Genomic DNA, 72089 nt, shown 5'->3' on the forward strand with positions numbered 1-72089 from the left:
ATTTAACGTCATCTGGCAATAAACCGCAATGGAGGATTATGTTTCCGCAGCTATAAGCTTATGACAGAAACTTCTCGAAACCGTCGGCGGCGCACAGTTACCCTGCGGGCTTCCCAGAAAATGGTTTTCGGTGCTGTATGTCTAAAACCTGATAACTGCTGAAGAGAAGGCAAAACCAACCCATGATGTTTTCACGGAAACAATATTTGATCCCAGGGTCAGGTCTCACCCGAGACCTGGTTAGTTTCAATGAAACTGGCCAAGAAAAGTCTCATTATCCCCTCAAGACTACTCACACGTGAGCGAGTGTTGCACTGAAAAAGCTGGAGTGCGTTCATTATTACCCTAAAGCTCGAACATACTGGCAAGAAGAACAGAGAGACACGCGAGCTCTTTCTGAGAACTACTGTTTCGTCCCAAGAAAAACAAATATCTAGCTCCAAAAGCCATGATAAACCATGATGACATGTCTGTGACGCATGCTTTTCTACATTTCAGTTGATAATGTCTTGTGGAGCTATGTATTGCTTTTCTTTGCAACGAAACAGTAGTTGAGAAAGCGCCGACGAGTCGTCTCGGTTTGACTACGCCAAATCCCTACCATTATTTTTCCTTGCAGTTTGTTCGGAAGGATGCTTTTTCTTATCTATAGGCAACACACGATAGTACTAATCAACCGCATACTTCATCCGTGGTCCCTCGTCCACTCCATAGACAGCATCTGTAAATTAAATAAGGGCTAAATCATTTTTCAAATACAAATTACTTCACTAGACATGTCGACTTCCCACATGTATAACGATGGAGTCCTCGAACATAGCTCCAATTACACTGCTTAGTGGCGTACATATATACGCACGGCGCATTTCAGCACATTACTAAAGATATTACGGAGCACTTTATTTGCTTTCTTCAGGATGTACAAGAATACAAAAATAAAAATTTGACGACTTCAAGTTTTTATGGAAAAACAACGACTAGGTGCGCATGGTCGCAGCAGAGTTGGTCCTCCCTATTTTTTTCTTCTTGCTTCAAGCTTCTCGATCGCACACGTCTGTGTTGACAACGACGGAAGCTGGTTTTCGCCGATCAGGCATCAGCCCGCTTCAAGCCTGGGCCGCTGCGTGTTTGAGCTGGTGACGGAGAAGTCCACCGGCGCTGGTGGCTGACCCGTCCCCTTTCAGCAGTACCACTCGGTGGCCGACTGGCAGTTCTTGACCACGAGCACCAAGAGCAGGTTGGCGCACAGCAGCACCAGAGTGGCCAGCATGCAGTAGGCCAACTGCTCCTGACGCCGGGAGATGGTGTTTACCTCTTGGAACACATCGCCAAGCTGTCGAAGAAAGAGAAAAATCGAAGTTAAATTGCGGACCGACAGTTTGCAGTACGGTGAGCTACACGGAAACAGTGACTTCGGTCTCATTCAAGTTAGCCATCATGCAGTGAACTATTGCATTGCAACCCTCTTCAATGACCGCCCTCTTTTCTACTATTCTTCTTCCATCTTTACTCTCCTATTCCCTCTCCTACGCAGAGCAGCATATCAGCGAATATTCACGCCGGCTAATATGTTTTCCATTAAAGAACACTCTCTCTCTCTCTCTCTCTCTCTCTCTCTACAGGGAAGCAGAAGCTAAGCAGGTTTTGTTGCAGGAAGCTTTTGTGCCAATTATGGCAGCTCTGACCTGGGATCATGCTTCTAGCCACGTTATAGGTGGGTGGGTGGTGTTTTTTGTAGGTATGGGCTGAAAGTGAAGGATGGAGGGTGGGGGCTCCTCTCTTGAGCTGGAAGCTTCACTTCTCGCAGACACGAGATTTCCGATGGAGTAAAAGGGGGAAGGGCGGTGCGGGGGGGGGGGGGGGGGGGGGGGGGGGTCAGTAGCACTGCTTTCTAGTAAAATTTGGAACTCCACCGATTTGCACTTAATTTATCACTCTCGTGCGAACGAATAATTTCGGGAAGATACCCGACGCCGCTAAGCCGAGCAGCGACTTCCCACCTTGTTCTGCACGTCCCCGACGACGTCCTGGATGGCTTCGATCTGCGCAGTGTTGCCGGGCGACGAGGTCTTTGGCGGGCAGAAGGACTGGTACGACTTCTCCTTGCCCACCACAGCGGGCTGGCGTCCACCGTTTGTGCCGGACCGCGAGGTGGTGTCTTTCTGTTCCGAGGCAGGCTTGGTGCCGCCAGTCCCCGCGCTCGCATCGGACGCGTTCACGCAGCGAAGCCTGCGCAAGATGGTAAGCGTTGTTTCCGGTACGGTGTTTTAAGCGACGACAAAGTAGTGTAAAGGAGCTATAAAAAAAAATCAAACACAAGCAGAGGAAGACACAGAGAGGCGTTCGTCAGCAGTGGTTCAACAGCACAGCGCTCACACTTCAGTGCTTACGATGGCTTTATGAGCAGTTTTATGAGAGCTGAGCAGACGATCCCTCTCATGCCGCAGAGGGCGCTGAGTCCGCTACAAGCACCTTTTTGCTCTCAGCATTTTGCACCTACATGCGAACAGATGACGCACAGTGCAAAAACGGGCCAATCGCAGCTCGCCTCGTCAGGCAACGCAAGAGAAAAACGTGCAGAAAAATATGCGAAATCAAATTGAATTCCGCAATTAATTAATTCACTCTGTGCCCGTCCGTAACTTCCTTTTTATCTTGTTTTCTTTTTTCTTTTCATTTTGAGAAAGATGCACCGCTCTTACTGCGCTGCTGATTTAGGTACCGGGTGTTTCAGGTAACTTATACCAAGCTTTATAAACAGACAACGCGCTCTACGAATGTTCAACTACTGCGGGGTAGGATTGTCTTTGCAAGATCATCATTTTTTATTTTTCTTAATTGTTAATTAGCAAATTTTTAAAAGCTACCTTTAGCGTAAAATCTTCGATATAACAGTTGTAAGTCATGTTGACCATTGCTTATTTTTTGTTGTTTTTGTCAAAGTAGCTTAGCGCGGTTGCTTTTTCTGAGCTTGAAATAAAGCCCTCCAGATTTTGAAGTTACTAAGTGACCACGCGCTCCTGCGTCGCTGTGCCAGCACTTTCAAATTTGCCCCGAATAAAAAAAAAATCAGGTGACAAAAATTTGAAATGCATAAACAGACCACCGGTCACAGCCATGGTTTTGCGCTGAGCGCTAGAGCTCCTTTTTTTGTTTTGTTTTTTTTTTTAATCATAACGCCGCAGCATCGGCGTGACCACGTTGGACCAGTTCTAACGCATAACTCAATTCAATTTAAAATTTGCTCCTCGGGCCACTTGGTGAGCGCCAAAAATACTACCAGGGGTCGTTAGCACGAAATAAGGTCGCATATTTTTCAAGCTTAGTACCCATTTGGTGAAACTTCATGTAGAGCAAGCGAAGCACAATTCCAAGGTAACAGTTTTGAAAGTCCACATATACATCTCAGACATCACTCCTCTCGTTTCACTGCTTTCCTGCCTCAGATTGTTCCCGCACCTGGACTCAGCGTGTTACAAACGGTTATTGGCAGCAAGCTCAAAGCATGGGCAACGGTCATCGGTCTGGTAGTCCTATGTAAACATTATTTTTGCACCCCCAACGCTGTTAGTCCCATTGATGTCGCTGACATTTTGTCTCAAGGGAACCAGCTGTGCAGGCAAGGAATTCTTCATAAAGGCAACAAGAGCCAAATAAAATCAGGCTGTAGAAACATGGAACCCTTTCACTACGCATAGGCAAAGAAATTCCGACTGCATAAAACACTCCGAACCGTCGTGGTAGAAAGAAAAATGAGTCACGCAACGCTTACGAATCCCACTCCAGGCGACTGAGTCTCCCTGAAGCATAGCTCCATTAGCCGGTTCAGGCACCAACAAAATCGCGGGGCCATTGGCCGCTCCGCGATGCTACGTGGGCCGAGTAATACTCGCTTCGAGCCGGCAAGCAAACATGTAGCACTCTCTTATCTCGCAAGTCTGGGCTCACCGGTGCTCTTTGATGTTGTCCTTGGCGACAGATCTCCAGTGATCAATTAGCTCGCGAGGGCTGATCTCGAGAGTCTCGATGCCAGTGGTCATAATGAGGAGTTTGTCCGTGGGCTGGAACTGGGCACCTGCAGTGTATCGAGATCGAAGAGTCACCGCGGTCCTGCGATCTTCTGCAGCGTGTCCTGTATTGAGACTACGACACGCTCATCTGGGTGGCGCAGCAATTCACTACACAAAACTGTCGCGACAACAAACGGACAAATGGAGTCTATGTGTGTGTGCGCGCTTGTGTGCACGTGTGCGTGCTTTCGAGAGTAACACGATGGTCATTAGAGAAAACCATTATCACAAGTGGCGGGTTAATGTTTTAACAGCTCTCGGCATGCGTACTCAACTTAATTGACAATTCCACAACCGCATTCTGTCTTTCGTCTCAAGTGAAAGTCGAGAAAAAGGATGCCTTTGCTGCATTTACTGTTAGGAATCCGATTAAGTATATGTGCAGTAGCCACTGGCAGCAAGCTCTCCCAATGACAATTTCTCTCTCATTTTTCTCTCCCATTTTTCTTCAGCTTTAGCAAAAGAAAAAAAAATTATTCGGAGAGGAAAACGTACATTTCTACGTCTCCTTACCTGGGTTTTGAGCCACATTGACACTGACGGTGCTGTTATGTGGAATGATTCCGAAGAATGGCTTCACCTTGTATCCTTCGATGTTGTTTGTCTTAATCTGAAAATACGAAATACAACACGCCTGTTATCTTTTATGTTTTTTAAGACTGCCATTTCGGAGCCGCCGCAACGTGTGTTAAACGTACACTCGAAGTCTCGATGCGTTTATGGCAGCGAAATCCAGATACCAATGGTCCGAAATTTAGTTACCTACTCCTGCAGTTTGTTTGTTTTTTTCTTGACTAATTTGGAAATTAGACAAAATGAAGCGCTGCATGCGAGAGCCGAATACATCTTTAGTCACACTTCAGTGTTCTAGCCAAATTTTAGTTCAGCATAGATGGTTTTATAGCAGTGACGTTCGGCAACAGCTAAATCCGTTTCATGCACGTGAAACAAAGAATTCATGAAAGGAAAACACTGCAAGACAGCGTCGGCAGCACTTGTCATGCCCGCCTCTATGGGCCTTAGAGGACGAAAAAAGAGCACTACTTTAAAGAAGTTTTTGCATTTCATCGATTTTCAACGTCGGAGAAAATAAGCTTCGAATGAATTCTAGCTGAATTACGACGGCGCTAGTTCGGAGCGGTTTTCGAAACAGGAGATAGTTACTTATGGGCACCTGTCAGCATTTCATCGCTCGGATACTAAGATACAAAAACCCGGCCCAAAAAAAATTTACTCAGAATTCAGTGGGTTGCTACGTAACCAACGAAAGCGTTGCGAAATAAAAAAGGCATTGTTTTCTGTTTTGCAAAAGATTATGATGCCATATTGAAATACGCCTGACGTGCATTTCCTAATAGCCCTCTCTCCTTTCGACTGCCGTTGTGCTTTCTGTAAAGCGTGCTTTGCCGCAAATTAAAACATAATGCAGCAGAGCCAACATAAAGAAAACGAATTTTGCAGCGCAGTTTTCGACCGCCGAGTTTATCCGTAATGATAATGTACAGTAGCTACATTCGTGGTTACGTCTGAAAACGTAACCATTTACATAAAAAAATAAACAACTAATGCTTATTTGGTTGCCTTGGGTCAAAAGTTACTCCATAGCCACAGGAAATGCACTTCATGCTGCCGTGTTAAGTTTTTGTGCAAATGATTATGTCCACCGCGTTACTTAAAAACTAGATCAAAAATCTCGTAAAAACTTCGAATATGTAAGCTGAACTTGCGGAACGTTGTGGTGAGCATCTAGTGCCATCAAAGCAGCTAGCGAAGTAAACAATGTCGAAACCGCAAGCGTGTGGTTTCGGCCCAAAGTAATAAAGAAACGCTGCAGTGAAGCACCACGCGCGCATTAAGTTAAAAGACAACAGAAAGGTGGTATACCCTTTGCGTTATTATTACATCAGGTTCATATGAAAAACTCCACCACCTCTGCCAGAGAGCTGAGACAGCTGCTGGTGAAATGGCATGCTTGCATCCTTGTAATTAGAACCGGCACCCAAATACAAAAGGCTAAGCGTCACAGAATAGGTAACCATAAGGCCGATGGCCTCTCCTCGCAGCAATGGCGGCTTGAGGCATAAGCTTGTGCTCGAAAGGTCAATCACGTGCTAACAACACCAGGACCACGAATTGCCCGCCTCCCGTCGCAATTGCCTCGCGCTTGAACATATTGCCTCGTATATGCTGCTTTGGGAGCAGTAAACCTATGTCTCGTCCGCCTGTGTAAGCTATGTAGTGACGTCAACCTTGCCGGCTTTGCACGGTACGATTAGTTAAGCGCAAAAACGATTAACTGTCCCGACGACTATTTCGTACTCCTGTTGAGAAAGAAACGTTGCCGAGAACAGCAGGCGGCGCTAGGAAAGTTAACTTCTCCAGTGAGGGCAGTCCTGCGCTGACGAAATCTCCACTGAACGCTTTAATGAAGAGCCGGGGGCATCGGCACGGCTTTCAACCAGACATATGAGGCGACACAACTGTCTGCTTTCCCTTCCCATGGCTGATAAAGTTTCTGCCATTGTCGCCTGACGGATTCGCGTACTGACCCACCGTGACCGGTGCAGATGTTCCATTTCTTTACTGTGTGCTCTAGAGCTATCCTGAAGCCTAAATTAACACTGTGATGTGCCCCTCGAGACGTTTAGCGCCGTGTTCTTTAATCCAAAAGCGAAAAAAAAAATTATAGCTAAATAAGAAAACGCAACAAGTATGGTTCGAGCCACCAAAACCTCCAGGCATAAGCAGCTGTTGTAGCGCTACGCAAAGCCTCGAACGCTTTTATTTGCGTTGTGGTTCGTGACTATGCCGTCGTTGATGGCGCTGCTGTAGCACAGTACCGGCTGAGATTCGTAAAGAAGAAACCCCGCAACCGCTGAATCACGTAGCAGACAAAAGGTTATTGTACTAACTTTTCTGATGTTTTTACTTTATCGTGTAGTACGTGCTGAATTAAATGCGCGCATAAATTAAAGGTGCAGTGAAGAGGAATCTGAACTCGTCTTTTTACCTCGGGAACTCAATCTACACGTTCCCAGCATTCTTAGAAACTTCGATTTATTGCCCTGTGTGGCCAATTTTCCTAATTAGATCGAATTAACGTCCGGCTCCCGCGTTTTTTTTTTTTTTTATTTTTGAATTCTCCCCGTAAGGTGGGCGGAGTCGACCAACGCGTGGAGTGCCTTTCACCCAGTCCCGTGGCGGCTTGCCGCTCTGCCATCGGCGGAGTAATACGTAGTAATCCGTAGTAGTAAATAGCCCGCGCGTATTTTTATTTCTGCGGGCTTATTTTGCGGCTATATTATCTGCGAATTATACTATTTATTCACGGAAACCTAAAAAAACAAAATAAAGCGAAAGCAAAACCTCCATGGAGCTGGCTGAAAGAAACTCCACGCGTTGGTCGACTCCGCCCACTGTACGGGGAGAATTCAAAAAATAAAGGCGGGAGCCGGACGTTAATTCTATTTAATTAAAGAAATCGGCCACAAAGGGCAATAAGTCGAAGTTTCTAAGAATGCTCGGAACGTGTAGTGAGTTCCCGCGGCAAAAAGACGAGTTCAGATTCCGCTTCAATGCACCTTTAACTTTCAACTCGAAACTGTGCGCCGCAATTGCTGAGCAGGAGCACAGCGTAGGGCCCGTTACGACAGAAGCCGGCGTCGTACCTTGAAGGCGACATGGCTCTCCGAGGTGTTGGTGAGCACCAGGCTTCCCACATGTTTGTTCAGGTCCGGCTCGTCAGCACCAAACACCAGGTCCCTCTCTGGCCTGCCGTCCGCCCCAAAAAGCAGTGTCAAGAAGTGATGGTAGAAAGCTTGAGGAACACGTCTCGCACAAAACAACAAGCAATAGAGCAATTCCGTACAATTAATTCAACGCATTCTGCTCTCCACTGTAAAAAAGGAACAATACACTTGTGATTCAATTGTTGCCTCAAGCGTAGACGCATCCCCATCTGTGTCGCTACCACAGGTATGCATAAAAAAATAGAACGATTTGGGATAATGTACGGGTTATGGTGTAGCCGCTGGGCACCCAAATTTGGTACAATTGGCTGGGCCAGAAGAAATATATTTGTAGCAGATGGAATTTTTGTCTGCTCCAAAATCAATTCGCGCATTCCTTTGTAGAGTTGGCTAAACACAAGCGAAAAAAGTTTTAAGAGAAGTTTTCCGTCACTTTGGAAATTACGCAGCGTTCGCACCCACACATTCTATGTGGAAAAGCGTCGTTTGCCGAGCAACGCGACATGCGTAGCCCCCGAGCGCACTTCGACGGGACAGCTGACATGGCGTACGATAACAGTCGCGAAAACGCCTGCTCCGGCTAAGAGAACTTTCCGTGGCTCAGTTCAGGTTTGGTTTATGGGGTTTAACGTCCCAAAGCGACTCAGGCTATGAGAGACCCCCAGTTCACTTTGTCAAGCGCTGGTACCTTAGGCTTGTACGTATTAATGCGCCTACGAAAAACAGCAAGGAATAAATGCTACATTGTTTAAAAACCTTAATTTGCTGATTTTTTTTTTAATCTGCCGAAAAGAGTTTCTCGTACTTCTTTTTGCAGATAAAAGTTATGCTGAATCTGGCGCTTAGGAAAAAGCCTGAAATACTGGGCGACGAAGATACAGGTGAATGGTAGCGTCAGCAGTTGCTGGAGAAATATCGTTTTCTAAAAATTACCAAACTACTGCGCTGCACATCTGTATCCTTGTTTGAGGCAGTACGTAGAAGCGGGCTCAGAATAAATTTCGTCCACCCGCAGTTTTTTGTTATGTACCAAAATATTAGTATAAGGGCATTTTTGGAAAGCCTTCGAATGCGGCTGTCACGGCCGAGAATTGAAACACCGAGCTTAGTCTCGGGAACAGAAAGCTACCGCGGTGGGTCGGGACCCTATGTGTGTCTCGTGTAAAGTACTGGTCAACAGACTGATTTATATTTGCGCCACAAAGAGTTCATAAGGAAAAAAAGTTACCACTTTTTCGTATGCAATGACCTGTTTCGAGCATTACACAGAACTGAAAGGCTAGCATCCTTCGCTAAACTGAAAACAGAAGAGTAATTCCGCGCGCGTGCGCGCACGCACACACAGACAAAAAAAAAAAACAGAATACCTGCAAGCAAGAACGGAAGGGACGAGGGCGAAGGTGCTTCTTTGTGTTCTGGGTCGAGATTATTTCAACGACGGACCTTTCTTGTAGCTTAATACAGCGATTTCCTACTATCCGACAAAGCAGAAAAGTAAACCCTCTGAAACGGGTCTGTTTTCAGGACATTCTTTCCATGTTCTCGGCAAAAAAGCAGCAGGGAAAGAGGACGGGGACGAGAGATTTTTGACATGAAAGTTACCACTCAGATTTCAAAGCTTAAACTATATTTCTCTACCGGCCCCTTGCAGGAGATAGCTTGCGCATATGTTCTTGGAAAGCTGCCGCCCAAAGGCATTTCTGCGAAAAGGACCAAACCGGAAGCGCGCTCGGAGCTAAACAAGATGTTTTCATGGGCCAGCGGTAAGTTTCTTATCGTTTCATTCCTAAAGGTAGGGCTCAGGAGCTTCTGTCCTCGAGCCTCACATTACCGCTAAGCTTCAAATATTCATCTAACAAAAGAGGCCGCCAGTGAATAAAGAGAATCAATATCCCGGTTCAAACTTGACGGAGCGATGGTGTGAACCTGCTGCTTGGAAAACGTTAAGCTTTCCGGCTTCACGAACGTGTTCTCACTACAGGTATAACTTCGCCATCATTTCGTACAACACTTCGCCGGTCGACCCAACTTCACTGGGATCATAAATGCTTCGGCTTTTTGTTCTTGATTTTTTTTTTTTTTGCAACGTGCAATATGACACGCGCAAAAGGATATCATCCGACCTGCAAATACCACGAAGTATATGTTCGCAACCATTCACCAAAAACAATTTCACCAGAGCACTGGCAGCAATAAAAATCCCTCCTTCAGGAAATCCACAGCTGCGACCCGACGCGTGTGCCAGCCAAGACGGACCGGACGTCTGGAACTCCAATAACGTCGGATTTTCTCACCTCTACAGGAAAAGAAAAAAAACATGAAGTCTCTGGGATCCAGTTCAAAGAGGTGCGTCTCACACATCTCAAACATCTCACAGATTGTATCTCACACATTTGTTATACCATTGACTTTTCTTGCAATCCCAACGCTTTGGCGAAATGCGCTCGCAATAATTTGTAGATTTTGCAGCAGAAAGCATTTCCCGGAGAGCAAGCAAGCCAAAGAACGTTTTAACAGCCTGTGCCTTCTTCTTAACGTGTCAAGCTAAAAGATGGTTAGGTTCTGTTAGGGTTGCAAAGAAAAACATACAGCGGCATGGCCTATGGCAGAACATGAGCACCGCAGAGTATCTGCGTAGAGCGCATGGCAACTAAGCCGACGATAATCACACTGCCATCGCCTATCACTCATACCTATAGCGTATTCGCACCTTTCTTTGGGCATTGTTTCGCTCCGCTGCTTCGTTATGGATGCGAAGAAGGCTGCTGCGAGGCAAGCATGAAATATTCAAGAGGTGGTTATGGTATACGTTATGCGGAGTTCAACGTCTTGAAGCAGCACATCAGCTTAGCACATCAGCTTATGCATGAGGGACGCAGCAGTGAAGATCTCCGGATTAATTTAGACCACCTGCGCTTCGTTAACGTGCGCTGGCATCGCACAGTACACAGGGGTTTCTGCATTTCGCCTCGATCGAAATGCGGCCACCCTAGCCGGAAAAGATCCCGCAACCTTGATATCAGCAGCCGGACGTCAAAGCCACTGAGCCGTCGCGTCGGGTGAATCTTACACTCTAAGCTATTTTTTATTCTTCTGGAAGAATAGTGGGTCCTTTCTGGGACAGCTGCGCTACTACAACAACTAGTCCTTCTGAGACTAAATGTAGATGAGATTATCCATTAGTGCTCTACGAGTCATCCCTTATGGCGCAACTGTTCGTCCGAAGCGAGGAACACAATGACGCCACCTTTCATTCAAAGACAGCAACAGCTGGAAGAAGAAAAAATATTCGCTGTCCACCCACCCACAGCCACTTTCGATCCACCGCCTTACCTCAATCCTGCTCACCTTCAGCCTCCTGAATCGCCATCCACCACCCAACAACCCACCAACCCAAAAAGTAATCATCGAGGGTGAATCCAACTGCTTTCGCACAATTGCCGCACAAGATGTCTGATTGTCCCGTATTCGTTTTTTTTTTTTTTGTTCCCCGTCGTTGTGATTGCAACAGGAATGCTATTCAAGATGGTTGTTAAGTCATTTCTCACTTGGCGGCGCAAACGTACGCCAATCTGAAGGAGGCAACCGCGTGGATAACTGAAAAAGGCGCGTTAAAGATACACAGCACGATATGCTCAACAACGTAGCGTCTTCAGCGCGGAAAAGCGTCGCTTCACTTATTTTGCGGCAGTGGGCGAAGCCCACGCACGTGAGAGAATTCAAATTCGCGGGTCCTGAAAAACAAGCTCGGGCTTTTTCCAACGTAAAAACAATACATTTTCTTCCTCCCTCGCTGTTTCCCATCTTCCCATACTCGACACTACGGCTGACACACTGAAAAAGCAGCGGAAGGCTTGCACGTGTCGCTAACGCCTCGTCGTGCCGAGTGCGCGCCGCACTGGGCCGTGTTTCGAGCAGATTGAACGACGCCGGCACTAGCTGACATTTCGGGCTCAGAAACAACGAAAAGTAGCTTTTATTCTGAAAAAAAAAATGCGCAAAATGTGTCCCCGTAAACATTGATGCGGAAGTGAAGTTAGGCGGTGGATTCAAGGATAGAAGCACTTTATTTGCACACCCTACTCGCCCGTCGAAAGCGAGCAGAAAGCGACAGTGTATTCCAACCTCCCACGTGTGTTTTCTGGATTCCGCTCTTTGGAACAGCAGGCAGATTTCGACGCGTTTTTATCTAGTTTCATTGGTTGTCTCTACGCTTGTGCCGGTTTCGTGAATACAGAATTATGTACATGCGACACGAGAACGCCGTGAAGCGTTTTGTTTGCTGCCTACATGAAAAGAGAGGTGCGGTCTGCGCGCACACAGGGTAGAAGAATAAAGCGAATTTGGATTGTATTTGGACAGGCTTCCGGGCGCGTTTAGCGGTACTTGCGTGGGAAGGATTTCGTACAAGGGGGAGGTATTACCTGACATTCCGGCGTTAATAAAGAAACTATCTCGAGTCATTGCATGGTGTAGCGCTATTAAGCCGCAGCAGCTCGAGCGCATGGTCCAACGGCCCACGTTCCGAATTCAAAACAGACAAAGTAGATCGTCAACAAGCGCTACCGACGGAGTGGGCAGGTAAACGATTGTACCTCGTGAGATATAAGAAGCGATAGAAAGCATGGTTAAAAACACAACGCGTCGACTGAACGAGGATAAATATTTTTCTCGATGCCGTGGCGCTGAAAGACGCCATGCGAAAACGTAATAAGAGTGACCTTAGTCCCTGCCAAAGGCGGAAGCAGCCCGCTGCTACGACGTAGAAGCTCCGATCGAACAGAGAGATCCGTATGCTGGCGTCAAAGGCACAATACGCACGCGCTGTAGCGTGGCAAGCTGCTTTCACTCTTCACGCATTCCAGGAACTTCGTTGTAAACGCATTTCCGACGCAGCTTTCCGAAAGTTCGAAGAAACGTGCGAGCGGTCGCGCGTGCCCCTTGCGACCTGGCTCAGCGGCGAGCCGTTTCGAATTTCTCCCACGGCTGCTGCCAAAACAAAGCGAACGCCGAGCGTACGAAGTGATAACTGACAGATGCTTGTGCTCATCCCCGTGAACGGCAAAACGAACGCGCCCCGTCTATTGTTTACGACAGCAGGTGCGAGGAAGGCTGTCGGCGCGAGAAAGAAAAATGTCTTCGCCGCGCCAATATGCGATTACTGTGGATGAAAAAAAAAAAAAGCAGAAGCTAGTTTTCCGGGCACGGCTGCAATTGAAAGTCGCAGCACGGAGGCTTTGGTGTGGTGCTGCATCAGGATTACCTGAGCATTGGCTTCTTTTAGCGTGGCGCTAACCAGATAGAGCTCAGGAATACTTTTTTGACATTGCACTTGACGTCAGCGTTTGCGAAATTAAGTTTACTTCCGGATATACCTTCCACTGAGCTATTTGCTTTTCGCGCTACCATTTACTACCCTGTCTGTGAAGTATTACGGCGCGACGGATATCCCGCGAAACAGCATGCGCTCAGTCCTCATCGAACTTGGAGCTTGGAATTTTATTTGAAGTGCATCTGCATACACTTCGGGAAGGAGGCCAAAAGGCGTGATGCCTGATGAAGGCCTTCCTCCCTGAGGTAAGCAGTTTGCATTTGGCGCATACATACAAAAGAACAAATACAAGTAGCGTGGAACTCCTGTCGACAATTGTTGCCGTAGTGAAAAAAAAGTACAATCCACAAAAAACAACCACAGAAAAACGCGTTAAAGAAACAGAAAAATACCTGAACTTGAAGTATATTGCAGTAAAAAAAAAAAGCTATCACACACCATAAGTGCTGAAACAGCAACCTAAGATAAATGTATAAAAAAACTGCACAGTACTTGTTACACTAGCTGCAGATTTGTTAAGAGATGGGCCGCTGCATTGGCAGGTGGCTGTTTCCATCACAGCCACCGGTAGGGATTGTGCGACCCATGCTGCTCTTCCTGCGAAACCTCTCGCGCAACTGGCGCGACGCTCCTCCGAACTTACCCGAGCTTACCGGAGTAGCTCGGGTAAGCTCGGCTAGTAACTTCTGGATTCCTGGTCGGTGTTGGTGAACGTATGAGTGTTTTCGCACTAAAAAAAAATTGCAGAAGACACTTTGGTTTGGTTTAGTTTGGTTTATGGGGTTTAACGTCCCAAAGCGACTAAGGCTATGAGAGACGCCGTAGTGGAGGGCTCCGGAAATTTCGACCACCTGGGGTTCTTTAACGTGCACTGATATCGCACAGTACACGGGCCTCTAGAATTTCTCCTCCAAAGAAATTCTAGCCGCCGCGGCCGGGATCGAACCCGCGTCTTTTGGGTCAGCAGCCGAGCACCATAACCGCTGAGCCACCGCGGCGGCGAAGACACTTTGGAAGTTCTAAGGTGTGCTTGGTGAAAGCCTTGTGGTCAACCCACTGCCGCTTCCCCAAACCGCTTGGCGCGGAATCACTGGGCCGCTTCGGAGCCATGCGTCTCACTCACTCGACTGCAACGAGACGTCTGGCGAAGGAGCGGCGGTGCAGCTGCCACCGCCGACGCGCGCGCGCGCGCGCGCTCTTTCTACCGCTACTGTGTGACGTCATGGTTGCTATGCACAGCTGCGCCCCCAACCGGCACGCAGGTTGCTAAGGAGGGGAAGAGGTTGCGCTGCTGCGCGGAGGAGAGGCCACAGTTGGCACGATTCCAGCGCAAGGACGGACACCGCGAGCATGAGCCATTAAAGTCTTTCGCCTTAAAATTTATTTCGTTCGCCCAGTCCAGTACTCTATACAGCCACACGATTTCACCACTCCTCTCCCAGTGGGCCATGGACATACTGGTTAAGAAGCAGCATTAAGATATGCCAGAGTTGTTTCGTGGGTAGTGGGAGGTGGTGGAAGGGTTGAAGGGTACAGGTTATAAGAAAGGCCGTGCAAGCGTGGCATATTCATGGTTCTGAGCGAGACTACAACCGCAGCGCGTGTAAAGCAAAAGAAAACGCATAAGAGTCGAACTGCTGGGAGCACCGGTGAGCATACGCACTCGACTTTGATGAGAGCCACGTGGTGGTCGTCGGTGTCGGCGCTGCTCCGCACCGTGAACATGCCGAACCGACTCCTGTAGAACTCCTCGATCTCTGGCGTCCGGGGGATCCGCTCCCGAATCACCTGCGCACCAGCGGCGCCACACAGCGGTGCATATGAGAGGTGAGGCACTCGCCTCCTCAACGGTCTCTGGGCGGGCAGCCCGAGCGCGGCACCTCGTAGCATGGGCCCCGCACCACGACGCTCAGTCCGGAGAAGGAGATCTGCGCACGAGTCGGCGTTTCGCTGCTGTATGCTAAGCCCCCTCATATGCTCCCCTCGAATACAAGTTCTCTTCGGACGGTATGCTGTTCTAATTGTGTTAAATTGTGCGGGTATTCCCTTTGTCTCAATCTGCTCGGTACAAATGGCTGAGCTCTGCTTGCCAAGTTGTGCAAGAATACCAGGAATTTCCGAGCTACTTGACTGCAGCTTTTCACCTCAGGTTTCTTCATTCTTTTTTAATATAAATCAACTCACTCACCCGCTCACTGACTCAATCACATAAAGGTGCACTGAAGAGGAATCTGAGCTTGTCTTTTTGCCGCGGGAACTCGATCTACACGTTCCGAGCATTCTTAGAAACCTCGAATTACTGTCCAGTGCAGCCGATCTCCACAATTTAAATTGGATTAAACGTCCCGGCTCCCGCCTTTTTTTGAACTAGCCGTAGGCGGTAGGAGGAGTCAAGCAACCTTTCAGCCAATCCCATGGTGGTTTGCCGCTCTGCCATCGGCGGAGTGATACGTAGCGATCGGCGAAAGCAAAGAGTCCACGCGTATTTTTAATTCCGTGGGTCTAATTTGCGGCTACATAGCCTCTGACTGGATTTGTTTACTCACAAAAAGCTAGAAAACAAAATTAAAGCGAAAGCGAATGCGCCACGCGACTGCTTTAAAGGCACTCCACGTGTTAGTTGACTCCTGCCGTCTGCGGCGAGTTCAAAAAAGGCGGGAGCCGGCACGTATAATCCAATTTAAATTGTGGAAATCGGCCGCACACGACAATGATTCGAAGTTTCTAAGAATGCTCCGAACGTGTAGGTCGAGTTTCCGCGGCAAAAAGACGAGTTCGTATTCCTCTTCAGTGCACATTTAAACATGCTTCCTTAGTTGCCCAATTCCCTTACTAACTATTTCCGTTCGTAATTGCAACTTTTATTCTTACGCCCGCAACTCAAAAGTAGAAGCACCACTGCAAGATTTTCGCTTCCTTTTTCCCAAGTGTTCTCAACTCATCATGCAGACAGCCGTCGGTTAGCCAAACCACAACAAGAGGCGACTGCCATGGTCAGGAGAGGTGGCTTATATCCCACGGCTGCAAGGCGGTTTAAAAATTTCGCACTGCTCGGTGACTGTCTCCAAGACAGCAGCACCAGCCGCGTACAGGTTCAAGACTATATGTGACTTAGTTTAAATTCACCTCACGTTGGAAATGTCCGTTACCAAAGGGCCATCCCGCCCACTGTTGGATCCAGAAAAAAAAAAGAGTTTGGGAGAGGGGGAGGGGGGGGGATGTACGCGTGATTTATGAATGCAGAGTCACGGACACGTGCCTCTTGCGGCTCCAACCGGGCTACACGACAAGAGCCCAGTCTCGCGAGCGAAGGGCTGAAGAAAAACGACCTTGCTTTTCGTCCCACACTTCTCGTCTTGGTCTTTTTTCTGTACGGGCATACGACGAATGGACCAGACGCGAAGGAAGGCGTCGGTTCCAACTGCCGACTGCGCGATAATGCATTCCTCTTCGTTTTAGTTTGTCCAACATATGCACTCTTTGATCACCGATCTCCCGAACGAATACGAGAGGTGTTGAAAGAAAGCGCCAAACGTCAACTGCTTGCGTAGAGAGACGTGTGAAGTCACATGTGAAAAAAAAAAATCGAAATAGAAGCGTTTCGTTTCGCACGTTCTTTTTTTTATTTTATTTTTGTCGCACGCCTGTTCCCGCTCGCCGTGCCGCCTTGGACACTTCCTACGCGGGAGTGTGAAGACACCACTGACGCGTGTCGTGGCTGCCTCTTTTCTTTCTTTTTTTCTTTTGTACAGTTCTTGATCGGGGCGCCTTCTGCTGCGTGGCTCAATTTATTACAAATGTATTTCTGGATTCACTGTAGCTGGGTAAGAAAAGTAAAGCTGAAATGCATTTTCGTCATCAACTATCTCGCTATCTTTCATGCTGCTGTAAAACGCCAGCAGCAGGATGTCACTGCAAAGTGCATGAAGACATTTACTATCGGGACAGAGACAAACGTCTCGTAACTAGTTGCAGTACGTGTGCTGAGTTCGGCAAAAGCCTCCTCTTTCCTTCCTTTCAGCAAGCGTGATCCGCGCTTCAGTGATGCGGAAACCCCCCAAAAAATGGTCGCCTGGACATCAGTCGGCGTTTTGTATTTGCCGATCACTGCGATGCGCAGGACAGAAATAAATGTAATGCGAAACGACTCTGCCTCTGCGCTTTCTCCTGGTGGCGAAGTCGCGAAGCTCTTTGGCACGATCCTAAGCCATTCCTCATATGCCTAGGGCGTATTATGTGCGGACATACGATGTAAAATAATAATCGTACAACTATTCTGTATTTTTTAAGTGAATACGTGCTCTCATAGTGAATATATTTTACTGCGCTGCCTAAGTTCTTACGTGATCCCTGTCCGCTTTTCCACAGGTTGTTCTCCTAACAGGCTATATTCGGGACCTCCACCAGCATCGCGTATAATCAGGGGTGTGCGAATGCTCAAAATTACATGTAATAACAAAGTACGAAATAAAGCTAGTAATGTACACAAATAACACAACAAACAACGCAGAATAAAATATCCGCCTTATATTCGATTCGAAAAATGAATTTTTGAGAATTTCCGAATATTCGGCAGAGATCGAATACCGCGCCGACTTTCATAAATCTGATAGTTGCAAAAAGCATAACATCTGGTCCAATTAGGGGCAGATCGAGTTTAAAGAGGACAAAGGCGTCTTCTCCCTTTTCTTCACCATTTACCACATGGACAGATCGCATTCAGACGCTGCTAGGCTTGGACCTCGCGCGAAATTCCGCAAATGGGCTTTCCCACTTATCACACGTAATGAGAACATGATGGCCGACATGCTTAACGCCCACGGCACTCATCCTGTCGGCTTCCCAACTCTTCTAACGCCAACTTCGTCATCTAGTTTCGACCTACTCTGTTATGCGGCAAAGCCCACTTGCGGAATTTAGCATAGTGCTCAAGAAGGATGGCCGAGTCGAAGTGCCACGGGCAGGGCAGGCGGTCATGTAAAGATCCCGAGTATTGCATGGTGCATTGTAACTCGCACATCTTGGACATGCGCGTAACTGTAGGCGTGAAGTCAAAAGGAGGGCCCCTCTCGCAAGGCCCCAAAGTAGTTTCATATTTTCAGCGTTGAGCTTCGCTTACAGCCCTGGGCAACGGCGGCTATGAACAGATATTTGATTCTATATTCGCAGAAAGTTTTCCTTCGTATTCGTTTCGTATTCGAATATTTCCCTATTCGCACACCCCTACTTATCTCTGCAACATGTCTAATGGAGCACAAGTAAGCATATGCGCTCAGAAAAAAAAATGGCTGAGGCTTAGCTAAGGTTAAGCCTAGTCAGATGCGAAGCATATTGATGGCTAGGCTTGGTAATACATGGCTCTCCTTTTGTAGAACGTTGTCGCCGAGCCGCATATTGAGCACGCCGCTTCGCCAGACGTTCATCCCGCTCTTCATCGGTCTCTGTGGCACGCTGAAGCTTTCGCTTCTCGTTCAAATCAGCCCTGCTTCTAGGCGGCATCCCAACACCTGGCCGCCTCGTAAGTGCCCGGAGAGCGAGGCAAGCTCAGCTTTATACCGCTGCTGTAGCGTCACATGGTCAGCCGCCGCGCCGCTGATGTGGAGCCTCCACCGCCGCGGCCGATCGCGCGAGCCGGCAGCCCATCTCTCTTCTGCTGTGACGTCATGTTGTCACGTGGTGTCACGTGGTCACGCTAAAGGTCAATGGTAGCTCCACCGCCGCGCTCGACGGGCTGTAGTGTAGCTCTAGTAATATGCTTCGCATAAAAAAAAAAAACATGGCACACCGGAGAGCCATTTCGTACAATATGTAAAAGTTGTTACCCATGTCAATGCACTCAACGAAAGGCGTGACGCGTAGCAGCTCAGTAAAACAAAAAAAAAAACGAATTGGTCCGGGTGCCACGTTCTTCACTAGTTTGGGCTATAGTAGGCCTACGCTCATTTTGAATACGCGGCAAACAACGTATACAAACAACTACGGCGCCAGACTATGTCGTTCTAGTTCTTTTTGCACTTTTCGAGCCGCACATCCAAGAAGTAAGCACTTCGTTTTCGCCGCTTAAGATTATTACAAGCCATGAAAAGCCAAATCATTCCCAAAATACAGTCATTACAAGCATAAAAGCAAGGATCACACCCCAAAAGCGTGTGTTTTATGCTTCACACTTAAGCGCCCATTTCTTTCAGTATAGTTTTGGCAGACGGGGATTCTTTCATGCGTGTGTGTATGTGCGTGTATGCCGAAAAGCAACGAGGCCACTACTCACATCAAGGCTGGTGGTGTTGACAATGGCGTCCACATCATCCCACGTGTATTCCCGGAAGGGGAGCTTTTGCTGCAGGCAAGTTAAAGAAAAATTACAGTAATTTACCTTCGCGAATATAACCGTACGCGTTTCCACGCATTGTACACGCAATCAGAAATGGCACGATGTCGTACATACCGTCCTCGCCACCATGTTCCTCTTAATTTCCCACAGCAAACAGCCATAAACAATCTTATCAGAGTACCAAGAGGACTACGACATCAAGTCAGGCACAACTGATATCAAGCTAACTCAGCATTGCGCGCATGAAAATGAGCAGGAACGCTCGGTTCATGTCGACCGAAGTCGATGTAGACATAAGTTTTTACAGTCCTTTTTTTTTTCTTTCCAACACGGCTTATCTGCGCCGTTACCGCTGAACTCAAACCCTCCTTTTTTTTTGCCAAGTAAAAAAATATAGCAAACCAATAAAGTACAATTTGATTAAGCAAATCGACAGTGTGAGCCATCTACCCAGCGCAAGCGACATGAGAAGCACTGCAACAGTGAAAGGGTATTCGCGAGATTCGGAAGCGAAAGCAGCGTTAAACAGGTCCTGCAAAGCGAGCTGCAGGCGCTATGCTCACCGCTGTGCATCATGTACACCGCGTGCATCCCAAAACCCGAGCCGCCGCAGGCTTCCGCAAGGACCAATGACGCAATGATCAGAGGGTGTGCCACTCAGTTCTAAGACCACAAATCGCACACGGGTCCTGTTAGGTAAGTCGCGCGACGTGCATTCTGTACGCATGGAGGGCCTCGGAAGTCAAGCCACGCGTGAAATCGGCCACTGATCGCTTACCGAGTCTCATTCGAGTTCCCAAGATGGCGGCGACGGAGGCGCGCGCTTTGGGTCGGAACGCGCGGAAGCTAAACAGAGAAGAAAAAGGCGATGGAAATGATTTCTTCTTCTTCTTCTTCACCATATAAAAATGGCACATACCCACGCGGGGGGATTGGCCAAGGTACGGTGGTGAATGCCAGGGGGGGGGGGGGGGGGGGAAGTGGGAAAAAAGCGAAGTAAAATGGTGAATGTTTGAAATTAGAAAATATGTATGAATTGTTAAAAATTAATTAATAAACAAATTAGATATTCCAGGAATCAAATAAAATACGCTTTTTGGACATTCGGTGGAATTTTATATGGATTTAGCAGGGTAAACGACCAGTTGCAATGATGTAATCATGGAGGTAGCCGCAAATAGAGCTTAACGAGAAACCCGTGGCGCTCGCACCAAACGAGAGCAGAACGGCTAGAGACAAAGGGAGATCTAACCTCGAAAGAGGGATTTCCAAATACTGTTTTCTCTGAAATGCGAACCGCCGGCAAGAGAGGAGATAATGGTCAATTGTTTCAACTTCTCTGCATGTGCTACAAAGGTTTGTCGTAGCGAACCCGCATCTGCATAAGTACAAGTTGAGGTGGGGGATTCTGCATCGCAAAAGCGTCATGGACACTTCACACCGCCTTGTCCTACATGAACGGACATTCCATGGGAACTTTAAATGTTGAAAGTCCGCGGTATTCAGCAACGGATCACCCAAGCTGGCTGATATATGTTGGAATCGCTGGAAACGGGAGGTCTCCAACATAATAAGGTGCGGTACGGGATATATTACAGGGGCAGTGAGAGCTGACCTTGCCAATAAATCAGCCACCTCGTTGAAATAGATTCCCGAATGACCAGGTACCCAGACAAAGCGGACCTCCTTTACTGTGCGCGGAACAAAAAACCTAAGGGAACGCATCAATAGAGAGGAGCCGGAAGTTTGGAGAGAGATTAAAACTGAAAGGCAGTCTGCAAGGATAAGTACCCGTGCTACATGCGACGGAATTTTAAAAAGAGCCAAACCAAGTGCCAAAAACTCTGCAAAGAATACAGAAGTGTAATCCGGGATACGAACGGAATAGCTGAAATCCAGATCCTGTGAATATATCCCAATTGCCGCCGTCTCACAGCTCCCGGAAGCATCAGTGGAGAGAACAGCATGATGAGGAAAATGCTGTAAATGCTCAGCCAGAAGACCATTTAGGATGTTTGCGGGCATATGTTTTGCATGGGACGGAAAGATATGGTCGTAATAGAAGACGGGATCAGCCTGCATGTCAGCAACTCGTTGCAAGGAGGTCAGATCGACCTGAAGCGGGGCCAACAGGTTCTGCGTAAACCTAACTTGCGGGAGCTGATAACGTGGCCAATGAGAAGAGAAAAACAGGTGTGGGTGGGATAGGAAAATGGGAGTATTAACACCGGGGGCCGGGTCAAAGGACCTGAGGAAAGTATAGTCGCGCTCAATATGAGCTGCAACGTAAGAAGTATGGCAGGAGCTCAGTTCTTGAAGCAGTGCGAGCACAGTGGTGCTTGAAATAGATGCCATTAGGTGTCGTCCCAAAGAACAAAGTACACTGAATCTTTGTGCAAATTGGATGTTCTGGGTAATGTTGCATTGATTTACTATAAAGCAAAAAGCTCGGTTGGTTCGCATCGGGCGCGTTGCAAGTCATATTGAGCGCGACTGTACGCACTGTTAGTAGTTGGAAGCGGGAATACAGATCGGGAATACGGGCTTCCAGATAAAGGAGAGCATTGTAAGACGATCTTGGGAGCCCTAGGCATAGCCGTAGGGCCCGCCTTTCCAGTAAGGCTAAAGGCTGCAGCTTATAGTTTGCGCTGCCAGAGAACAAGACGCAACCGAACTCCAGAATTGGTCTCATATAAGCCTTATAGAGGAGAAGTAAGGTGTCGCGACGCATGCCAAAATTTTTATTGCCTACCCGTATCAGCCGGCCTAGAGCACGTTCGCCTTTAATAACATTATTTTTAATATGCTGGCGCCAGTCCAAACATGGGTCGTAAGTTACACCTAGGTATTTAACCGACTCCACCTGCGGAATTGGGGTGGAACGGTAGACTAGCGAGATGTACAAAGGGGTGTCTGGAGGAAATACCAGCACGCCACACTTGCTGACATTAAGTGATAGACTAATTTGGTCCAACCAATCTTCAAGAGCAAACAGGTATGCCTGCAAAGACTGGTAAAGAGCATGAATATTCTTTTCTGAGGCGAAAAAAGCTATGTCGTCTGTGTATACAAGCACTCTAATGTTGGGATGAATGGGAATGTCTCAAACCAATATGTTAAAAAGCAGCGGTGACAGAACAGATCCTTGTGGCACACCTCTGGATTGGACATAGGTATTAGAACAGAAAGATCCGTCTGTACAGAAGAACATCCTGTCTTTTAAAAATTCACAAATCCAGGCATAAATGTAGTGCGGTGGATGTAGCTGTGCAAGTTTGTTAAGAAGGACCGTGTGTTCCACGCTGTCATAAGCCTTAGCAACATCAAGTGTCACCAAGGCCGAAACTTCCCTCTTGCGCATTGAAAGTCTGATTCGGCTTTCTAGATCCACATGCGCGGTCCAAATGGAACAGCCGCGACGAAAGCCAATCTGCGCAGAGCTGAGGCCATTTACGGCATTAACATGTTTTGTGAGGCGACAATGTACTACTCTTTCGATCAACTTGACTAAATTTGAGGTTAAAGCAATTGGCCGTATATTGTCTAATTGAAATCCGTTCTCTGCATTCTTCAAAAGCAAAATTATTTTCGCAATCTTCCAACTCTGGAAATGATTTCCCCGTGAGTCTTCTTTCTTTTCTGTCGCCGCCACGCCTCTTCGCGCTAACCTTGAAATCTACGTCCTTTGATATACTACTATGTCTTTGTCTTACAAAATATAAAAATAATAAAAAACGGGTGGATTTTTTGGCAGCCGATTAAGAAGATAGAGGCAAAGCTAAAGTGTTTTCGATTTACTTTGAAATACAAGCGCCGCAATTTCTCTCTGCACATAAGTCAAGCCATCCTGTCTTTACAGTCGTGTTTTTTTTTTTTTTTGTTTTTTATGAGCAGACAAGTTTAAGAAAGGGAGGGGCTGATTATGATACACATGTCAAGGATGCCAACAGCCTCCGAAACCAAGGAAAGCACAGGAATGTTCTTAATTTGTGGTGTTGATCAATGTGGAATTAGTAGTCCAATTAGCCGAACGATAACTGATTAGAATGTAGAAATCCGAACCCGCTACCTCCAAATTTCAAGTACGGTGCTCCACCAACTGAGCTACGACGACGGCTGTCCAATCTTCTATTGTTGAAGGTTTTTTTAGTTTACTATTTTTAGTTTAAATCCAGCGTTTGTCCGTTCTTCACCTCTGTCTGATATATGGCCAAACTTTACCAACTATCCCAGGTTTGCACTTTACGTGCCACTTTGTTTATAGTCCTTTAAGCTTCGCTTCTATTGCAGTGATGGGGAAATCTGCTTACCTGGCATAAGCCAGATACAATGGAACCATAAATTTTCATATCAAGTGACAGTGCGCCCTGAATTCGCCAAGGCACCGACAAACAAAACAGCCGTCCATCGAAAGGCGACCGGCACTTTCTGTCCCCGCCGACCGCACAAAGGAGAGAATCTACCGCGAGATATCCATTTCCACGCCACCGGCGCACTACCAGCTTCGAGCCCCTGGATATCAATCTCCGCCTGAGCGCACGTGTTGTCTGCAGAAAAGCCAAACTGCAGAGACTGAGAAGACGATGAAAGCGGGAGAGCGATAGGAAAGAAGGGAAGGGGTAAAATGGCGGCAAAGTATGCACAGTAATGGACTCTGGCTCTCCGCTGCCTTTCTTCAGAAGAAAGATGAAGTGGTCGAATTCCTCACAGTTCCGCGGCTGACCGCGGCGAGTTCCCTTTGCCCGCGCTCCTGACGCGCACGAGGCCAAGGAGGCCGAAGACAGTGCAGGCCGCTGCAGCGCTTAATGGCTCTGGAGGGCACACATATATCACCGATGCGGCGGCAGCGGTTGGAGGCCGGTGTGAAACCGCCGATGATAAATCAATACCGGAAGCGCGAACTTGCGCTGAAAAGGCCAAAGCGAGGCCGACAACGAGTAAGCGCGAAAAGAAAACTCCGCTTGACGCGCGTGCTTCACTGCGTGGCACCATCGGAAAACAGCTCACCAGGGGCGCAAGGTGGACTGACGTACGTTCCTGCTGCCTTAACGTTCTTTTTTTTTTTTTTATCAGCGCTTACAGCGACCATAGTAAGACGGACGTTTGCTAGCAATAAGCGTGGGCTTAAACCAACTTTTCTAAGATTTACCATTCACCATTTGCAGATACAGCAATTTTTCTTATACACGTCTTGCTACGAATCAAACTTGACGTGGCCAGCCAGTCGCACGGACGCAATCACCTCATTTCAAAGGTCATCGTTTCCAGGACTGCGCCGTAAGGACAGACGCCGAAGTACAACGTTGCAGCTCCTCAACTCCTAGTTTTCTTCGATTCAAGATGAAGGGACTGGAGCTATCGCTCGGTGCAACGACCTCTAGCGCTTTCCTTCGTCTTGCATTACTTCGCCATTGTCACTGTGTTTTGAAATCGATTATCCATTCTTCATTTTAGGCAGTGACAGCTCATACGTGCGATCAATTTCCGATACACTCAGTGCCTCATGAATTAACCGCAAGCAAACACCTTAAAGAGAACATTGCCCCCGCGATAACCGTAAGCGATCGGGGCCTCGCATCACCCTTCACCGTAAAGCGACCTGAAGGGATGGCTTGATGCCCCCGCTTAAGGTCTAGTCAATAAATGCTTAAGTGCGACGGTGATGTAGCCTCAAAGTTCGGTTAGTTTTGGCGTTTCCACGCGGGGGTCCATGCTCGTGCCTGCATTCAAGCCAATGTGGTTTTAAAGAGGAACTGAAGATGGTTCAGAATTCGATTAGTTTAAGAGGGCCAAGTGTGTGAAAGATGCTGGTAAAACCTGCGAAATTGTTTTGCGCTAGCATTTGAAATAGTGGCGTAATCACCGAACAAAGCGGCGTCAGCGTTCAGGCTTCTCTGCAGCGCACAGCAACGATAATGGCGTCACGTACTACGGCGCTACGCTTCCAGTGAATGGTTGTTTCACGGAAGAAAACCAACGCCGTCGAAGATGAAGCTCACGAAGCATTGTTTGGCTGCATCGTACAACGCACAGCAGCATGCAGGCGAAAACAGCGGATATTCGAAATTTCGGTGACAGTGACGTCACTACGAGTTTCCCCGCATTGTTCAACGCAGTGAAGAGAAGCCTAAACATCGCGGTTTAAATCGCTGATTACGTCACCATTTTAAATGATTTTAAATGCTAGTGGGAAAAAACTTTGCATGCTTTACTTAGGAGCTTCATAGGTTAGAATTATTGAATAACCTCGAATTCTCTAAAAATCATTTCAGCTTCCCTTTAAGGGTGAAGGGAATAAATTACCGTGCCGCCCATGTACTCGGGCATATTCTCGGGAGATATGTAGTTGGTGATGGTGTTTCTGTCGACAAACTTGATGCGCTCCATACCCTCGGCTGGTAGCCAAGACTTGACCACTTTCCAAGCAGCTGTGGGTAATCAGGATGCAAGGGGAGGCGGAGCAAAGAAGAACAGCATGTGAGAACTTGGTTACCACACGCGAATATTTAGAAGGCCGGCTGGGTGGTGGTTACCTAATAAAGGAGTAATTACTCATTGACATCCATCCGTGCGCAGCCATACGGCTACAAAGGAAAGCTATACAGCTTTCTCAGAAACTTCGTAGTTAAAGAAAAATTCGTCCTGGCCCGGGGTTCGAACCTGGAACCACCGCTTCACTGGAGCAGTCGCTCTACCAATTAAAGGTGCAGTGAAGAGGAATTTGAACTCGTATTTTTGCCACGGGAACTCGATCTGCACGTTCCCAGCATTCTTAGAAACCTCTATTTATTGCCCTGTGCGGCCGATTTCCCTAATTAAATCGGATTAACGTCCGGCTCCCGCCTTTTTTTTTTTAATCCCCCGCATACTTTGAGAGGAGTCGACCAACGCATGGAATGCCTTTCATGCAGTCGCGTGGCGACTTTGCTTTCGCTTTTATTTTGTTTCTTTTAGGTTTTCGTGAATAAATAAGTCTAGTCAGAGACTACATAGCTGCAAATTAGGCCAACGGAAATAAAAATAGGCGTGGACTATTTGCTTTCGCCCATCACTACGTATCACTCCGCTGATGGCAGAGCGGCAAGCCGCCACGGGACTGGGTGAAAGGTTGGTCGACTCCTCCCATCATTTGCGGGGAATTAAAGAAAAAAAAGGCGGGAGCCCGAGGTTAATTCGATTTAAAATGGAGAAATCGGCCGCACATGGCAATAATTCGAAGTTTAGAAGAATGTTTGGAACGTGTAGATCGAGTTCCAGAGGTAAAAATACGAGTTCACATTCCTCTTCAGAGCACCTTTAAGCTAACCGCCACAGCAAGCTTATGGCAGGGCGAGGGCGAATTTATCTATAACTCGAAGTGGGAATTGTGTTTAGGGGAATCCCCCAAGGTGGAGTATATTTGTAATAAGGGAGTAATTACTCATTCCCATCCACCCGAGCGCAACCATACGGCTACAAAGGGAAGTTAAGGTGGTTATCTAATTAAACGCTCGCGAATATGCATGCTCAACGAGAGAATCAGGCGCTGATAAGAGAGCGCCGTTGAACCGTTGGATAGCTAATGCAACCCTCCATATAAGGTTGGTCACCTTCTTCAATACACGCCGTTTTCGTTCAGCGCCCTCAAATGAGCCGCGACCTTGATTAGAAGCATTGAATGAGGCGACAAAAACTACTGAAACACATTTAAAAAGCAGTAAGGCTGGCGAATCATGCAAGTGTGGGACTCGTATTCTTTCTAGTTGTGTCGCTACCCAGATTAGCCTTTAGGTACAGCGTTAAGGCTGTAGGTACTTATTGTTGTTCCCAGGGATTACAATTCGCTGTTTAGCTTTTCTCACCCTCTCTGGCGCCACGTTCTAAGAAGCTGCATGCACAACAAAGCCGCAGTTTTTAGCACAGCGCTACGTCTGTTCACAGATGCCTGAGAATCCGAACCTGAGCATCGTTAGCGACCAGCGCAGCTAGGACCCGCCTCAGCCCGCTACCTCATTCAGTGCCCCGTCAGACTGCCTCAAGAAAGACGCGTTCTTAAACGAGCATCGTATAAAAAAAAAAAAAACGCGCTTCATGTTGCCGTTCCTTCCCTCCTCCTCTTAAAGCCATGGATATCGGATCAAGTCCATTCTGACTTTGAGTCCATTATATGTAAGCACGAAAATGCAAGTTTTCGCCAGGCCGCACCAAAAGGAATAAAAAAGGCGCTTACTGTTGAATATCCAGGGCATGTCGTATACTATGATAAAACCTAAAAGAGAAAACAACAATACAAGGAACATATATCAGAAGTGGCACAAAGAATCGTTTTGCAAATCCAGCCTGGAACAGAAACATTTGAATGTATTCGTTGATATGACCGAGCGCTTGACATCTTCCAGGTAGTGTAAACAGCGACAATATCGTAATTTCAAAATAAAGCGTGTCTTCTTTTTATATCGAGAGAGAACTTGAAACACTGACGATATGGTCGTTCGAAGAATATGAAATAACTTCAGTGTTAGCCATGGTCGTTGCTTACTGAAGTCAACAACAACCATGATAAAGCACCCTGCCGGCATTAGCATCACTCAAAGCTCGAAACATAAGACCTGATTTATTAGTAAATCGCAAACTGTGAACGTCCAGTACGCTCCTCTCATCAGCCGGCCGAAATATCGTAGCAAGCAATATGTTTTTTTTTTTTTTTTTTTTTTACGAACGAAGGTTGCACATTTTTACATTTGGCCACCATCGAAAAGCGGTCGTCATGGCTGGGTGCCAAACCCGTGGCTTTACGCTCACTGGTAGAACGTCGTAGCGCTGAGCAAGTGTTGCAACTGCTATGATATGTGCGTCTCAAATGACAGGAAAAAAAAAAGAGAGAGAATGCAAATTCAAGCTAGGTGATCAATTGGGAGTGACAAATCGTCTTTTTTTTTTATTTTACAAGCATGAAGCGGACAATTTCTGTCACGTATTGAACAACAAGAGCAAAATTTTCAGTGTTCACGAAGTCAGGTCACACCTACGTGAAACGCTTGGCGTATTTTTTCTTTTAAACAGATTTCTCTTTCGAATCAAATCAAGAACGATACTGTTGTTTTATATCAATAATGCGTAGAGAACTAATTCTAACGGAAGAGAAGTAGGGGTACGCTTTTCTCTTGTGTTACCGGGTCAATGACAAGTTCTACGGAGAATTAAGCTAAGCAGCTGCAAACCTTTGCGTACTGGGTAACAACCCATCAAGAGGGTTGGTCATCATTACATCAAGTCTTGCCTGAGCTCTGAAATTTCTGAGTGCTTTTACGGCCCAAAGAATAGAAGTCGCAGTTCCTTCAAGAACTGGTTCGTTGCAACAAAGGTGTGAGGAATCGTGAACAGACGAGAACAAACGGGAAAACAGTCAACTTGCATGTTTCTATAAGTTACGTGAGTCAGACGTTGCAGTATAAGCGCTGCTCTCTTCTCTAAGTAAATTGTTAGCAGCTTCAGTACACGTCCTGTTGACTGCTTCTCTGTTTTTGCTCGTCTGCTCGAGCTGCCGGACCCACAAGCCCAAACCAAACATCTAATTCTTTTCTGGTTGGTTGGTTTATGGGGTTTAACGTCCCAAAGCGACTAAGGCTATGAGAGACGCCGTAGTGGAGGGCTCCGGAAATTTAGACCACCTGGGGTTCTTTAACGTGCACTGACATCGCACAGTACACGGGCCTCTAGAATTTCTCCTCCAAAGAAATTCAACCGCCGCGGCCGGGATCGAACCCGCGTCTTTCGGGTCAGCAGCCGAGCACAATTCTTTTCTCGAGAACCTGCGAATCAGAATGTGCACACAAGGACTGGGTCATACAATACAGGTGTAGGTAGCAAACCCAATAAGCTAAACTGCAAGAGCTTCGCTTTTATGGCACCAAATACGACCTCGCCGTTTCCGTTCCGACCTCCGCGGCGGCATTTTGGTGGAAGCGAAACGCAAAAAGGCCTATGTGCTTTTATTTCGGCGCAGTTTGAAGAACCTGAGAAAACTCCGAAGCAAGCCCTGCATTACGGTCGCATCCCTCATAGCCCATTTTTAGAACGTAGCAATTCGTTCACTAGCCCGCGCTGATGGCGACGAGGGTTTTAACTCCTTGTTAAGCTACACAGAACTGACTCAGGCGTTTGTTCAGAAGGTGTGAACGAACTAAATGTTGCCGGCATGTTGTGGCAGTGCACTCACCCAAGGCCCAGGGGTAGTACTCCTTGAACAGACTTATCAGGAATCCGATCAGCTCCATGTCCTGAATAAAACGACCAACCAGGGGACACGCCACAGTCACAAAACATGTCTCGTGCGGTCGTAGAAAGGGGGATTGTGCAAGAATACGCACCTCTACGCACACATGACTGCCTATTACTTGCGGGGTATTATTCGTGTTATGGTCTAACATCCTCCTTACACCACGATGCATGCAAGCGTTACGGACTTTTAAAAATATATTCAGCAAATTTCTTTACTTTTATAATTGTTTTCTTTTGCAGTGACGACAGTTTACTAGTTGCTGTAGCCTATGATGGGGCAGGGCTAAGGCCAAGTCCGGACCGTGGGTTTCTCCTGCACTTGTTGGCCGTTATCGCTGTTGACTAAAGTAAAACAAACAATTAAGCAGTTGGCAGTTCTTAATGCGTGAGCATTAAAGCCCCGCCGTGAAGAGAAAGTGTCCGGCGTCCGACGGCGTAGCGTTGTGTACACTCGCCACCTCCCACCTGCCACGACTGGCGAGTGATGCTCCTTTCCATCTGTGGGGGAGAGGCCGTAAGGTGGCTGCCACGGAAAGAGACGCCCCCCCCCCCCCCCAAAAAAAAAAAAAAAAAAAAGAAATGACTTCGTAAAATTGATAATTGATAATGGCCACCAGTGACTCAGCAAAAAGTGCAGCAATGTTACTCAGCAGTTTGCTCCAAAAAGTTGAGCAAAGAATCTTTAACGAGGAAAGTACATAAGAAAATGTGAAGAGAATATGGGATGTAGAAAAGAAACAAGTGAAAGAAAGGAGATCTTATGCTAACGGATGGTCATCGCATAATGAAAATTAAGCGTTCCCGTATATTTTTCCAAACGGCGAGTCCTCAAACCCCGTCATAAAGCACGGCGGAGCGCTCAGCTTTCCCATTCAACGCTTAGACCCAAACAGGCAGTTTGTCCGAATCTGCGTACGAGATAGACATCTGCCCTATGGTGACGGGCCAGATTTGGCGGCGCGCAAAACAGCTCGCTACCGCGGTAATGGTGGATATCTCGACGCCGACGCCTTCTCACAAACATTTGCACCCGTTAACCTTCTGGTACTCTTAACAACAAAAAGGCGCCTTAAAAGAACCCTAACCTGTCTTTCCAAACTGACCAGAAAACACATTTAATAGGTATAGGGCCTGCAGGCACCCGTGTATCGAGAAAATTGGGTTGTCATAGTCGCGGCCTCAATATTATTGATGGGTCTGCTATGCTTTAGGCAAACTAGAAGTATAAAGACTTCCAGTTGTCGTTGTTATGTACCGGGTGTGTAGTGGTTTCCCCGCAGGAGAAATGAAGAGACAGGGAGGTTCAGGAAAAGCAACAAGACCGATATATTCACCCTATTTGCATCGTGGAGCAGTGAGGAAGACGGCACAGACTAAAAGACGACGATGGGAGGGAACACGATGGACAGAGCATTCGGGCACTCATGCAGTTTTCTCCAAGTTCCCGCCCTTTTCCTTCCAATAAGCAAGGACCTTCGTGGGCGCTGCCTTCGGGTATTGTCGCTGAAGCCGACTGGTCCCAAGGATTGCTGCTTGGGCACTTTCTTTTTCCCTTGTACTTATTTATTTACTTCGAACACCGGGAGTGCAGTGGCAGTGCAAAGTGTCCCGCGCGAGCATCTGGCGTTAATACTACACGAATGCAGGCCGGCGCTTGGATCCGCCTCGAGCCTCCAGAAAGGCCTGCACGGAGAGTGTCTCAGCAAGGCCATGGTTGGTCCAGCGCAGTCACAGTTGCAGAAAGATCAGGGGTCGGCGGACTTCTGTAGAGGCGGAGGGGCGGAGGGGGGGGTTACTTCTCTCCCTTCACCCGAGCCGCTGTGCGTCGCGGAGTGTGCTGCTAGTTGACTCGCCTTGATTGGATAGGCGCTTTCGTGATTGCTTTGCTGTACACCGCAAGCGCAGAGACCTCCACGGCGCTGGCGACAAGGAGGCGGGTCCTTCGTAGGTGGCGGTCACCCGTGCCTTGCCAGGCGTCGGCTAAATGAGGCCTTTGGGCGCCTAGGCACATGTGGTGAAGTGAAAGCACTGTCATAACATCTTCATTTCGGCTTTATTCCGCTGTGCAGCATCTTTAGAGACTTGATTGTTCATTTTCAACTAAGGTAGCACCAATAATTCACGCTCATTTGATTTTGCCATAAGCAACAGAAACCTCAACTGACATAACAGTGAAAAGCCAGCCCTCATGCAGCCCTATGCGACATTTGCTTATATCATTTTTTATTACATTGTTTGTTGAACTCTATCACTTCATTCATCTACATCCATATCTTCTGAGTAGTCTTCTCCTCTATCTTCATCCATGTCCGAATGCAAAATTCTATCCACTGGAGTCGCTTCGGCGCCATTTCTTCTTCTCGTAGCGCTACGAGCATGACTTTATGGTCGCTCAAATGCTAAGTCAAATACTTTCTCAGCGTTGTTCCTTTTATGGAAGGCCAAGTCTATGCATGTGTTGCGACTTGTCGAGTAGCATTCTTTGGTGTGGCCAATCGGGGAAGAACTCTGTCTTGCAGCAGTTGGGGAAACTTCATTTCTCTTTTCTTTTGGTTGAAATCAGCAACCACAACCACTTTGTGGACGTCACAAGGTCCCGTGACCAATTTCGACCAATAATTAATTTAATTGCCACCTGCCACGGTGGGCAGGCAACTCAAACCAGATGGCCAGGTTGTCATCTGCAATGGTTGGCAAGTTTTGATGACATCACAAGGTCAGGTGACCTCTCTCGATCAGTGGATTTCTTGGCATCGGACGGTGGATTTTACTCCTGACGTGAGCTCTAATGCTGTCGCATTGATAATTATGTTTTAAATATTAAACTATTTAAAAGTACCATGTGCATGTCCTCTCAAACTGCTCGCTTTGAAATCCTCTGCTCAAAAGTTTAACCTTATAAGTGCCTCGCCTTGAAATCTAATTTTAGTAAAAAAACCGAGTTAGCATTCATGCCAAAGCAAAAGTAATCGTTTTGGTAATGGCGATACATATTTTCCCGATTTCCCAATATATAAGCGCTCATATAGCCTTTGCTGAAGGGTAATCTAATGCATCTGGCGCTAATTAATTTTGCGAAAGCGAAGGATTGGTAAAACCGCTTGATTCTATTTTTGTAGTCTGTAATTTCAGTCTTTACAGGACAGATAGATACAGAGAGAGGGGAAAGGCATGGATGTAATTAATGGTCATCGGAACGGTCCAGCTTAGGTGCCTCAAGGAACAGTTGTAATATGTAATACGCAAAAATTGCGTAGGAGAGCATTTCAAAGCGATCAGTTATATTTAAAACGTCTTTAATACAAGAATTCAAATTGTAGAATAAAAACGTAGCATGGAGGGTATTTTTACGGAAAACACGTGCGCCAAAATACCTGCTCTAGCTCAAAGGTCAGAAGCCTTCTCTTTGCCGGCAAATGAATTGATGTTACTGATTATATTTTTGCACGGAACGTTCGCGAAGCTCCACAATTCGGGCTCATCGATCATCGAGGTAGGAAACGGTTCCGCATATTTTCTAGCTTATTCGAGGGCATTACGCTACTCCTGCCTTCTTTTCTTTTTGCGTTTATATCTGCATACCATTTGCCCCAGAGCCGAATAACGAATATGAGCTAGCTCCAGCTAATCTCTCTGTCTTCGCTTAGCGCAGCCGCCTCCTTATCCCCTTCCGGAAACAGCAAATGGTGTTTTGCAGGTGAACGAGTTTCGACACCCAGTGAAGCCATTTAACTAAGGAACTAAATTACGTTTATTTTTTTCTGTCTCCAAAGCAGGGCAGAAGGAACCTCCGATGGTAACTAGAAAGAACTTATTGCCCTTATAGGCTATGCATTCCCGATCTATGCAATGCAAGCCCGATCTAGGCGATTCGTGACTACGTTTGAGCGAGGTGAAGTTATCCCCCCCCCCCCCCCCTCCTCCTATGGAGATGAGCGGGTCAGGGAGATATTCGAGGCAGAGAACATTACATGCGCAGGGAATTGGTGTGTAAGCGCGGCATCGTTGGAACTCTCGAGGAAAAGAGCGGATGTTTCTAACCGGTTGGCTTGCAACAAAGAAGTGAGCGTTATCACCCCGTTTCCGTCATAATGTGCGTTATTTTTCTCTTTTTGGTAATGTTTCGTGCGTGTGCATGCACACCGTGCTTCGGCAAGAAATAAACAATTGGAAGTCAGCGCTCGCGTTGCTGGGTGCTCTTTCTGGTCCCGTCTTGGTTTTGTGCTGTTTAGCTCTCATTCACAAACGACCCGCTTAACAAGCTTCAGTTGCATCCAACCGAATTGCTTCTCGCTGTTACTCAGGAGCAATAGGGGAGTCTATCCTGCGCACAGCCGCACGTTCTGCGAATTGCGGCCGTAGAATGTATTAACGAGACCCAGATCTAAAGGGCCGAGTGTTCGTAAATAGCGCGCCATAATCGAGGTTATATTTCACTGCCGCCGCTGTGCCTACGTCCGGACGAGACCAGATCCTGTTTTAGGGCACACCCCTGCCGCCACTTCCTCTCCGACTTCATTTTCCCGCAAACTGGGGTCACGTTTGCACGGATAGCGCTCTCTATTCCAAGGAGCCAACGTGGGGGATTTGTATTTCCGTCGCCGTTGTAGCTGCTGCCTTTGCGCGTGATCCCGAAACCCACATCCGACTTTCACATCCGGACTTCTTCCTGCAGCCTGAAGGAACTCGCTTCCACGAACAGGTTGGTTGCGCGGCCAAAAACGACAAGCAGGTTTCGTGTTTGAGCTTGGGGTATCACTGGTCGCCAATTGACGGAAAGAGGATGTTTTGTATAGTCTACTTTCCTACCATACTTTCCGATGCTGTTCTGTGGACAATGTTTGCTGCCATTCGTTTAGTTCTCATCTGCTACGGCCGTGCAGGAAGAAGCTTCAATGACGGTCCTTTGCGACAATATTCTTCCTCTCTTTTTGGGTGACAACACTGGAGCAGCTTTGAGCCAGAGCTCCTTGTCTCTGCTTAGCGTGGCTTTTTCCTCACATTGAGGTTAATTTTTTTTTCTTATTTAACTAGGCTTTATATTTCAGTTAGTGTGACACTGAACGATGAGCTTAAAGGGGTCATAAAACAATATATACTAAGGTTAGGAAAAGCGCCCGAGCGATTGAAATTACACCACTCGTCACAGCACCGCAAAACGCCGTAATGAAAATCGGTCGACGCCATTGGCTAGTGAGCGTCCTTTGAGGGGTGTCTGCCACTTCGTTCTTGAGTTTCATCCGACTGTTGCTTCTTTAATACGGAAGATGTTGGTGATTAAGAACTATGCTACTCTTCTCCTTACTCAACGCATACACGCCAACGCGTCAGAAAACAAAAATAAAGAAAACAGGGCGGCAAAGCACTCCGCTCCGCTCCCCCCCCCCCCCCCCCCCTAACGTCACTTGGGCGCGCCCAATGGGAAGGCTCGCCCAGATTTCCCGCTCTGCGTCAGGAGGGTAGAGGCGGTTAAGAACGCGCGGTGAGGCGTCGCTCTAATCGGCTGCTAGCAGCAATTTTTCAAAATTATTCATAATTTATAGGGTTCACACAGGTTTCAAATTTGACTCGAACATTAAAAAAGAAACTCGCTACAGAATTGCATTAGCATATCAATATGGATGCATATCAGGGTCCCTTTAATGTTCTAACAGGTTGCACATGAAGTGTGCAAACATTTTGTGGTTCTTACTTTTTGTTTCCTTTCGTTGTTTCTTGCTTGACGACTTTATAGCGCTGTCGAAACTGTGATTGAATCAACTGATGTCTGTGGCCATTCACTTTCATTTTAGTGTGCTCCGCGGGGGCCAGCGGTGCTGCCGTTCACTAATTCTCGTTTCACAAGTTTTTTTTTTTTTTTTTACTTCCACGGTGAAGCACGAAAACATCCAAAGCCGCCATTCTGAAGCCGTTTATGAGACTTATCCGCGCATCAAATCTGTGCTGAACGGAAATTTTTCTTTCCCGTCATCGTTACCTATAGGGCCTTACGTTCCCCAAACATAGTCATTCGCACGGTAGCACGTAGGCCGATAACCGCCGCCAAACTGTTGGCCGTTCATTGAATGAGGATTTCAATTTTTCCTTCTCTCAATCTCACACGATAGAGAGAGAACCCCCTCTAACGATAAGCAGAGATTTTATCCGGTGTGCAAAAATCGCTCACTTATGATCCGCTGCGTAGGGAAGGGAATTGGGGAAAGAAGGACGGACCGGAGAGGTGCAGAAAATGAACCACACAGTGGAAAATGCCCGGCATTCTTATAGTTTTTCGCTCAGAAAGATGCGACGGAGCGTTACACCCCAGCGCCGACTGTCGTTTCAAAAAGAGAAGGAACGCAGGAAGAGGGGAGGCGGGTACCATGTTTGCGTATCCGGACTCTCCCAGGTCCAGCACGAAGCTAAGGCGCACGTAGTTGAGCTCGTAGAGCAGCTTCTCCACCCAGAACACCAGGTAGCGCCGGTGGTGCACCGACACGCGCTCGTGCTTGCGGTGCAGCTTCACCCGGTGGTAGACTGCGCATGCGCAAACACGCAAACATCGCTAAGTGTCGCTACCGCAGGCAGCGCCCCCTCAGTGAAGCTAATACACCACGTCGCTGCTCTGCGGCACCCACGTCGTGCACACCTTCGTTATACGCGACGCATACATACGCCGCCGTTTATTGACGAGACGCTTATAGGGTCTGAAAACACCCCGACCTACGTCCATCGCTCACAACACACAAGGATGGGGGGGTTGACTCGCGCGTTCACACGCCGGTCTGCGAAAACGCTGTCCAGGCGGGAAGGAGAGTGAGCACTTTCCAGAATGTAATCTGCTTCGTCACGTGATCTGGGCGGGCTCTGACTATTGGTTGACCCCAAAGAAGCGAGAAAGATCTGACAGGTTTGTGTGCTTCGCGTTAGGTTCCCTAAGCCGTGTTTGGTTCCTTAACGTTTCGTATGTGACGCAAAGCATGCGTTTCTCGAGCGCGGTAGCGAAATATTTAAACATAAAAGTGCATTTAATCCCTCCATCGCGAATTTAAACATTCCCAGAGTTCGGAAATCGGCAACCTAAATGTTGGCTGCTTATCCTGCATTATGGCAAATGCTTCCTTTCGCTGGTGCTCCTTTCAACTTGAATGTCCTTTCAACTTAGCCCGCAGTTGCCCCGCCCAAATTTTGTACGTACTTAGCTGGCTTCCATACTTGTCTTGGCCTAGGGGAAACATGGCTCCGAAGTCAAAGAATACCGGAGGTAGGGTCGCCTCTGTGATGTCTGCCTCGGGGTACAGAAAGAAGGAAAAAAAGGACAGAAAACAGTCATTACATTTGTCGTTGATAATGGAAAGAACGCTCGCGTATGGCTATACCACTACTGTCTGCAAGCAAACAAGTCATACAAAATTAACTGACAAAGGCTGATGGCCACCAAGACAGTGTGGAGTGGTGGCGAAACTTTATTTCCAGCGGATATAGAGGAACGACCCGAAGTCCCCCCCCCCCCCCCCCCGCTTAAACGACGGGCGCTATCCCTTGAGCAGCGGCGGCGTCTTCAGCCAGCTGGAGGAGCTTGATCTGTGTCCCCGGGTAGGGGCTGAGCAATAGAGCCTCCCAATGATCAGAGTCGGTAATGAATTGACTCGCGGGTAGGGACTGCGAGCATTTTCAGATCATATGATTTAGATCGGTTTTGCTATCACAATTTTAGTAATTGTGTGAGTAGAGTTTTTCCGAATAGAAGCTACACAATTAAGGATTCGGAAAGAAGTCAGTTTGAAGTTTACTCCAGGCTTTGGCCTGTTGTTTGGAGAGCGTTTTATCTGCTGGTGGAAATCTTAGTCTTGCAAGCCTATAGTGCTGCAGGATTTCTCTAAGAAAACAACCTGTCCTTGCCGGAGTATAAGGCGGGCGGTCTGCACTACCCAGCTTGGCGGGACAGTTCTCAAGCTAGGTTATGAGTCGCCTCATTACCAGCAAGGGAGGCTTGAGCAGGCGTCCAGATTAGGCGAATGCGCCGTACGGGCTGATAATTTCGCAGAATCCGTGCTGCTTGTGGGCAGATTCTTCCCAACGTGTAGTTACGTATCGCCAATTTTGAGTCGCTGACAATGGTTTCTGCCGAGGATCCCGCAATGGCTAGAGCAATGGCTGTTTCGTCGAGCATTCGTAGAGATAAGAGTAAAGATCTCACCGTTGACCTCGAACTTCTTGCGCCAGATGAGGGCGTTCTTGGCCATCCGGAACGCGTCGTCCATGTTGAGCCTCTTCTGCCGGATGAACCGGCGGCAGAGCTCGTCGCAGTCGGCGATCTTCTGCAGGTCCGCCGGGTGGAACTGGTCTGTTCGTGTTGTGCGGTGCGATGGTTTGCAAAAAGAAAAAATTGGCAGTGGCTTAGTTCGGCTTAGCGAAAGCGAGCGCAACGACGAAACAAGCGGTGTGACGTCATAAGAAACGGCGGTGGCGGCTCCGCGGCGAGGCGCGCGGCGTGACGTCATGCCAGATGGCGCGGCGAGCGCGCGGCGTCCGCCAGCTGCGGCAGTTGCTAGGCAACGGCTCAAGGTCGGTCTCTGTGCCTCCTCGGAGCACCGCCACAGCGAAATCGCAAGTTCGTGGCCAATGTAGCTTTCGCTACAAAACAAGGCCGTGGTTACCACAGGAACGTCTCTAACAACCTTGCAGTTGTTCGAGAATGCGGAGCAGAAAGAATCGTCCGTGTAGAAAGAAAAGGCTCGTTACTGTATCCCTCGCAGTGTACACCTCAGCAGAGTTGCCAGATGCCGCCGAGCAAATAAGCAAATAACCACCCCAAAACAAGGCCAAAAAAAGCGGCGCGACTTTTGTTAAGAAGCCCAAAAGAAGCGGACGATAACAAACTTTCTCATTCTTGAAAATCGTTTAATTATAGTATCCAAAAATCGCAGAAATACGAAGGGAAGGTGATCAAATTACTTTATTTTGAACAGCGACGATATCCACGAGAATGATCGAAAACACTCATGTACTTTTTAACATTGTCCCCACGGTAGCCTGCACCCTGTTCATTGCGCGTTTGCCAGTATACATGAATGAAGTTTCTTGTTGACTCCTTCCAACGTATGTTTAATTTCACGGCTCAACTACACACAGTCATCGTCGGTAGTGTTCGACCCATCAGGAAAATCCTCCGCATCCACATCGGAACCATACATGTTTTTAGAGTTGAATAGCTGCAACATTTTTAATGTCGGTTGAAAGTCCCGGCAGCAAACACCTCAAAACTCTTTTGCCATATTTCGGGCACTTCGAAGCCAATTTGCACAAACACCGGCAACACACTACGACATAGACAACCACGAGTGCTGGCAAGGCATGTGGCAAGGCGTCAAATTATTGATGAACGGAGAGGGACCGTTTCGTACTTTGTGACTACTGCTACTATCGCGTATATTTAACGACAAACGCGCGTGATGGGCATTAAAATAACAATATTTGTAAGAACAGTGCAAGTAAGCCCCAAAAAAACGCGACAAGCGGCTGTAAAAATTTACAAGCGACTCGGTGAAAAAAGAAGCCCAAATTCGCTTATATTAAGCGGAACTGGCAACCCTGCACCTCAGCCGCACTCTGAAATAAGTGGTTAAAGGGTTTGAAAATACGGAAGAGATAGACAGAGAGAACGAGATAGAGACTACGCGTGGTCTATACTCTGCGTGTGGGAGTTCCCTAGTCTCGAGCGCCATTGGGCTGCTGGCGTCGTAGTCAGTGTAATGCACTAAACTACACACTTTGCAGACGCCTCTGTGTGTAATGGCTTGTGTGTTTCTTAATTACTGTGACCAGTTCAACAAAGGGCAAGTACAAATAACAGAATTTCGTTCAAAAACAGCAAATTTAAGGAGACGCTGAAATCTGCTGACAAGATAACGGTTACACCGTTTAACCCTACAGGAAAAAAAAACATGCGCAGCTGCCGAACGTTAACGCAAATTAAAGAAGGGACCATACATGTCACCGGTATTAATACGCAGGCGCAAACAGAAAAACAATAACATCGGCATCTTAAAACCGCGTTCGCGCATGCGCGTTGCTTCGCGCGAGCAGTGGATGGCTCCGAATTAGTTCTGCGCCCTGGAGTTGTTCAACGTGCACCGAAGTCTCATTACACGAGCGTTTTTGCATTTCGGCTCCATCAACAAACGGCCGCCGCGCCTAGGAACCAAACCCGCTATAGATGAACATCGAGCAGTGTATTATTTTTCTTCCTTTCAATTCATTCAGCGGTAAAGGAAGGCCATAAATTGTTACTTCAAATCATTGATAATGCTATTTGGTAAACATAGAGCGTGGTTACATGTGCAACGGAGGCGTCAACGCAGACAATCGTCATAATATACCCTTTTAAAAAAATTATGATACCGGTTAACGAACGTACCTGAAACAGGACTTGCAAAACAGAATCCACGGTCGTGGCATCAGCCTACACTTTTTTTTGTCTTTTCTGTCTCCTACAACATTTTCCATCACGGCGCGGTTCAGACTTCCACCGGTAGAGTACTATTGACTCAGCAAATTCCCTGCTACCCGAAGATGCGTTATCATAACTCTTAATAGGGGACCGTCAGCTGCTCTCTTTATAGCCTTCAGAAAGAAGTTTATTGTGCAAACAACTCTACCAGCAACAGCACGGCACACGAACAGAGGCCCGAAACCGATACATTCGCCCATTCTGCCGACATCCTCTATTCATGTCATTAATATTCTATTCCACGCGAACCGTAGCAAGAGCACGAGACAATAAACATGGCCGTCGGTATAATTGCAAAGCAAACTGTTTACTGCAGCCATTGGAGCATGTCAGAATCCTTCTTTTTTATCGATAACGAGACAGAGGGTGTGCTCCGAAATGCCCCTGCTTCGCAAGTAAGTATCGCGGCGGCACGGTATAAGACGAAAGTAGCGAACGGATGCCACTCGAGGCAACGGATTCGAAGGTAATGACCCCTAATGCTCGTGCTTCACATAAGCTACTGCACGGAAACGCTGCTACAGCTTTTTCCAGAGTTATATCTACGTACTCGATGAACTGGCTTCCGGTTTTTCTTGCTTTGTTTCGTTTTGTATGATGGGCTTTCTCCGGCACTGCAGCGGCAGCGAATAGCGTCGCGACCGAAAGCTCTAAACCGCTGCCTGTGCCACTTCTATGGCACAGAGCACAACGAAAAGTGCAGTTGCTTATTTTTTAAATTTTTATAAACTATATAGTAAGTATAAGTCACAACGCACTCTTCGTAGTCTGCGCAGATGACACGAGTCTAGTTCCATAAAAAGATATCAGTGAATTGTCATCTTTAGGTAACACTGCTTTTAAGCAAATGTTCGAATGTGGTAAAATGTGGTAAAACAAGGAAAACAAGTGCCGCCTTATTTCGACCTGCATAAACATATTTTGGTCACAGTTTTAGTTTAAAACTAGGGTCTCAAAAATACAACTAGTAAAGGGAGTAAAAATGTTAAGTGCAGCTCTAGTGCAAATTTTGTTTTAGGATGAGCATGCATTACATGCACAGATGCGGCCAAAAAAGTACGCAGCGAGCTTCGGCGTTTGAAGTTTTCTCACGGGTTCATAAGAGAAATTGTGAAGAAATTTTGTGTCTACATGCGAGCGCACCAGCGGTATTTTCTAAAATATGCAAAAAGTACCACCTAACATTCGGTAGGCAAGTTTGATCATCGAAGCGTGCTTCGTTATATTATTCCCGCAACTGTAGTTCGAAGTTTTGCGAGGTCCTGTGGTATTCTTTGCAGACTTCGGCCCTTGGTCTTCGCTAGGATTAAACTGGTGCTGTACAATTCTTTATTTGTGGCACATATAAGTTGCTCTAATGTTTTGTGGGCAACAACTGCGAGGTCGAACACACATCATAGGTTGTTTTTGTTGCAAAATAAAGCAGTCCGTCATATAACATGCAGGCTGGCTTTATGATGCTCACTCAACGCACCTGTTTTCAATGTTATTCACCTAAGCATTATGTACAAAAACTCGCTGAAATAATCAAATACGTACTTCTTTGAACTATGTATTCAAAAACAACGTTTGGAAGTTACCTGCTTCATCCGACAAAGAAATGTTTGGTCGGTCCTATTGTCGTGCACTAATAACGGCTTTAACAGACTAGAACATCGCATGCCAGTATTATTTAATAGATTGAAGGGCGCAGATATAGACATGAACGCAGCATCTAGACAAAAACTCGATAAATATCTTAGCATAGCGGGGTTTTCCAATATGTGTATAGAACCACAGTACGATGTTTGTCGGCATGTAGTAATGGTTTCTAGGTGTGGTAACCTGCATGTTTTTTGTTGTTGTTGTTTTTTTACGACGGACGTGCTTCAGTATAAATGTGCCTAGCTGTGAATGTTTATTTGTGATGCTATCGTTCGGCAAGAGTGGAACAGACGCATGTTCTGCATTCTGTAAAAAAAAAAACGTAAATAGATTTGCTCAAATGTACAGACCTTTACATTACTTCGTATAACTGCCTTAATTGATATGTGTATACATTTGTTCTATTTTGTTTCCCAGTGAAGGAATTTCCACAAACAGCAGTACTGACAGTGAAATATGTACGCCTGTAAAAAACGTATATGATTATTATTGTGGGAACATATGCTTATACGCAGTTTTTTTAAGTACTGCGTTGCAATGCGGGAAGGCACTGAAGCCATTCATGCATCTTCTAACCTTCCTCAACATTTTTAATCTCGATAGGCTGCAAGAAAGGGGGCAAGAACCTTCGTCAAGCTACTTGCCCAGCAGCTCTTTCTTCTCCTCCTGGAATCTCTTTCACTTCAAAAAATTCCGAATAAATTGAAAGTGAAGGTAATCATACTCTCACTCCCCTTGAGGGCTCCCCTTAAAATGAAAAGTTTGCTTGGCAAAACGCGGCGAGAACGCGGCTTCGCTGGGCTCTGTACTAGGGCAGGTAACTAGCGCATTCAGTGACACCACGGATGACGTCAGAATATAGACTACGTACCACTAACACTGCGATCAACGCTATCTCTCGTCGCCCTATGGCCTATGTCTCTCAAAAGTTTTATGAATCCGGACTTTCAGAGATTTACGCATTTATAACTCAGAAAAATATAACTTACGGTACCAGCCCCATTCACGAGTTTGCTCCAGTTACTTCACTCCTGATTTCAAGCTTACGAAATTGCCACGGCTTTCACGGAAACTTCCGACACATAACTCCACAGCATATCATGCTGAGGTTTAAGAATATCAAAAATTATTCTAATTTAATCTCTGGATAATTGGGCATCTTTCAAACTGCAATTTCGAAGTTAAAAGTGACACCGATTCCAAACACTTTAGACCTCCACTCCAGTGTTTCACGTCTATGCTGGGACCACTTCTCTTATTTAAAATATTTCAACGGTTATCACTCTCATACTGGCCATGGAGTAAGGGCCAGATTGTATGCAGATAATTCATGCCCAAGTGCCTAAAACCTAACTAGCCTAAACCTAAAACCTTAACTAGCCGTAAAAAGTGCATGAGGTCATTTATCGATGGCTTCTTTTATTCCATCAGTGGTTAAAATACATATAAAATATACGCTCTTGTATGTGACTTACGAATATTTAGGTTATTTTCAGCAAATGTACATATTTTCGGGGTTAGCAAAAAGCACAGTCGCGAAATAATATCACTGACGATGGGCAGTAAAATTGACACTACGTCAGAGAGAGCGTGTCTCTATATCGCTTGCAGCCTCTGTTGCTAATTTTACTCTACATATGCGCCTGGTGTCTCAAGCGTTGATTCTCTTCTTTATTGATAGCGTGTACTGCTTTTGACTTTAGTGCTTTCTATTGTTTGTTTTGTTGTTTTGGTTTTTCACGCGTGTTGTTAACAAACTGTGTGTCTATGTTCTGGTTCCTATTGTGCAAAAGCATGATAAGGTTCACAGTTATAACAAATAAATAAATAAATACTACGCTGGAGTACGTTTCCACTGAGCCTTCCTCTCGCTTACGCAACTACAGAGCCGAAGGCGCACGGATTCCTTGCGTGAAAAGCGTGAAGTCCTTCGAGAATAGGCCCGAAAATACTTTCTGCGCCAAATACGTCTTTCCTTCGAAGTTCCGCGAAAGTAATCCCCGTGCGTTTTTTGCCGCCAAAAGCAGGCACAACGAGTCAACGACCTTGCCCCAGCTGTCGGCACTGTTTATGAATCTATCCCATCGGTAAAAAAAAAAAGGGGGGGGGGGGGGGAGGGGGGGGGTAAGAAGGAAATAGAAACGAGCCAAGCCGGGGCGGGGGTATGCAAGAAAGGGTTGACCGCTAAGGTATGCCGCATTTGGTAGCGGAGACCGGCTTGAGCTTTCTCGGAGTTTTTTTTTTTTTTTTGCCCCTTCTGAGAAAGTCAAGCACTAGGCCGGGACGCTTGCGCCAATTAGAAATACCGGCGAATTTGCTTTCGTAACTGGATTCGAACCCAGTACATTCTGCATACAAAGATCATCAAATTTGAAACTAAGTGCTCCCGGTTCCGTGAAGCTAGAACATTTCAGCGGAGAAAAGAAACTTCATTCATTGTAAAGAATCGCGCTGACTTATGTTAATTATCACAAAGTGCCTTACGTTGTAATTCGCACGTTTCATAGATGAATTCATTGAGGCTTACCCATTTACGCATTAAATGTGAACCTCTCGTTCATTTCTGCAAGTAGTTCTATTTACGCCGCTTACTGTTGCGATTAAAAGGAGGAGTGCCGCACGCTCCGCTCTAGAAGTCAGCGCACCTTCCAAAAAGGCACGCCATAATTTGACAAATATCGAACCAATCTAGAGGGTTTCGTACGAAGACAGTTCGATCCTAACCTCTGTAAGTAAAGTCCGGTAACTATCTTCAGAGAAAAGGTCATAAGCCCCGAACGCCCGCTTCTGAACTCACCGGTTTCCAGGGAAACGTAGCTGCCCGCCCTCAAAGTTAGCCACCAAAAAGGCGAACAGAAAATGAAAATAAAAATGCTTAAGAATTTCAAGCGACCCGTGTCGGATTTAATTTCAGCGTCAGCACTTAACCTGACGCCACGAGACTGCTGCCACTGAGCTCTTAGTTCCCTAAATTAAATGAGAGCGCATCCAATTAGGTGAAAGTTGATTCGCGCACGCGAACCGGAGCCTGCTTGTCCCGACGTGCTTGCTGTTGCTTTGTTTTCACGTTGAACGCCCATACAGTACAAAGCTAATGTGCCCCATTACGGAACTTTCGGCTTGAACTAAATGGTGGCGCTGACCGTTATTTTCTCACGGCCAAGATTAAAACAGGAAGCAGACAAAGGGTTAAAAAAGGGCAATCAAACAGCATTGCCGAGTTGCTTAGCGCTGCAGTCGACCCCGGCGCATCTCTGCCGTGGCTTCTTACACGCTTTCTCTGTTTCGTTTCGCACGGCGCCGGATCCCCGTTCGCACGACGCATTGCACAACACGCACGACGTGAGGAAAGTGCTCCCGAGACTGTTTCAGCACGCGCCTTGTTGCGACAGAACAAGCAAAAAAAGGGGCGAACACGCGTTGAAGAGGGGGAGGGGGGCAAGAGAGGAAAGGGCGAAATAATAAAGAAAAACTCCCTTTCGACACCTCCGAAGGGTTCTAGCTTTCGCTCCTTCCCATCTTCTGCAATTCTACCCTCCCTCTTCCTCCCCTGCCTCTCCACCCCCGAGAGGCGCAGTATTTATTCACGTGCCGAGTCCACCTATCTGTCTTGGCAGCCTTTGCGTCGCCCCCAACCCTTTAGTTTGCGGCAACGCTGCGCCCTCTAGGGAGAGTGCAGCAACTTTCGGCGGCGTAAACAGCAGTAAGGAACACCCCGCCCGGAGGATTAAAGGGCCGCCGTGTATAAGCTGTGACGCAAGAGCAGCATGAGCGGGAGGAAGGTGCGACCCCGTTTGCGATGGGGTCGTCATGCAGTCGAGGACACGCCAGTCGTGTCGTTTCAGCCACTGTCGTCGTCGCCGGCGCCGCTTCGCTGGGTGCGCGCGCCCGTTCATTGTTTCCGCTTTGAAGCAGCTCGTAGAGATTCCGCTCTACATTCGTGCGAGGATCAGCGTATTGTTCTTTCGTTGCTACTCCGGCAAATGCTAGTTCGTTCTGCATACGAAATTCTGCTCACATTTCGTTTGGCGGTGCAGCATGTAAAATGATCGACGGAGCGGAACGGGACGACCGATATGCGCGGAGGAGAGAGAAACGAAACTCGCTGCCGAATCTTCTTCAAAGGACTTCAAAGACGAGCCTGTTTTCATTTTGTGAGAGAAGGAACGGCACGTTATCCGCTTTCATTCTCCCTGAAAAGCATCCCGACTCGATACTCTAGCAAGCGTGTTGACAAAGCCACGGTTTACAAAATTCCATTCATGCGAATGAGTAGCGAGGAGCAGGATTCTTCATTCATTTCGATTTTGAACTAAAACATTCTTATCGCAAAAAGATCAACGCAACAAAAGCGAATATCAATATGCAAACACGGGCTGCTAAATATGCACCGGAAAGCAGAAAGGCGGAATCCTGCCGGAAAGAAATACAAATATATGAACTGGTGAGAAATGAAACCTAAAATAAAACGGTGCGAAGACTCGTGCAAGCGGAGTCAGCATGAGCTGCACTCTTCCTGAATGCAGCTTGCGGAAAATTCGCACGGAAGCGTCTTTGACAGCGTCGGATTCACTCGAGTGCAGAGCGCACTTGGGAATTCTCTACATTTCCTCGCAGTGGACACAGTACAGCGCCACCCGTGAAAGCGGACGACAAGCGTACCGCGGGCCTGGACGTTTCGAGGCTAGGCGCCGTCATATGTCAAGTGAAAGCAAACTTTGCCGCACTTCTATACCAGAGATTAGCAAGCCAGCAATATTTAATACTCCCAGTACTTCAGTCACGCACTGGCAAACAGATGAGACGGAAGGGCTCCCTACCACCCTGGTCACAGGCCCCAATCTTCTCAGTGAGGAAGTACGCAAACTTGTTCACTGCCTTAATGTTCTTGTTTTTCTTTTTTTAATGCGAAGCATTAGATGGCTGTGTCGCGTCATCAAAATTTGTCCGCAGGATTGTGTCATCCAGTAAAGCTAAATGTACAAACGGTTGATTGTTAGATAGTGCGTGATGTGATCTTGCAGTGAGAAGAATTTGGTTAATGAGTTTTAATTAGTTAATTAATTACACGCGAAAATAACACTTCGACCTCAAAATAGCCACGGACGTCGATATAGTGCACGCACGTCAGAATAGCCACGGACGTCGTATAGCATGTGGACGTTTTGCTTTCGCATTGCTCCAATGTGAGGTCGACGCAGTGATCTCAAAGTCTGTTTTCTTCCATTGTGACGCGATGAAAACTCCAGCAAGTGGAACAGAGATTCTGGCTCGTGGTGTGACCTGTAAGAGCCGGCTCCTCGTTATACAGACGCTATACACGGCTGCTCGCCGTTTCACTCGAAAAATGTACGTGCGAGCCCACAAAAAGGTGGGGTGGTTTTACGCATGCATGAGAGAAGGGACTCCGTCAATCATCTGACTGATAACGAATTTAGAAACGAAGGACACCGTCGAAACACAGAACGCAGGTGTCTCTAACACAAATGCGAGGAATACAAAGAGAGAATTAATGTCGAAACGTAATAAAAAGCGTTACAGCACGTTGCCCTGTTATGCTTCCACCTATCCAATTCTTCCCCGTTACCCGCCCCCTTGCGATCGTTTACGTTGAAATCGAATCTTATGGCAACCGTTCATTTTAAAAGTATAAATAGCCAAACTGACAAAACTCGTGTGGCATTGAAAGCCAGAACAACTCGATTTAATAATAGTTCGTTTCAATAACTTTAAATGGAAACATGTAACCATGTCGAAGCAAGAAAACTCTTCATACAGGTCAACAGTGGCCACCAGCATACACTAAAACAAGGGCGTACCAATGCAGACTTTTTCGAATACAGCCGAGAAAAGTGACGCTGACTCCTTGAGCGATTTCTTGAATCATCTAACGGCTTCAGAAATGAACATAAACAGCCTTTCGTTTATTGTTAGCCAGCGCCTCTTGTTTTCTAGATTGTACCGTGTACTCCCACATTTTTATTGCGCACATTTTTGTTTGTTTGTTTTTTCTACCGCGATGCCCTACTTTCGAGGGATCAAATTTGGCTAGCAGTGTGCCCGGATGAGTAATTAAATAAATATGAAGAACGACTTCGCATCGCCTGTTGCATTCTGGTCGAGTGAAAACACCACTATGGCTCTTCCGCGTAAAGCACACTTGCGAAGAGCGCGCTGTCGAGAACGGCTCTCGCTTCATAACGCGCTAAAAACTCATCGCCGGTCGTGCGCGCTCCGCAGGCGATCCGACGGGCTCCTGTTCACTACCAACAAGCTCGAATGTTATTACTCTCGTCCCTCGCTTGCATGCAGTCTTTTATCTTCCTGCTTCGTAAGCATGAGCGCACTGTTCTGCATGCGCTTATGCCTTATCAGTTTACAAGTGCACGTAAGCAGCTCATTACGCCTTGTTGCTCATTTCTTTCCACCGTATCTCAAATCATTTGTTCCGCCGCTCGTGCGGGGATCACGAAAGCATAAGATAATTCCTCCTATCTGCTACAGAGAACAAAGCTATTTAAAATGCCGTAAGCACGCTCGATTTATATTCCGGACATGTTTTTCGAAGCGGCCAGCGCAGGCGCTCTGCGCTTTTCGCTTCCGTTGCCTCCCTCCTTTCATCCGCTAGCTGTCGGGTCTTTTCTGTTTGTTTGCTGCTTTCCCAGTTCCCTCTGCACCCAGGCTGCTGCTGCTGCTGCAGGAGGGAGTCCTGCTTGATGTGCTTACAAGGTGCCGTTTCCTGGCTTTGCCTCCAACAACGCAACGAAGCGATGGCGTCTGAGTGCACGCTGCTCGGGGCAACACTCTTTTAATTCGAAAGCGATTCTTGGCTCATGAGCGGCGTCCACAGGTTGCGTGAACAAAAAGTGTCCATGCCATCAACAATCACTGATTAGGCAATAATTAATTATCACTAATAAACCATAACTAATTAGTCATTGATTAACGGCTAATCATTAACACTCGCTAATTATATGCTGATTACAAACACTAATTCATTATCACGAATTAATCCCTAAACAGACACTAATTAGTCGCTGATTAATGTTCGCTGATTAACCGTAACTAAACAGTCAGTAATTAGTCACTGGCCACATCATGAGGCCCCATCAATTGCCGCTGTGCCCATCAATTGAGGTGCAACCAACTGGATTCGTTCGAAGAAATGTGAGAACATTCTTCTCTGCCTTCCCTTTCTTTGTGCTCTCGGTCTGTAGCCTGGAGCACGAACTGTACTATTACGACTACTGCCGCCACCTGTAACTTCACCAAGCCACTATCATCCCTTAAACCCAATCACGATCACCTGTCTCTGCAATGTCCTTACCGAGTTGCTAGCGTCGGTGTTTGATTATAGTCGGTGCGTCATTATAACCGGTGTCTCATTAAATCCGATGTTTCGTTCTATCTGGTGTTATAGCAGGTGGCAGGTGAGAGCGGGAACTCCCCTTAAACGCCACCTGTCACGGTTGGCAGGTAGAGACCACACAGATGCCGACGCCGAACAGTTTTCGCCGTCATGGCCCTCCTAATACTCCCGCATTAACAGAAGACGATAAAGGCTTGATATTTTTCTCCTTTTTTTTGCTTCCGTTTCAAGCGGTTTTGTTAGAAAATAATTTAAGCGGCAGAACTTCGGCTTGAACGTTAGCAATACTCAGGGCAGCGAAGCGAGCTCGGGGAATGCTGCCACCGAAGTCCTAGTTTGAGAGTCTGTCTGTGTTGCTTTAACTGATAACACCTGTCAGGTTGCAGTAGGACGCTCGATATTAAGGCGAAAGCCTTTAATACCTCATACTGTCGTTAGCAGACGCGTCGGCAGGAATGTCGACAGACGCGTCGACACACGGATGGGCGATGCCCACACTGTGGGGAGACCTGTGATATCTTCCACATGGTGTGGGCATGTACTCAAAATCCCCACCTCCCCCCTTCCCCTGCCCCTTCCAGAGAGGCATGGGAGACTGCCCTTCTCAACTGCTCCTCGCTTGAGTCCCAAAGGGCTCTGGTGAAACGGGCTAGAGACGGGGCATTGTCATGCGGTGTCCCGGACTAGGGACGCCGACCATGTAGCGTGGCCACTCTGTGGCTCCCAAACTCTATTTCAGAAATTAAAAGTTTTCACCACCACCACCACCAGCCGTGTCGACAGACGCATCGGCAGTTTCGTCCGCCTTTCGGCGTCACTGCTTAAAAGGTTCAAGGTTCCAGCATGTATAAAGGCGCATCTAGTGAATGCATGGGCTTCATAAATAAAATAAAAGGAGTAAAGTCAAGAAAAGGAAAAATAAAAATAAAAATAAGAAAATAAAAATAGAAACAAAATAAAAATAAGATGTGAAAATAAAAATAAAAAACAATGAAATTAAGAAAAGGAGCAAAAATAAATAAATAACAAAATATGAAAAATAAAAAAGTAAATAAAAACAAACAGTGGCCAGGAAACGCTTTCGCCTTGCAGCACTTTAGAGAGCCAAAGTGCCCCCTGAATTTTTTTCCCTATGCTCTTGCCTCCGTGCGTTCAGCCGCGCGCAGCACTTTCGTATAAAAGCCGCGGCCAGGCCCCACTGCGCCAACGCGCGTCTCCTCCCACCGCACGGGTTGGCCTCTCTGTTTGACCTCAACGTCCGCGCCGCAGGCGAATGTCAGCGGTCTTTACTCGAGCCGCTGGAAATTCGACACGTGCGGACGCCGGTGTCCATACGCGTCGTTTGTATGCGCCCAGTGGCGGCGAGACGTGCCCAAGCATTCAGCCGCCGGCTTTTCAGGTCAAACGCCTGGGCGTCTTGCAAAACAGCCGCTCTTGCGATTCGCTCAACCGGCCACTTGCTTCGCCATATTCCAGGTCGTGTTCTAAGAACAGCGTAGAGTATTTTCTGCTCCGACGGCGTGTGACACCGGTAACTGCAAAAACAACGAGTGAAATTTCTGTCGTCGTGGAGCTTAAAGTGACGCGTTCAGAGAAATGTGGATGGAGTCAGTGAAGGTCAACGTCGACGCACAGTAGTCAACGACCGGAATAAGATTATTCGACTGCGGGGCTTGCGGCGGTATTTGACCCTGCGCAGCAGCGTGTTGGGAAACTTTGTTTACCGACTGTTTCAAGCCGAAGGAGAAAGGAGCCGTCTCCTGCTCACGTATATTTCTGCGCCTCCCATACAACATACGTTTCACCGCAACGCATAATGTATATCGGAGGTCATGCGCTCCCATTATCGTATTCAATTCGCCGGTCATTGCACATGGCGTGACCGTCGCGCACAGGAAACATTGTCGCAAGGATGGCAGCCCGAATTCCCTGTGCGTGCGTACGGAGTTTTCCAAAACGTTGCTACAACTTAGTCGCAGTGGACAGTGGCCTGTAAGGGCGAGTGTACATCTGCTGAGCACCTTGCACAAATCTCTCCACCGACAATTAAGATACGCGACAAATCCTATTCACCCTCGCGCGGCACATTTCTCCATGCCATGCAGGCCAATTGCAAGAGTTGCAGGCCAGTTGGGGGGACATTATCAAAAACAAAAACCGCAAAAAGGGACGAGACAGACAGGTGACAACACAGGGCGGTGTTGTTGTCACCTGCCTCTGTCCGTCTCTTTTTGGGGTTTTTGCTCTTTATAATGTCTCTGAGAGGAAATGTGCGATTTTTTTTTTTTTTTAGAGGAAACCACGTTCTGTCGCACCCGCTCTCTTTCTCTTCCGGTTTCGTGAACAGATGAGGACACAAGAGGCCATAGATGTGAAGGTGCCTGCTGATGAGACTATCGCAAGGACACAAGTTATTTGCATGTTATCAACACTTCCTCCAATTCAACACTGAATTTCCACCAGTAGACACTCACACCACCTCGGCTACCTTGCTAATCTGGCTGGTTATTATAACCACCCGGTCCAACTCATGCTCGCGAATGAAAGCACGCGCTTTCTCGCAACATATGCAGCCGTGTTCGCACGCACTGCAGACGGCAGCTTTTGTGTGCTTATTGGGTTTTTTCCCGTCATCACTATCATCATTACCGTCATTCTCGCATCAGCCATGCTAAACCCCCCGCGGGACAGAAGCGTCTCCCATTGCTACCGTACACTTCGGCAGATTCCCCTAACCCTCTATTCACATTTTACTTTTAGCACTCGACGATGTTTCGCGTCCCCTCTGTGACCAACCACCTCCTCCCAGTGTCCGTGCCCTTATCATGGCGGGTTATCATGAAAGCGATTTGTTCTGCAACCTACTGTCCTCTCATTCTCATCGTGCTTGCTCGTCACTTTCCTTTCCATCGCTCGCTGCGCTGTCTTAAGACTCAATGAAAATTTTGCTTTACAATCAAAGCTTCAACTGAGTCAATAAGTAAGTAGGATACGTATACATTCGCTGTTGGAAGCTCTGAATACTTCTTGACGGAGAGTGTGTTCGTGGCACCCTTTCCGGTTTGCATTTTCTCCTTCGCCTTGCTGACTCGTTATGCCGAAAGTATTCCTCGCTAACTTAATTAATGGCATGACTCTGACGGATTAATCAGTACCACTCTCGAAAGTCAGCCTATTTCCTACGTTTATGGACGTCTAACCTTGTCCAGATTGCGTTACCAATTACCTTTTTTCTTTCTTATTTGAGGCCACTTTTTCTATGGATTAGCATTTTGTAAGTATTCTTCCGTGCATTTGATGTCATGTTTATCAAAAGTTTCCATGCCGCGTCAGGGCGCAGGGGCAAAGGAGAAAGACTCTCGATGTCGCCGGGTGAATTAAATTAGGCAACCTTTGCTCCAACTGCGTAATGCGGTTAGAAAGGATGTTTATGGTTGTAGGGGAAGTCTCTACCAGCCAATAAAAAGATAACGCTGAAACGAAATTAGGGCGAGCGGCGTGTACGACGGTGTCATGCTGCACTAAACCGTTACGAAGGAAAACTGCACAGCTCGCATCGCGGCGCTTAGTAAGGTATTCGCAGGCCTCCGACATTTTGGAAAAAAAAGGCTAGTTCGTCCAATCAAAAGTTCTAACTCAATCTTTCCAGTGTCGCGCACTTGCTCCAAAGAATTTCCTTGTCTCTTACTCCTGTATGCAAAGTGGTGTTAGATTTGGTACATATATTTTGCTTTTTTAATGCCTTGGGTTCTCTCGCTCATGTGTCCTTTGTAGCCCCGGTAAACCATGTTACTTCAAGGTTCCGCCGTATTCACGAATAGCACAAGGAATAAAAGCCACAAAAAAGGCATAAGGAAAGTAAACACGTGAACGAGCCGTGCGAATAAAGTTCCACTCCCTAATGACATCGTTCCTGCCCGCAGTTCTCTCCGCAATCACACACGACTCCAACCACTAAACTAAGCTGCACATTGGGCAAAGGGCGAAGCTGATAAAGACGGTACGCGCATACCTTGCGAACAGAAACTGTACGAGGGATGCTGTTCCATTTGTAACGCTTTAGTATACTGTACAGCACGGAATCGTCGTGCAAGCCGCTCGTCCAAATGTCGCTTTAGCTGCTTCGATTGATTAGGGTAGAAGGGTTGAAATGCGGGCCAGTTGGTACATTGTAAACGGAGAAAAAACCAGTCACACAAGACGAAGTGAAGGCAGATGCCGCACTACTTGTTTCTAGACTTTGTTAACAAGACGAGCAAGATAAAGAAAGGGGGACTGCGTCCTCGCAGTCGGTAGGCGCCGGCTGCGATGGCAACGCTGCGGTAGCGGACAGCAGCTGCTCCTTCCGTGGCGGCGGCCTGGGAACTTCTGACCAACCCTGTACCTGAGCTCATGAGGCATGGCGTATGCAAGGCCTTTCCGAGAGCAAAGAATATCCGCTATCTTTCACTGGTGGCTTAATTTTCTCCTGCTTTTCTTTTTATTCATTGTTTTTAGAGGGGAATTGAGGATAAATTGAAGCGGGCCAGTATCGATAGGTTATGGCGTTCTTATCACAAAGAGGCTACGAAGACAGAGCTTTTTTGAGCCAGAAAAGGCCGAAAAAAGTGGTAAGGTTTTTAACGTTTTTGAACCGCGTAGACGTACGAAAGCAAGGGGTGCTTTCTCACCCCTTGCTTGAAAGGTGCGGAAAGCAAGGGACCCTGAGGGTGTCAAGGTCACCCTCAAGGTTGAGGGTGTCAAGGTCACCCTCCCACCGGCTACAGCTGGCGCGACGCTCCTCCGTACTTACCCGAGCTTCCACCCATTGGCTGCACCTCGCGCGACGCTATAGTCCGAATTAACCCGAGCTTACCCGAGTCATTCCGAGGCTTCACACAAGATTCCGTTTTGAAACTTGTCAAGTACTGCTTTCTTACTAAAACGAAATACAGGTATTGCCAACAGCGGCCGCTTTCGGAAGTGAAATCAGTGCGTTGACATCGATTTTAACCGCGGATCGCAGAAGCTACTGCCATTCACTTGAAAACGGCAGCAACCCATACTTTTCGGTAAGGACGTCTTCAAACATGCCGTTGTTACGTCCTTGTGTAAGAACAGTTTCCATTGTGCGCGTGCGTGTGCGAGCGTCCGCATGCGTGTGCATGCGTGCGTTCGTTCGTTCGTGCGTGCGTGTGCGTTCGTTCGTGCGTGCGTGCGCTGTCGAATAGAATCTACTGTTTCTTACTCCTCTCCATCTACCATTTGTCGGAGGTGTTACGTTTCGAAATATCAATTTCCTGTGTGTATCCAGACCGCAGCGTTGAGATGGCCGTCCGCTACCTGGGAAGGTTCATCACGGCCATCCACTTGGGCCACAGCGGCGACGGCGGTGCTCTGTGTGATTCACGGCGGATGTGGCAGAGGTTGTTTACAGCGAGCAACGGCGCCTGTATTCTCGCGGTTCTGAAGAGACTTCTCCTCTTGCCCTGTGCGGAACCCTATGCGCGAGTGAAGCTTCGGCATTCCGTTCCCATGGAGAACTGTGCTTTGCAGGTATCTGACCTTCGCCACCACTTGGGTCTCCTTCCGAGCTCGTCATCACAGCTGCAAGAATAGCATAGACCACATTTTGCCGGAAGTGGCGAGAGTGTGTCGGAGACGTCCTGGTGGGCGGTTCCCGAAGACTGGGCACGTGACCCAAACGACAGTGATTGGACGTTTTTAATTTACCTATATTCTCGAACCAGGGACCTACAGGGACAGGGGACCCCTTTAAAAGGAACCGCAATGTTCATTTTTTTGCACTGAAATCTCCTTGATCACCATGTAAATAAATCTCTCTTAAGTTTCCCTATTCCTCGTCCCGTCTCTGCATCGGCGTCAACCGCGATGCCCGAGTGCCTGCAGCCCTACTACTGACTTGGTTCTTCGCTACCCGTTGAGTCCGCTATCGGAGCAGGCACGTACAACGTAACAGAGGATAAGTTAGACGTATAAGCTATTCCGGGCTGATCTGAAGGAAATGCAGACCTGTAGCACTAGATGCACTGCTTTCCTTCCTCGTGACATCGATGGCTGATAAACCTTCCCGATTCGGTGATCTTCTCGTGAACGCTGTATGCTTTGCTTAATAACACTCCCCTAAATCACCTACGTCATTTCCCGTTTACCATGTAGTCAATATTTTGCGAATAGCCTATACACAGCTTGCACGTGACGTCACTTCCGCCTCCATCACGCGCTTGCGGCCATGCTGCCGAACCATTCGGCCGTCTCCGCCCGTCCGCCCTGCGATGCCTGACCCCTCCTCGGACGCTTTGGATTATTTTCTCATCTTTCGGGCGCGATGCCTACTCCACAGATGAATGAACCATTCAGTGCAGGCTACTGCTCTGAACTTATTCGATCGGCGCGCGTACTCTACGCACACAAAGTGAAAATTTGCGACTATATAGGTCTGTACACGCTACGACCGGGAGTCGACGCGGCGATGGGCGTTGATGTGTTCCCTGAAGTGACCCAGGGGGATATCGTGTACTCTTTCCAGCTTTGTGAAATTGGAAGAAATCAAAGCCTTATAATCAATGGAGGCACTCAACGATTTCTACAGTAGGTAGGTGAGAAGCCTGTCTGAGATGCACCTACGAGACGAAAAGCTCGGCCTCGGCACGCCGCTTTCTCTACAGTCATTGCTCGCTGCGGTCGTGGTGATCCGAACCGGCTTGCTTAGTGCTGTAGCTAGGATGCAGCGACGCGGGACCCAGTCTGGGTTTGCGTTGTCAGACAAATCGGATGGGGTCAATTATAACAGCAACATTCACTTCAGGATTAACCATTGCTTCCCACGTTTTCGCAAACATTTAGTTGACGACACAAGCCTCTTACCTGTGACAAAGTGCGCTCCGCACACAAGTAAATATGAGTTATCGGGGTCCAAATTGTCGCGCTTAATGCGAGCCAGCCACAGCTCGCGCAGATTCGTACTGAGTCATGGAGCGCTCGCACTTGCATGCCTGCGATTATCTGACGAATGCAGACGAAGTTCGTGTTAATCGGCTTCTTGTTTCACCTGGACCCGTCGCTACGGTTGGAGCAGCCAAGGGTGGCACACAAAACCATACTGAATCTACGGATGGACGAGAACCAACACGATACGAGGTATACCATAGGCAGCAGTAAGCTAGAGGCGGTCTGGCGGTGGTTCGGCAGCATGGCCGACTAGCAGCCGACGGCCACCGGATGTGACGTCGGTGCAAGCTATGTATAGCTACATTGACGCCCCAACTCGCGAACAAACAGGCAGCTGCAGCCCGAGCAAGTAAATGTGATGACCCGAACCAGACTTCTAACGATGGGCGGAGCTTGCTCTGGATGCTTGTGAAAGAACGCGATACCAAGTAATGCAGGAAGAAACATTAGGACTTCCAACACGTGGCCCAAATGGCCTGTCCGCAATCGCACTCTCTTTCGAGTGTTCCGTATGTCTAAAGATAATTTGAGGTAGCTGAGACTGGTGCCCCTAATGACCGCATGCCGCTTTCACTGGTGAGAGCTCCGCCTTTTCTGATGAAGATGAGGCTGCTCTAGTGCGTATGCGACAGTCGTTGGCGGGCGTCGTCGCGGGTAATGAATGCGCGGTACGACAGGCAGCAGCCTTGCGGTGACATAGTTACTCATGGTTGATGTTCCGGTGGTACAGTAGTCGACAGATCTGCAGCAATGCGCCGACTGCCCCAGAGAGTTGCACTTTCGTGCGATTAACGCCGATCAAAGGCTAGTCGCTACGCAGTCATCGCTCGAACGAAAAAACAGAGGGAAAAAAAAACAACCTCGCGTGTTGCTTCTGTTATCTCTGGATGCATACAGTTTTGTTGGACCCAGTTTTTCGCAATGCAAAAACAATCTTGCTCAGAAGAATGTAGCGTGAATACGTGCCTGCGACCACGGCGAAATATTATCATGTGATCGTCTAGAATCCTTCATCCTTCCGCAAGAGCCCCCCTTCGGACGATAACACTTTTCACACAGTCAGAAACGGCTTTCACGAGCGTTGCATCTAGATTCTGAAAATGAGGTCCACGTACAGATTTAGCTCGGGTAACGCCGTGCTGATACGGGCATCATTGCACTCCGAAACGCATCGCTCCGATTACTAACGAAGTCGCGGAAGCAACAACGCCTCGAGCCAAGGAACGGCAGCTCGAGATTGAGGTCGGCTGCTGCTTCCCTGGGCGAAACGACCAGCAACAAAGCGAAGCCGAAATCACTGCCCTGGCAGCGTATTTTCCTTTCTACCGAAATAAACGACCCCGCACAGGCGGCCGGCAAGCACAACAGAGAGCGTGCACGAACGGCGAACGACGCCACGCACGCTAGGGGCGCACCCCTCCTCCCCCGTTCGCTGACCCACATACGTATGAGCCCAGCGCGCCCGCCGGCGCCGCGATTGAGGAAGAGGAGACGCGCTTTGTTTGTGCGTCCCTGCACATTAGAGGCTCGCCAGCTACGCGGCGGCGCCTTCTCCTTCCCGCTGCAACTTGCTCACGCCCGCGCCACGTAAATAACTGCGCCCGAAAGCGGGCGATAGCTCGGGTCACGTGGTTCGAAGCGGTGGGACTGCCGAGGTAACTTGCACTCCGCTGTCAACGACCTGCAACGCTGTTACACTTTTTAGCGAAGAGCGATATGGCGAGTGCAAAAATATGGTCGTACCAGCTTCTAATGAACACGGGAGAAGAAAGAAAAAGCGGGGAAGTTAACATTCACTATTCGGCAGAATAAATTTGACTTTTTAGGAAGGAAAGGACGTACTGTCTTACTTCTCGATGGACACTGAAACCGCGCCGTGAGAGTATGGGACGTTCCCGGGTTTGAATCTGGCCGTGGTGGCCACGTTTCGATGGAGGCGAAACGCAAAAGGAGCCCGTGTGCTGTACGATGTCAGTACACGGTCGAAAGTATTCCGGAGCCCTCCACTACGGCACCGTTTTCTCTTCTTTTGCTCTCATCTTCCTCCCTTCGCTCACGGCGCGCTTGAGGTGTCCCACCGAGAAGTGAGACAGTTACTGCGCCATTTCATTTCCTCAAAAACGGCTAATTAATTAATGGGATGAAGGAGGGAGTGAAAGAAAGAGGCGCCGTAGTGAGTGGCTCCGGAATAATTTCGCCCATCGGGGCTTCTTTAAAGTGCCGGTTAGATACTCTGGACGTGGGTAAGGAGATAAAGGGAGCGGAAGAGACGAGAGACAAGTGAGAAGTTGAAAATCTTGAACACGGCAACACAATATAAATTCACCCTGTACCAACAAATAAACACGGGAACCTGGCTATAAAATAATCCCAGTAATTATCGTGCATTTGCAGTCGAACTATTTGCCCCTCATGGTTCGACTGGTTTGCAATGCCTGCCAGCGAAAAAAAATACAAATTTTTACTCGACTCCGTGGACTGAGATGATTGTCTAGATTTTGATTGTAATCGGTTGGATGCACGTGGGCGTTAGTGGCTATTATTTCCTACTTTGAAGTTACTACTGGTACGCTGGTGAATACACCCAAAGCTCCCTGACTAAGATCGATAATACATTAGGTCGCAGCATCCACGAACTCCCATTTATTCATGTCACCAGTTTGCTGAAGCCACATTCGTTTATCGATCATCCAGACTCGCACGCCTGAAAGCAGTGAAACCTCGAGCAGCACTTGAGACAGCAAACGTTTTGCGCTGTAGTTGAAGCACTGCTGAGCGAAGGAGCGGGTAAATTGTTTTCACTTTCTATCAAAGTTAACAAGCAGACGCAGCGAACAAGAACTGAAGAATACTGTTCCTTACTGTTTTTAATTAACAGTTGACAAGTCGTTGCTACGCTGCCCATCTTGGCAGTGACAGCAGAGCAGCAGCTCGCCTCTTCATGCGCAACCCGACAGCTCACTTATATCCTCCGTAAACTTTCCAGTAATCCATCACAAGAGGTTGCCAACATTGCGCAGGACCCCCTTTTCGCCCAGCCCATCCTTCAACGCGCGTTTGAAGGACAGGTGCCAACGCGATCAATTTTCTCGAAGACTCACACCGGGAGTAATATACTGACCTGGGTCCCTCTCGGCCTCTTCCAGGATCCTCCTGCGTAACTCCTCAATGTTATCCTTCATGACGACGTACTCCTTCTCGCCGAAGGTGTCTCCGTTTCTTTCCTTGATCTGCACCATCACCGATCACTCAACGGGCGTCGCTCACCGCGACGACGCTTCGTCCGCAGTCCGGCTCCCGCACGTACACTTCCCCTGGTTGAATGGGCCTTCCTCCTCCGCCTTGCTCTTCCAGCACAGTGAAACGGTCGGCACTGGGTGTGAAGCTTACAAGGCGAGCGATTTCAGAGAGCCGCTGCGAGCCAGAGACGACGGCACCCAAGGCTCCCCGAAAAGCGTCGTCTGCTGGCCGAGTATCGGTGTCCGACGTTGGCTGTCAGCGAACTCGCATCCTTGCTTCGTGAGTGCGCGAGCCGGCCCGGCGTCGGCCGTGTACTACTCCCTGGGCCGCTTCCTCGAGGTGAGGCCGGCCCCAGAACCAGTTCCCCGCTTGTTCTTTCCTCCTCTCGATTACGTAGCGTCACACTTCCTCCTCCCCACCCTGAGGTGGCTGCCGTGCCGGCGACACGGGAAGATGCCCTTTCCTGTAGCCCGGTCCACATGTCGCGCCGCGAATTTCACTCGACACGCGCGGCGTAGCCTTGAGAAGGTGCCCGTTCCGCCGAGCCCATAAGACGCAAACACAACTCGTCACAAGCTTAGCGAGAGCCACAACGCATCGCCGCCTGTGTGCTTGCGCCACTGTCGCGTGAGTTGCATTAGCCTGGCCACCGACTGGCAAGCCACGCACGCGCACTGGCATCACGCGCGTTTTATCCACTATTCTTCGTCCTGGAATCAGCCGGACCCATTGTTTCGTTGCAGGAAGTCGCCCCGGCGTAGTGGGCCGAGGCGGCTTTCACCACAGCCGAGTTTCTTGTCTGTTTGCTGTTTACCGCAACGATATGTGGTCGTCAGTTTTGGGACTATGCAAATTGCTAGACGCGTTCTCCCAGCGCGGACTGCGGTAATTGTTCTGAAAATCGCCGCAATTTAGTACCGGCCTGCCGCGCTGGAAAGCATTCCGAGAAAGCCGCGCCAGTTACCATAGCCCCTTTTCTTTAGCTTCATTGTTCGTTCCCGCTTTCCTCGTTCCCTTTGTTTCATCCTCGCTGGGCCAATGCTGCGGCTGGTCTAAATACAAAAGGGCACCGGGCGAGAGGCTTCTAATCACGTGACTTGATTATTGTGCACTTGGCCACTGCAGTTCGTGAGTGAAGTCATTGTGAACTAAATAAAGAAAATAGAAGTGCCATTCGTCCTTCACGCAAAGTAAAGGTTGGCGAAGCGCAACGTATACGTTAGGAGAGGCACGGGGCATACAAATAAAGTTTAATTTAGCGATAGACATTGTTTCATATTTTGTACGGATATATTATTATTTTCCATCATCGCCAACTGTTTTTTTTTTTTTAGGTCTGCCCTGATACCATAGCCGCAGAATGGCATGGCTTGCTACAGCCCTGACATCACTCACGACAGCTGCCTGTGATATAGCTGGTCTGTTCGGGTATATAGCCACTACACCAACTGAATTCTTTTGATGATTTGCATCAAGCCGGGCAAAGAAAACCGGTATTCCTGTTTACAATTTTCAGGCACCGGAGTGGAAGCTACAGCTGGCGCGAGCAAATTAGGGCCAAACTGTCAAAGCATGTCGCACGTTCGTGAACAAAATTGTAGCCCACGTCACAAATGGGTGGCGATTTAAAAGGTAAACTACGCCTTTGTACGGAAGCGCGAGCAGCCTCGACTATTCAGCCCCTTCAGATGGCGACGTCTGTGGCGTCTTCTTGAGCGCCGACTGATTGTCGGCCAGTTAGTTGGCGACAATTTCTTAATTTTCAGCCAGAACAGAGACACCGCGCCATCGATGTAGCAAGTCTCACGTCGCTGCATATGCAACGACGCGGGTATACGAACCACGCTGCGCGATTTTTCTGAAATTTATAACCCAAGCCGAGGCCGATATATAGAAGCCAGTTCATATATGACCGTCTTGGTGGACAGGTACTCAGGAGTAGCTCATCCGCGTTCTTCAGAACTGCCAAAATTCATGTAATTTAAATGGTCACTCCTAACAGCTGAGTAGATGCAACTGCCTGTGGTGCTGGATTTCACGACGCTGTAAAAAAAAAAAGTGGTGCTGGTAACACACTTGTTTTGAAAATTCGACATAGTGCAGCATCCTACGAGCCAAGTGAGCAGTGGGTTCCCGATGACTGCGCGCCAATTTTGGCCGACCGAGACGGCTCCCCGCGACGTCTTTAGTCTGTGGGAACGCAGTGTGTTGCGACGCCACAAACACGCGAATTTGGAGCGCCTTGGACCTTGCGTGTGCCATCCCCGGCTCTCTTCCTAATTCACCCCTCCTTTCATGGCGTGGTTGAGGTGTCCACTCAATTTGAGACAGTTGCTGCTGACCTCACCAAAAATGGCACTACCCATGGCGAGGGAAAAAGTTGGAGGCTTATCAAGGTTAAGCCCAGTGGATGCGAAGCAGCCTTCGTTTTGCATTCTTATTATTAACGTCCTTAGCGTTTGGAGGCATCTTGACCGCATACACGCCCGGCGCAAAGACGCTGGCGCGGTTGCGGGCACCATGGAGGAAAATGGCGGGCACAGAGACTGACGCGGCGGCGGGCGCGCGCCGCTTCATCCCTGGCGTGACGTCACATATCACGTGATGCAGCGATGGTGGCGCCGCCGCCGCGTCGCGCGCGACGGCGCGAACCGAAGCGTGGAGGCCTCCGCCGGGCGACGTCTGACGGCGCGATATGAGGCCCCATCTGCAGCCGGTGTGATGTCATCACGTGACGTCACATCATGTGATCTCACTTCAAGGTCAATGGTGGCCACCGCCGGGCGTCGCGCGAAGGCCCGAAACCTACGTTAATGTGCTTCGCATAATAAACATGGATTGGGTATAGAACCGCAAAAGATATAAAATATAATTGAGTGGCAGGAAACGAAGGATTTTGGGAGTATAAGGTTGTGAGGCAATGTGGAAAGGATCTGAGGCAGGGTTTTTGCCATTTGGTGCAGACCGCCACGGCCTACGTCACTGGAAAGTCGCCACCAGTGACAGAGGACAAAAAGTAAACGAAACGAACCGTTACAAGTTGCGGCCTATGGATTAAGTTTTAGAGCAAGTGCGGAAGACTTTTGACAATCGTTTATATGTAATCAAGAGGGTAATCTCCCGGTGGCAACAGTATAATCGCACTTATGTCTGTTTCAAAGCGCACATAGCCCCTTTTATTCGTGTCGCAGAACAAAAGGATCGGTGCAGGCAAAGAGAACCGCAGCCCTGCGATGGGAATCTTTCAGAAAGCGTCTGTCTGAGAAGTAGACCGCCGTCGAGAAAAGATGGCGTCATGGGATACAGCTATCCATTTGAGTCACATCTGAAAATACGGCGCCTTCGTCTCTTCATAAAATGTTAATTCTTCGTCCGTAAAGACGGCAGCTTTTCCCTTTTTTACTATTTTTTAAGCGTGCGTGGCTACCGCAGCCTCTGACCACCCAGAAAAGTTTTCGCTCACTATGCCGCGATAAAGGGCCGCTGTCTGCACGATGTAACACTACCGTTTCTTCTGAAGACTACAAACTTTGCTGTCAAGTTTAACGACTTAACTTTAATAGGGACTCTTCTGTATGTTGTGGCGATCGTTGGCCATAGCGGGTGGGCCCGAACGGAACCGAGTTTTTACTTGCCTGATTGTTTCATCGAATTCATTCGTTTATTTTATCTTTGCATATCATTCTTCTGTTCCATTCTTTCTTTTTATTGAGAAAGCAATACTACTCCCAAGAACGGCCTTTCGCGTAGCACCGGCCACTTGGCACGTTTGACCTTTAGAATGACCCCTGACGTCATACCATGCCTAGTGACGTCACAGCGTGACGTCATACCAGGAGCGAGAGACGGGCTACCAACTGGGCTCGTCGGCGGCCGCTTGGCAAGGCGCGCCGCACTCATCCCGCAAGAGGCGCTAATGACGTTATAGCATGGCGTCATACCAGGAACGAGAGATGGGCTACCAACTCGGCTCGTCGGGTAACGGCGGCCGCTTGGCGCTCCTCCCGCTAAAGGCGCTAGTGACGTTATGGCGTGACGCCATACCAGGAGCGAAAGACGGGCTACCAACTCGGCTCGTCGGGTAACGGCGGCCGCTTGGCAAGGCGCGCCGCACTCATCCCGCAAGAGGCGCTAGTGACGTTATGGCGTGACGCCATACCAGGAGCGAAAGACGGGCTACCAACTCGGCTCGTCGGGTAACGGCGGCCGCTTGGCAAGGCGCGCCGCACTCATCCCGCAAGAGGCGCTAGTGACGTTATGGCGTGACGCCATACCAGGAGCGAAAGACGGGCTACCAACTCGGCTCGTCGGGTAACGGCGGCCGCTTGGCAAGGCGCGCCGCACTCATCCCGCAAGAGGCGCTAGTGACGTTATGGCGTGACGCCATACCAGGAGCGAAAGACGGGCTACCAACTCGGCTCGTCGGGTAACGGCGGCCGCTTGGCAAGGCGCGCCGCGCTCTTCCCACAAGAGGCGCTGCATATGCAGTATAAAACACCTGCTTTCGCAACCTACCAGGCTTAACCAAAGCTAAGCCCCCGCCAATTTTTGTTCCTTAGCTTTACTTATTCGGTCTCTCTCTGCCTTTCCGTTCCAGAAATGCTGTGCACTGTTGTGATACCGCCCATATCGGCTGCCGAAAAAGCTCGCACCAATCCAAAAAATGAAAAAAAACGGTTAAAAAAACTTTTACATGTCATCATCATCATCAGCCTGACTACGCCCACTGTAGAGCAAAGGCCTTTACTATGTCTCTCTAATTAAGCTTGTCCTTTGCCAGCTGCGGCCACCGAATCCCCCCAAACTTCTTAATCTCACCGCCCACCTAACTTTCTGCCGCCCCCTGCTAGGCTCGCCTTCTCTTGGAATCCACTCCGTTACACCTAAGGACAAGCGGTTATTTTGCCTTCGCATTACATTCCCTGCCCAAGCCCATTTCTTCCTCTTGATTTCGACTAGGATGGCATTAACCCGCGTTTGTTCCCTCACCCACTCCGCCCGCTTCCGATCTCTTAACGTTACACCTATCATTTTTCTTTCCATAGCTCGCTTCGTTCTCCTCAACATAAGCTGAACCCTCTTTGTTAGCCGCCACGTTTCTTCCCCATAGGTGAGTACCGGTAAGATACAGCTGTTGTATACTTTTCTCTTGAGGGATATTGGGAAACTGCCATTCATAATATGAGATAACTTGCCATATATGCGCTCCACCTCATTCTTATTCTTCTAGTTACTTCCCTTTCATGATCCGGATCAGGGGTCACAACCTTCGCTAAGTAGACATATTCTCTTATTACTTCCAGCGCCTCGCTACCAATTGCGAACTATTCCATTGCTAGACTGTTGAACATTGCCTTGGTTTTCTGCATGCTAATTTTTAGCCCCACCGTTCTGCTCTGCCTGTCTAACTCATTGATCATGTTTTACAGTTCATCTCCTGAGTGACTTAGCAAGGCGATGTCATCAGCGAATCGCAGATTACTTAGGTATATATTCTCCATTAATTCTTATCCCCAACTGTTCCCATTTCAGACCCCGGAATACCTGCTGTAAAAAGGCGATGAATAGCATTGGCGAGATCGTGTCTCCCTGCCTGACACCGTTCTTTATTGGAATTTTATGGCTGACTTTATAGAGGACTATGGTAGGTGTGCAGTCGTCATAGATATTTGCCAATATTTGCGCATAACACTCTTCTACACCTTGATTCCGCAATGCCTGCATAACATCTGAGGTTTCCACTGAGTCAACTGCCCTCTCGTAATCAATGAATGTTATATATAAGGATTGGTTATATTTGCGCATTTCTCTATCACCTGATTGATAGTGTGAATACGGTCTACTGTGGAATATCCTTTACGAAAGCCTGCCTGGTCATTTAACTATAAGGGTGTCATGATTCTATTAGTGATTACCTTAGTAAATACCTTGTAGGCAACGGACAGTAAGCTGATCGGTCTGTAATTGGTCAAGTCCTTGACGTCTCCTTTCTTATTAATTAAGATAATGTTATCGTTCTTCCAAGCTTCTGGCACGCTCCAGGTCAAATGGAATTGCGTACACAGGGTGGCTAGTTTTTCTAGCACAATCTCCCCTCCGTCCTTCAAGAGATCGGCTATTGCCTGATCCTCACCAGCTGCTTTCCCCCTTTACGTGTCATAGCCCAAGCCAAAAGTGTAGTGACCTTGTGACATCACGAACAACCTCAATTTTGACTGCGACAGCAGTGACAGTGGTAGAAAACGTAAGCGTTATCTGTGTGAAGCTTCAGTTAGTGAAGCCTGCTCCCTCCAGAAGCGCCACCCAACTGCTACCTCCCCAACGACACCCTCGATCCACCGCCCTACCCACCAAGTAAAAGCGTCCATTATAGTAAAAGCATCAAAGTAATCAGTGAGGGTAAATCCAACTGCGCAGCTTTCCCACTCCAGGTTTCAAGACTGTCCTGTTATTTTTCTTGTCATTCCATGCGCCGACGCTGATGTAGTGCTTAAAGAGCAGAATATCCAAAGTCAACGATGCCGAGAAGAAAGACATGTGAAGACGTCGTACACCAGCAAGGTATACGTTCGTGCAAGATAGCCGCCACAAACAGTGAAAAGGGACTCGATTGATTTTTTTTTTTATTGCAGGTCGCCGAACTCCGAGCTGTCGACTGCGCACATGTGCATTTCAGACGTTTTTACACTATTTTTGGGCAACTGCAGCTGACACAATAAAAAAAAAAAGAAAAATTCAGACGAAGGGTAATGCGCATGCTGCCCTCAGTTCAGGCGCCAGTCTAAATTCGCACCAATTTGCATAATCACTCCATGCCGCTTGAACGCCCGGCGTTATTAAGCGCAAGTATAACTCCTCCGCCTTGCTTTGCTTGGGTCCTGAGTGAACAACTCTATTCACCCCACGGGTTAAGTATCAAGGGTTTGCGCAAAAGAGGCAGTAGCGTGGAAGCAAAAGAACTTGAGGAGTGACGACCTCATTGGAATAATATATATATATATATATATATATATATATATATATATATATATATATATATATATATATATATATATATATATATATATATATATATATTTTTTTTTTTATTTTTTTTTTGCTTCGAGACAGCCGTGCATTAGAGCCGCCGTTCGGCAAGCAGGGTCGTCATGACGCGCCCGTCGTCAAACGACGGTTGTTTGCCATCAGGTGCCCCTTTAGCTATAGGCCAGGCTTGCAACACACTCTTGTGCGTTGAGCATTGAGCAACTGAACGCCTACATTGCCCTGGTGGCGCTGCAATCGCTCCACTCTGCAGCCAAAAGCTATTGCCAGGAGCAAGGAATAACTTCTTGATCATAATGGACGTGCGTCTAACAAACGTCCCTCGTTTTGGTGTGCTCGAAGCAGCGTCACGCAGACGCGCCGTGCGCGTGGTGCAACACCTTCTTGAGTTCTCGTGCCCCGAGATGCGCTCGGGCAGGTTTCGTCACAGCACCGCTGCTCTGTCCCACAAGCCGTCGGCTTGGAAATCTTCATGACTACAGGCCTCTAGTGTTGTTAGCCTGGTAACGAAACGGCAGACATCAAAGCTCGAGTATTCGTCAGCCGAGCAAGGGACGCGGTATAGTTACTGAGAGTTTCTCGAAGGGCGGCCTGGCATCACGTCACGACATTTCTGATCATTTTAAACTAGAAAGGGGGACCTTCCCCCCTCCATACAAATCCTTAGATAAGGAGCAGGAGACCGCCTGGAGACGGCTTCAAAAGCGAACATTCATGGCTCCTTACTTACTATCAAAGTTCTGTCCGGGGGATTACGACCCGGAATGTACATGGGCCGAAATAGCCACATACGGTTAGATATTGTGGAACTGTAAAGAGGAGCCGCCACCGTAATCTTTAATACAAGTTCTCTCGAGCAATGGAAGGCCGTGTTGATCAGCTCAGACCTGGATGTCCAAACCCGGGCCATTGAATGGGCTACTCAGGTCGCTATCAGCCGTGGACATAGACACCTAACACGGATAATCTGCATTTTGCCTTTTCTGACCAAGTAAATGTTTTCTAATTAATAGTGTTGTTATCACAGCGTGCGCTACTTCTATGGGTTTTTTTTTTTCGCTCTGCAGCCTGTGCTATTGCGTTCCAAATAAACTACACTTCCGCCTATACGCACAAAAATGCACAAGATGCTGTTAAAGCGAGTTCGCCTTTCGTTTCCTTGTAAGAACAGATATTGCTTCATCCCCTATGCTTGTTTTGCCAAAAACGCAAGTATTTGCCTAAAAGCATAGCGGGCGTCCAAATAGTCACTGGATAACTACACAAACAACAACATTGAAAACGAAACTGAACAACCCAAGAATCCAATCCATGGCACAGTTAACAAGCCACCAGATGTCAATCCGAAGCCTCTATCTTCCCGGCATGCCTCGGGCGTCTGTGGTGGATGAAGTGCAGGACCTCCAGCTTTCCGTCTAGTTAATAGTAACTCTATGGTGGAGACCACCGCCACCTCACAGCGCGATTGCGGTGTCCACTGACCCAGTGGGCCAGTTATGGACCTTTTCTTTCCTCAATACCAACGGAGGGTTTATACTGCGAATAAGACAACATTGGGACCTAGATTATTTGCTTCGAGTCGTGCAAGAGGCCGGAGTCCGTGAAGTGTGCCGGGATCACGATCGAACCGAAGACCGCAAGCGAAAGAAGGCCGAGTATGCACACGAGACGCCCAACTGGACACTCTCCTGGGAAACATCAAAACGGGCCTGTCACTCCTGACCTATCTGCCGCTAATGCAAATCAGCTTTCGCTGATTAATGCACTAAGTCGGAAAGCTTAGATCTAACAATTTTTTTGAAGCTAAAAGCTTCACTACGCGGGTCAGAGCCGAGCTTCGCGTGAGCTGAACTGGTGAATTATGCGCATGAGCGAAACTGAGTGACGTAACGCACCGTGCAGGTGATCGTTCCTCGCCGCTGCCGCACCGACTCCGTCGCCTAACCTTTCGACGCAGCCGCGCGCTACTGCGCATGTGCGTCACCGCCTCGCTGTCGCTACAACTGCGTGCTTCGCCTCCTCGCCCACCGTTTGATCCTTCGTTGCAGCCGCGTGTTGCCCGCGTCGATTCACACGACGGACCGTTCGCCCGCGGCCCGCGCACTACGTGTGCATACGTCAGCACTTTGAGAGGCGCGCTGGATGCATGGATGGATGGATGGCGGCCGACAGCGCGCCCCTCAAAGTGCTGACGTATGCACACGTAGTGCGCGGGCCGCGGGCGAACGGTCCGTCGTGTGAATCGGCCTTACCGTCCTCTCCGCATTCCTGCGGGCAGTTTTTACCGCGCCGATTTCCGTCTCCTCCTCCGCCTCCGTACAGGCAGTGTGTGGATGGCCGGACGCCTCCAACGTTATCGTGGTGCTCCCAGTGTATTGTGCGCGAACTGCAACAGCCATGACGTCAAACCAAGCGTAACTGAAGCTTTTCGCTTGTATATCCAGGCTTAACCAGAGCTAAGCCACTGCCTAATTTTTTCTTGATTCTGTCCGTGAAAAAAGGCGCACTCGCTGGTCAAAAATTCATTGCCCGGATGCTGGCTCTCGGTCTCGGCGTGACGTCACCACACTGCCGACAACGGGAGCTAAAAGCATTTCATGCTTAAAAAAAAGGCGCACTCGCTGGTCAAAAACTCGTCGCCGACACGCTCCTCGCTTCCGCGGGAGCGCCCGGTGTGGGACGGCAGAATTGGAGCATTGGCAGAAGTGACGCCACCCGCGGAGAGACGCCGGCCGTCCGGCCTGGCTCCCTTGTTCCGCTATACACCCCGCGCTTTCGTGAACGACAGATCAACGCAATCTTCTGCCAGTGCCGTTTGTCTTCTGCAGTTCGGACGTTTTATGAGACAAACTGGCGGTATGCAACATACCTATAGACTGCCTGCACCGAATGCGTTACTGCATCAACGTTTCTCTTTTGGTTATATTATTTCCTCGCCAGTTGGTCAACTTTTTTGCCTTTCCATTTGATCCACATCCATGCTTAGCCACAGCCGCTTCCAGTACTGTCTTATTTATGCCCTAGTCACACAGGCAGTCTAACCGTTTAATCGCAGTTCGCCGTTGTCACACAGCTCGCCACCGTTCTCGCGGTCACGGCAACCGACGATCCCTTAGGCGCAACAAACGAGGTGGAGCGGTGATCGGCAGCGCTGCCTCCACCGCCGTACACCGCAGCGCCTCCCGGAAGCCCTCCGCGCCATCCCAACACGTATACGGCGGATCCCTGGCGCCACCGTCAGAAAACAGTGCTAAAATGTATTGTTCTCATAATAATAAGCCCTGGGACAAATGAATGTCATAAATGAATCCTTTTACAGGACAGCTGAGCCGCACCGAGTTGCTGGTAGCAGCGAGAACTGCGAAGCAAGCGTCTCTGTTCACAGCAGCATAGCAGCTGCAGCTACCATCGGGGCGGCTGAACCGGTTGCTTGCACGCTAGCGCTTATGCTATATAATTATGGCGTCGCTGAAATCGATCATATCTGTGTTTTAGTATGAAACAATAGATTGTCGGTAAGGCGATGCCATGAGTAGACCATTTGCTATAGTGCTGGCCAATTCCAAAGCGCCGTCCGCTGTGGCTTCAGTGCAAAACAGACTAGGCCTATGGACGACCAGGGAGTAGTGCAGTGTCAGAGCGCCCTCGTCCGCCGCGATCGCTGGCAGCTTCATTGCAGTAAACTAGCGGAATCCGGTGCTGCGAGCGCTACGAACTTGTCGCCTACTTTCATGATGCGGCAGGGACAGGACCTTTTTTGACGTTACGGTGCTTGAATGCGTTGCATGGGCGTCGTGGGATGGTGCTGAAGTATACATACGCTATTGCTGCGCCGTCCAGCCATGAACCCACTCCAACTCACCGAGCTTAGCATCATTTTGCACTTCTAAAAGGCCGTCGAATGTAAGTAGGCGCCTCACTATAAATAAATTAACAAACAAACATATTGTTTTACCTCGCGCAATTCGTGTAAGCATGCAGCCGATTAGAAATCCACCTTGTTTACAAGCGTTACAGTTAGCGGTGCGTCTTTTTTGCAACAGATAGTGCAGTAGCATTAGGACGCGATTTCTCTTTTTTTTTTTAAGCATGAAATGCTTTTAGCTCCCGTTGTCGGCAGTGTGGTGACGTCACGCCGAGACCGAGCGCCAACATCCGGGCACTGAAATCCACTCATCCGGGCACTGATATCCACTCATCCGGGCACTGAATTCCAGTCATCCGGGCACTGAATTCCAGTCATCCGGGCTCTGAAACGAGAACATCCGGGCACCGTACGAGACTTAGCGAGATTTAACGAGACTCTCTAAGCCCTCCTACGCGACCGGCATGCAAGCGCCGGTTGGTCTCCAAACGAGACAAAAAATAACTGCTGCCAGTGCCTTCTCAATGTTTATCAAAATATCAGTGGAGCTGTGGGTTTGATAATGCACGGAATTATAATTTCCGATTTCTAATAACGCGTGCAAAAAGCACATAAACGCCATGTTGCACTTCGTTGTCGTACGTGATCTGGGGAGAAGCGCTGCGTTCAAAGGGCAAGGCATCGCGCCGAACGGGTGGTGGCGTTCCTCCCTTCCTTTACGGCGCGGTTCGGGTGTCCACCGAGATGGCAGAGAATTACTGCGCCATTTCCTTTCCTCAAAAAACCTTGCGTTCAAATGGCAAGGCATCGCGCTGAACGGGTGGTGGCGTTCCTCCCTTCCTGTACGGTGCGGTTCGGGTGTCCACCGAGATGACATTAGGCCCGTAAACATTTCATGCTTACTCTACTCTCGTTTACGGGAGAGGCAGAGATTTTTTTTCTTCTCCGGTCGCTTGCACCGGCAGGCATACGCAAAACACGTACCAGTTGCGATTCCCGACACTCGCAGCTATGGCGACTTCGCTTTTGCTGTCGACGCAGTACACAGCGTCGTTGGCTACTGTAAGCATTCGAGTCTCCCCCTATCTCCGGACGCCTAGCGCCAGCTAAGCGATATCACGAGAGCTAGAAGGTGAGAACCACGGCCACCTGGATCGGCGCGCGCGCGTGACCTGAGTGACCCGAGCGGCCGCGTGAAAACGGAGACGGGACTGGAGAGAGGGCGGCAGAGAGAAAGAGGGGAGCAGCAGGGAGAGGACTCCGACCGTCATGTGATGGAGATCATGTATCCGGGAGATGCCTTGAATAAACGTGTTCAGTTGGAACGGGTGTGGTCGATCAAGGCGACCAGCGACTGACACTACGCATGTCTGTAGCCGCTGATTGTTCGAACATGTGCGGTAAGAGCCCAAGCTCTTCCACCTTGCTTGAATAATTCATATTTTCTAGATCGTGTTGTTAAGCCACCTGAAGCAAAGCGATACGCAACAGCAATGTCGACGCTGGCCGGTGATCCTCTGCCAAACACGGGAAACAGCGACGTGGGAGCTTTGGAGCCATTTTCTCCCTTTTTTATCGAGGTATTCTTCTTCAACTGATTCAAAACTATAGAATGCCGCAGGGAACTCTTTTTTTTTTTTTTCTAAAAGTTTTTTCCGCTTACCTTTAAAGGCAGGAATACATGGAGCGTTTGTACGGCGGCAAGTCGGCGATTTTCGCCGCACGCCCGACGCCCGGCGTCG

General features: G+C 48.2%; 1 protein-coding gene across 1 annotated transcript; it reads right to left on the reverse strand.

Annotated features, from left to right (window-relative positions):
* Positions 1 to 879: 879 nt before the first annotated feature.
* On the reverse strand, positions 880 to 59803 carry LOC149341223 (motile sperm domain-containing protein 2-like). The gene is made up of 14 exons (XM_089543167.1): positions 59320 to 59803; positions 37922 to 38068; positions 36920 to 37006; positions 36104 to 36258; positions 29681 to 29741; positions 27692 to 27730; positions 25786 to 25910; positions 19420 to 19488; positions 14815 to 14939; positions 7739 to 7841; positions 4584 to 4680; positions 3949 to 4075; positions 2001 to 2229; positions 880 to 1333 (listed from the first exon to the last, which is right to left on the reverse strand). Exons 1-14 carry the CDS (start codon positions 59435 to 59437, stop codon positions 1181 to 1183), a joined length of 1635 nt encoding a protein of 544 aa, XP_089399293.1. The 5' UTR covers positions 59438 to 59803; the 3' UTR covers positions 880 to 1180.
* Positions 59804 to 72089: the final 12286 nt, after the last annotated feature.

This window comes from Amblyomma mixtum, chromosome 5 (assembly GCF_055824585.1).
Source record: "Amblyomma mixtum isolate Tamu chromosome 5, ASM5582458v1, whole genome shotgun sequence".
In the NCBI taxonomy this organism is placed as follows: Eukaryota; Metazoa; Arthropoda; class Arachnida; order Ixodida; family Ixodidae; genus Amblyomma; species Amblyomma mixtum.

Excerpts from the sequence above, each read along its gene's own strand:
- LOC149341223 (XM_089543167.1), bottom strand. The coding sequence starts at position 59,437 with ATGGTGCAGATCAAGGAAAGAAACGGAGACACCTTCGGCGAGAAGGAG. Across the intron at positions 38,069-59,319 it reads AGAGGCCGAGAGGGACCCAG|ACCAGTTCCACCCGGCGGAC; the intron begins GTCAGTATATTA and ends CAACACGAACAG. Across the intron at positions 4,681-7,738 it reads AGAGCCATGTCGCCTTCAAG|ATTAAGACAAACAACATCGA; the intron begins GTACGACGCCGG and ends TCGTATTTTCAG.